The sequence below is a fragment of the Aplidium turbinatum genome, chromosome 4 (assembly GCF_918807975.1).
Source record: "Aplidium turbinatum chromosome 4, kaAplTurb1.1, whole genome shotgun sequence".
Classification (NCBI taxonomy): Eukaryota; Metazoa; Chordata; class Ascidiacea; order Aplousobranchia; family Polyclinidae; genus Aplidium; species Aplidium turbinatum.
In genome coordinates this window covers 39,010,483-39,082,571 of record NC_137475.1, presented here as the reverse complement: position 1 = coordinate 39,082,571, position 72,089 = coordinate 39,010,483, and the positions used below count along the sequence as shown (strand labels likewise).

Below are 72,089 nucleotides of genomic sequence, written 5' to 3'. Positions count from 1 at the left end.
ACCACAACTTTCCCAATGCTACAATGTCACATTTGTTGAACAACCTAATATTGATAATCTAGATGCTTGTGAAGATAAATGGATACATAGGATACATGCCAAAATAAATATCCAAAAATTAATTCTGCCACAAGTTTAACTTTTTGACGCTCCACTACTTTTTTGGTATTTTTTTTAATATTTTACTGCCTTATTATCTACTGCCTTCTTTGCCTACTCTTTTTTCCACAACGCTACATTTTGTGTTTTCCAAGACGCTCCATTTAATTATTTTCGCTGTACTTAGTTTGTTTATCACTGCCTTTGACTGCCGTGTTTCGCATATACTTTATTTATTTTCTTTGCCGTAATTTGTCACAACGCTACATTTGCAGGCTTTGCTCATCGCTCTTTCATCATTTCTAGTTTATAATTTATATTTGATACGTAATTTACTTTACTGCCGGCTTGGTTTAGTTTTCATTCAGCATTTTTTCAATATTTACGCTTATGCTTTTTCAATTTTTTACGCTCATGTTTTGGCATTATTGCGTCACTGTAATGTTGTTTAAAACATTACTTGTAGGTTTTAACTGCCCTTTATCAGAACTGACGATGCACTGAATAAGTGCGAAATATATTTTCTGTAACATCTACTGACAACTGATCCCTGTTACCTTAGCAATTGAGGTTTTAGCTTTATATCTAAACAATATTGTATCTACCCAAACTAAAAATATTTTTGAAAAAAAATGCGTTTTTGACCCCATTTTTCGATTTTTGGGCCCCATGAGGAGGCTGAGGACAATTTTTTACGAATCTCAAATTTTGTCATGAGCGTTTTCTCACTCATTGGCACCATTTCCCCACTACCCCGAAAGAATTTTAAAAAAAAGTTCAAAAACGAGCCACCCTAATGTGCATTGTGGCCATGCTTCAACTAAGCCACGAACTGAACGGTTGACTTTCAAATGCAGCTACACCTTTCTCATTAACGTTGAGAAAAGTAAATTATGTTCCCCATAATCTTTTGATTTATGCACAGTAGCCTAGCAAAGATGGAAAACAGAAAATAAACTTTGTTTATTTTGAAATCTAAAACATGTTAAATTTATGTAGTTTGACTTTAATTTATAACTTAAACGAGAAAAGGACGAGCACAAAGTTTTACAAGTGACGTCAACGGGGGCCCAGCCAAAAAATTAAGAAAATTTTATCTCTGAAATAGGCTATTAAGCCTATTGCAGCCTAGCCTATACAACCTATACCAGCAGAGTAAAAGAGGCTTTTAATGGAAGTAACTGAGAAACTTATTTTATGTCTAATAACTATAAGTTTAACACATAACAACAACTGCATTTTTACTTATTTTTTTATTTCATACATAATTTATTCACAGATTGAAAGGATAAACTGATGGATGCGATACGATATAGGCTATTCGCTCTGGTGGATAAATGCAAAAGCTATTATGTGACGAAACGGACACATTTTCTGGTGTTAATGGAGTGACATTCATTATTCATTGATATGTTCATTCTACCATTCTAACAGTCGATTTTTAATAAGTTTAATTCACGATTATCAGGAATGGTTTACAAGCAAAACCGTTGGTGTATTGTTTTCTTGTTAGAGTTTTAGAATTTAGATTAAGCTATGCTTTTAAAAGTTTATTATCAGAAAAGTCTTACGTATCTCTAAACACAATTATTACAAAGTCATGTCACTGTCAGCAAACAAATCAAGTAGGATTCTACAGATCTCATGACAGATTCTCGAAAGTATCATTCTTATACTTTTAATTGAAAACTTCCAAGCTGAAGAATCCATAAGCTTTGCAATTGTTGGTTTCAAATTCAAACCAGCTTCAAACCGTCGAAAGCCTATGTACAGCAGAAATCGCTTTTCAACTTTCAACCTCTTAAGTAGCCTACTAAAATAAACAATTCGTCTGGGAAAGACGCCAAAAACACACAATTTTGAAAAGTTGCTCGCTTATTCCTAGCTAGAAAATTTGGTCAGTTTTACAAAGGTTCAACGTTTTTAAATGTTAAACCAATGGAAAAAGCACCAGTTTTGATCGCTGGGCTTGTATTTAACAAATTTTGAAAAATATATTTTTAATCATTCTTAGATAGTGTACGTTTTTTTTTAAAACTGCAAGCTTTACTTGAAAAACATCAAGGTCTACTTACTTCACTACTTACTTGATGACTTTGTCGCAATGGTATTGTTTAGGTTGGTAATGTAAATTATTTTACTGAAGTACGAGAGGGATTAGGTTCGACATCTAGCCAGGGAAATATTTCGGCGTCATGGCTTGACAAGATATTTAAAAGGTGATAGATAGCTACATAAATATTTTATCTATTTTATAAACTTTTCAAAGATAAATTTCAGTGGTTGACGTGACTTCATGAATTTAGAAACTTGTTCGTTTTGCAACAGTGATAAAACCAAATATGGAAGTCAAATGTGCATCCGCTTTCGATGATCTCATCAAAATTTCATAGAATAGTGTGTAAGTTATTACGAAATTAACTTTCCAAGCAGATACTTTCTTTTACATTTGAATGCAGCACCCAAACTTGGTTTAACCTTTACGAGTCATCATTACTACTGTAATTGAACTTTTCTATAATAATTTACAGCATTTATGTTTCTTAGCTTGTCAAGCTTATCAAGCTGTGTTAAGCTTAGGCTTTTTTTAACCTTATGCAGACTACTTTTATCGGCCAAACGTTTTACACTATATCTTGCAAACGTTCTTATAAGAATTGTGGAGTAGGATTTCGGTACTGATGGTATGCTCTGATTTGCAGGCAACAAAAATCGCAACAGGTTTGATGTGGTTCTGATGTATTATTTTATCAACACTGTCAGCTTTCTTATAAATACAATTTTTAATCATAAAAAATGGTTTTGTGACAAGCCTACTGCCAAGCATGGACCTTTTCTTGTTTCCAATTGTCTTGAACCCGTTGAAGTGAAAAAGGTAAAGGTGGCACAGTTAGCCATTCTTTCATGTTGTTTTGAGTTGCCACTTAGACTTTTATCAATGCTTGGTGCTCTCTTTTGTCGTAGCAAATGGTTCGTCCTCCGTATGATATCCCTGGTGTCCAACTCCCATATGATCTTGTGGTATCGAATATTTATCCATATTGTTTCGCCACCTTAAAGGAATCAGAATGTAAAAATATTGTCAAGAATGCGCAAAGAGGAAATACCTCCGGCATTCAAGTTGGTAGGGCAATGGCCTGGCCAATGGCCATACAGGGACACCACACCGCAGCCGGTTAGGCTACAGAGATTTTGTTATGTTACTGCAAACTATTGGTAACAGATAACTGTATTTTTAAAAATCACAGTTTCTCATTTTTCATTACTTGGTCCTTGACGAGTGCCCGGTTGGTGCTGCGCTACTCAAGCGCCTGGCAGGCTCTAGCTGGGGGGCGAGGGCTGACACTTTGCGTATAGCCTTAGCCCTTGTATACTCTTCAGCAGAGTACTGTGCACATGTTTGGTGCCGCAGTGCTCACAGCCATAACATCGACACTGCCATAAACAGCGCCCTGCGCACAGTGACCGGATGCATGCGTCCCACACCATTGGACAATCTCCCCATTCTCGCTGGCATCCAACCCGCTGAGCTTCGTCGCGAAGAAGCCACTCTGTCCCTCGGTCGACGGGCACTGGAGCCTAACCACCTTCTCCACCACAAGATCTCTGCTCTCCCAAACGAGCACCGTCGTCGACTGAAATCAAGACACCCATTCGTGCCAGCCGCTCAACTTCTTATCAACGAAGCTGATGTACAAGACATCTCTGCGGCTGCTTGGGCGGACCATAAATGGAGTTCTGAATGAAATTCAACCGCCACCACACTCTATTCGTTCATCCCCGACGTCGACACACGCCCCATCGGTCTAACACTACCAAGACAGGCATGGGTGCGCCTCAACCGTATTCCTACGGGCGTCGGGATTTTCCGCTCAACCATGCACCAATGGGGAATGGCCTCTTCCTCCTCCTGTGAATGTGGTGCCGAGGAACAGACCGCAGACCACATCATCAATGACTGCTCCATCTTCAAGCCACCTAACGGAGTGGAAGGTCTGCGTGTCATGGATGATGAAACCAAAGACTGGCTGCTCTCTAGTAGCCTTCCACTGTAGTCCGGGAACATCGTGAATCTGGGGTGGTAAAAAGATAGACCCTCGGCCCCAGACGCTCACAGGACGACGACGACGAGTACTTGGTAATATTATAACATCCCATTCATCAGACACCGCACCGCACCCGGTTAGGCTACAGAGATTTTGTAATGTTACTGCAAACTATTGGTAACAAATAACTGTAATTTTTAAAATCACAGTTTCTCATTTTTCAGTACTTGGTAATATTATAACATCTCATTCATCAGACGAATAGCAACAGTCTGAAACAACGTAGCAAGTTCGGTATTTGGTCTAGGAGGTACAACAATTGATAGCATGATTACTTTATTATTTTATTATTATTATAATTAGCAACAAAGATTATATTTTTTACTACTAATATGATGTTTTTGTTGTCATTATTTTTGTTATTATATTAAAGTTGAAAGATAATAGCCTATAATTGCTTTTTATTAGAATAAAAGTTTACGCTGCACTGTAGTTGGCCGTAAAATTGTTTATTTGCAGAAGCAAGCGTTTTGTAATGCATTCTGGTAGATGTAAGTGTTATAAGATTTTTCAATTTCTAAGTAAAAAAAGACAATTGCATCTCCTTTACAATCATTTGCATAAAGCTTTTCAACTTCATAAAATTAATCAAAAATAAATATCCTTTTTGACTAGGCCACGGTTTATTGCAGTCAGAGATTAACTCTAAAAATTTTAAAACACTTGAACTAACTTACCTTACAGTGGTCTGCGAAGCTTCATTATCTCCCCGATTCCACATGAAGTTGAAATACACAATTATCTTTTTCCGGTTTAAATAAGCAACGGTGAGGCTGACAAAACTGAGCAATATTCCAAAAACAGTAATAAAGGTTATTTGTACTCCAGTCAGGCGAAAATTTTCCTCGCATATCTTTAACTGATTCGGAAATTTTTGCAGGCGATGCAATTTTAAACCTTGAAAAGCAGAAATTAATGAAAAGTAACTTAAACAAATGAACGAAACGTAAAAACGTAGAAACGTAGAAACGAAACGTAGAACAGTTAAAGAAAAACAAACTGTACGCTAGTGATTTTGAAAGAGTGTGTGGTAGAAGAAATTCAACTGTGATTGGGCTACATTGGATAACGAGCGGTAGGCTTATCTAAACATTGCACATCTAAATTTTATATCGTTAGAAAATCTACTAGTAACCTATGTGTAGAGGAAAGTAAGCTATATATTATATTTTAACTTATAGCACAATGATATTTATTATCAATAAGTAACTATGGTTACTTACATTCCTTTGTTCCCTTGAATATATTCCCTTGTTCATTTGTTACTCGCATGCCATACAAGATAAACGACGAAGATGCTACACCTGAAATTCTTTTCGGCAACTTGCAACTTAGCGACTTGTAATCGTCAATGACGTTGTTTTTTGAGCCATTGAATAGAAAGTCCATTAGTGGGAGCAGACTGCATGAACAGAGAAAAGGATTGTCCCGCAGAAACACTTTTAATCTTGTCAGCGGAACACGGCCTGGAATTTGCGACGTTGCAGTTGTTTTTTTGAAATAGTTTAATATTGTTTTGTTGATTACCGATATCAGATTGCCGGATACGTTAAGTTTGAACACTTTGTCATGTATTTTCACGTCCTTTTGTGTTTGAAGCAATGTTTCGTCTTGGTTGTCACCCGATTCGTACAAAACTTTTGGGTCAATTGGTGCAAAACTTGATGCATTTATTAATTTTAACAAGCACAATAGTTCGCTTTGTGTCAAAAAGTTTTTCGACAGCCCAAGAGTTTCCAACGAGTCCAGCATTCCTGTTTTCAGTATCACATTTTCGTCTATATAGTCTAAACGATTTTGGTCTAACTGAATAGCTTTTAAGTGATTAAAATTGGTGTAATTTTTTTGTCTATCCTCAATGGCTTTTATTCCACATGTTGTTGAATTCAATGCATCATTTGCTATAAAAGCCCATAAGAAGCATGGGGGGTTCTTTTCCGGCAATACATTTTTCAAGCTGAGTGTCTTTATATTTCTCAACATTTCCAAATTCCAAAATCCTTGATTTTCTTGCCTCACAATGAAATTGTTGTCAAGACACAAATGCTTCAAATGCTTTATAGAAATAAAAGAGTCTCTATGAATTAATTTAATCTCGTTTGTGCTAAGATTTAATGTTACCAAGTTGACAAATGACGTGAAACTTTCTCTTGTAAGGGTGTTGTTTGGAACAGTGTTGAAGATGTATACAAGTTTAGTGGTTGTGTTAGGAGAAAACTTAGGCAAGAAATGTCTTCCCCTTCGACAAGTCACGGCATATAGATTTGACGAATTGTTGGTCTTGCATGTGCATCGTATAGGGCAAGCAACAGGTATTTGTTTATGAGAAATGTTAAAAGAATTGGCAAAGGTTACATGCTTGAAATCCTTTGACAATTGTGAACTTCCATCTGAAACATAGCGCATAAGTTAACCATTGCTATTTCATGAAAAAGTCCATCATGTCGTATCCGGCTAATTTGTGGTGGAGAGAGAATTAAAGTAAACGGAAAGACAAAATGCCCATCTTCATCTTGCATAACATCAGTGGTGGGATTCGACCGGTTTACACCGGTTCGCACAAACAGCTTTCTAAAAAAAAGTTTTCAGAACCGGTTCCTGGCCGACTTCCTTGGGTGGACCTAATATAATCACCATACGCAGGGTTGGCAGATATAGTTAATATTAGCCAAAGGGTAAATAGGCGAAGCGGTTGCAAACTAAATTGAATCCCGCCACTGCAGATTCAATCCCATCAAGCAGGGGCTCTCATCACTCGGCTATGCAATCGACCAATATCAGAAGCTTTCAATTTTGTTTCAACAGTTAATTTTAAAATTGAAAGTTTCAAAATTGAAATGTGAAAATTTATACACTAAGACACGATGCAAGCATTTATTTTTGCAAACAGATATGTCAGTGAAAACATAATAATTTTCTCTGAATTAAAAAACTCTGTACGCACAGTAAATTGTAATAGTGTAGGCCTAGTAGCCAAAATATATGCTTAGATTTACTCAACATAAGTTAATTAGTTCATGTGAGATACTGTAATTTTAAAATACGGTACCACATTTGAATGCGGTGAAATAGCCTACTATGAAAACTGACAAGCTCAACATTTGTGTTTACAGAAAAAAAGCATAATTTTTGCGCTATAAAAACAATAAGCTATTAATAGTAGGAAAAAAATTTTCTTTTTTTCTCTGACCTATTGGCTTTGTTTTAGCATATTCGTCTTCTTGAGCCCAAACATTGGTTAAGACAACTGCAAGATGCAATACGATTCCATACCACTTGAACGCTATTTGAGAAACTACTTGAAAATTCAAGTGCCTTCGACTTTTTTGTTTCAAAGGATGCATTTCGTAGTCAATTTTTCTTCATAATCTTTCACTGCTTTCAATATATAGGCGTGTAATAGATTTATTTTTAGACTAATAAAATGTTTCAGTTTAATTCCATGAATGTTTTGACTCGTTAATAGGCTACAGTATATTTAAAAATAGCCTATAAGTAATGAACCCACTTTTAACATACAAAAGTTTCACTTAATAAAATCTGCACAAAATATAGGATTGAACCTTACCTGTGACAAGTCTAACAAAAGTATGCCAAAATAGGTAATATTGAGGCTATACATACATAGAAGTAAGTATTTTTTTTATTAAAAGTGCACGGAGAATCAGCAGAGCCCTATTTATTGCATATTATGCAATTCGCTCCACTACTGTAGAGCATCATTAGTGCCTAAAAAGCAAAAAATCATTCCCTAAAACTATTATTAAATAAATAAATTAACCTGCAGTAGCCTAACTAAGATACTGACCAAGACTATCTGGTACAATGCTGTGTAAAAAATTATAGGCTACGACAATCTCAAACTAAGCTACACAATCAGTCTCTGCTGATTCTTTCACTCTTTTAATAAAAAAAATACTGAATTGATACTTGATGGAGAATCGCCGGCTTGCTGCTTCTTAGTCAGGAGATCCCCTACCCTTAACGGATCTCAATAAATATAGCCTACAAAGAAATAATAACATTCAAAGCATATGTCACATGGCAATGCATGTCGGACTATAACTCGTTTTTGAGTTGTAAGATTCCTCTGCTGCTTTTCGTTTGTATATCAACAAAACAAAAAATTCAACGGAACGAAATACTGAAAAGGAAGTAAACCAAGACAAACATGTTTTTCATGGAAACGAAACTTTGCTTCGAATTATTTTGGTTTCTAACCGACTTGGTTATTGCTATGTACGGTATAGGCTACTGTAGGCCTATAATAACTTATGTGAGTAGGCAATCCACGTACTACACGCCCAGGTGCTTTTGTGCTGCTTTTTTAATATTTAGTTTCACCATTTTATAATCTCGCTAGGTCGTAAAAAAGCAAGAATGAACCAGAAACCATTAGCTTCATTGCACCGCACGCAACAAGATAGTCTACTCCACCGATATAATTAAGTAAATGTTATCAAATTCTTTGTTAGGATTTCTTTTTTTTAAATAACTTAAGATAAAATTTAAAAACTTTGCAAAAATGTGTTTTTCTAAATCTAATAATTATTTGACATTTTTCTGAAAGTACGGTACAAGATTTTGTTAAAAAAACCTTTACGAATTGTTATATCTTGTTGCAAATACAGAACTTTGTGCGTACATCAACTTAATATTCTAAAATTAACTAAACATGATCACACACTGTATGTAAAAAATACTTGTAAACTAGTTGCTCAACTAGTACTAGATTAACAACAGTCGATTAGAACATATAAGGTATCGCATAAAATACAAAATTTACTATTTTTGCGATATTTAGGCCATGCTACCATCAGAACATCTAAACATTTTTTTTAATAAGAATAATCATTACTGAGCTACACTGACTGTTCTTCGTTAATTTAGTAAGGCATAGGCATTTTTTTGAGATGATTCAATCGATCCTTGTAGCCTAACACCACAAGAAAAAGGGTCATTCATTAATTTACAATGTGGCGGTTCGCCAACAACGCATGCCCGTTAATCATCAGTGACTTCATACCCAACGCCGATCCCCGTCCACCAGGGATGTCCCTCGCAAGGCTTGCGTGGGTCAGGCTTAACCGCCTGCGAACTGGCGTCGGCCGCTTTCGTTCGGACATGCACAAATGGGGCCTGGCTCCTTCATCAGAATGCGAGTGTGGTGCCACGGAACAGACCGCAGACCATGTCATCCACCACTGCCTAACCCACCGGCCTCCACACGGTGCGCATGGTCTGAGAATCCTGGACGACGAGACTGCCGAGTGGCTGAAGATTTCCTGCCCTCCAATCTAGCCTGGAAAGATCGCTCATACGCCATCATCATCATCAACAGCTGAAACCTGGCTATGTCTTTCACACTACGATACACACAAAATAAAACAGGGTTCAGCTTGCAGATGGTTACTGAAACACGCAAACAACGTAACTTGAACATTTCAACACCCTACTTTCTGTGTGATAAAATCGATGTCGTACTTAGCACAGCTCGTACTATATTGATTAGAAAAGTAAATAATAGACACGCTGCCTTAACATTTTCTCCAACAGCCATTAATCTTTTACTTGCAGCTTATTTTCCGATTCTATTGATTTTTATTAAATACGATGAAGTTGTTTATGTCGTTTTTTTTTGTTTTTTTTTGTTCTAAGTTCCTGTAGGTCAAGTTGGTCGACTATAATCTTTTCCTTCAGGTTTTCAAATACTATTGTTATTGTGTTTTTTTTCAAGTAGGTAAGTCATAGGTTCAATGGGTAGGTTCTCGAAACCATTTTTTTACAAATTTGTTGGTCAACGATCGTTTGGTAGTTTGATGAACTTTTTTATTTAAAATTTCTCTGTGCCTGGTAGCATGGAAAACCTCTGTTTATATTTGATGCTTGGCAAAAGTTCATGACTATATTTAATTGAACACTGAAGGAAATAGTAGTATCAAGCTGTCAGCTACAAGCCTACAATTGCAGTGGACAAAAAATCTAGAATACAAAACTGTAAGCTATATGAACGCAATCAGCAGTGTACACATGACAATAGAAATAACGGCAGTCTACAAGACACAAATATATATTAAAGTTTAGATGTTGTTTTAAGAAAACTTCCAAAAAAATTGTATCCTCTAAATAAAAAGGACTTGATAAAGAAGAAATCCTATTTTTCCAAATAACCAAAACAAAAATAGAAGTTAGCTTAGGCTACTGTTGCTGTTTTCATAATTCATAACCTTGTATGAATTATGTATATCAGTGTACATAGACAGTTGTTTGGAAACGGTCAAGAAATGACAGATTAAAAGTTTATGAATTTGAGGCTTCTTTATTGCTATGCTTCGCAAGGCAACATTCGACAAGCAGTAAGGAACGGCTGTGACAGAGACATTAAGAACTTGGTATTGCTGCCTTATCTATGTTTGCGTTGTAGCCTAAGTCTATATTTCCTTTTTTCGTTTCAGTTTCCAACACAATAAATAGATTAAAACACGATTGAGCTTTTAATCAGTTTATTTTTAACATCTTGTTTCACATCGTAAGGTTCACGTTTTATCGCTTCTACCTTTTATCAACTTTTGCTGTGTTTGCGATATATTACCTTTGCAGTGACGATCAGAAGTGAAAACAAAATGAAATTGAGACTTAAACATGCGACTGTAAAGTTGAGCTAAGAAAACCACTCAATTTAATTATAGCATAACTACCAAGCGAATCAAAAAAAGCTTCACGCTTTTTTACGGAGGATCAAGCACGAGAAAATAGGCTCCTCAGTATAATCGGTCTACGGCGTTAATGGGAGAGAAGCGGCGAGTTTTTATGCTTCTCATTTTTTTCTTAGATCGACTACAATCATGTGCTCAATATATTACAACCTTAGTTAAGACCATCGTCCTCTTCAGCATTCACCTAAGCTGGGTGTCGAACCAGGATCGCATAGTTGAAAGCGAAGCTCCGTGTCCATTCAGTATTTTACTGCTTAAAATTAATGCTACCATAGCGATTGAGGAAAGGATAGATCAAAAATTAAATGTCAGGTCAACAAATGTGGCTGAAAACAACTGTTTCACAAACTCTTTAAATGTAAAACCTATTGAAAGCTGTTTCTTTTCTAACATTGAACTGGGTGATGATCCAAATTATAAGTTACTTGATACACAACAAGCGATCCATTCTCTACCTTTGCCTACATGAGTAGGCTATGTTGTTCAATAGATACTGCAGACTCATGTCGGCTCCCAGTTTAAGCTTAAAAAAGCATGAAAGTTCGCTGCATAGCTCACTGTGACAGCGGAGCGCTTCAAACAGTCGGGTTGTGTGATCTTGTGAAGATAATTTCTACCAACACTGACCATCGTCTGTGATATATTGGAATCTTAATTGTTAACGTGGAAACCCTGTTCTAAACGAGACATGCGCAGAACATCGAATCGGCATTATGTTGAGAGACTCGTGTTGTGAGGACGTATTGTAAACCTGTGTATCCGTCTTGATCAATATATTACATGGCGTCGCCGGCAAAGTGACTAATTGCAGTTTAAAAGTCGAAACGTTCCCCCAGCGGCAACTTTGTTCACCTATAGTAGGCTACGTCAGTTGATTAACTATGCCGACTAAACTTGATTGGTCCTTAAAGCAAGTTTTTGTGAAAGAAGAGTTAGAGCTGACAACACACACTGGAGACAAATTTATTAATTGGAAAAGGCAGTTCACAAATTTTATCAGAGAAGCAGGATTCTCGCAATCTGGCATTGCATGGGCTGCAAAGTGGGCTGCACTTGAAGCATGTGTCAGCACCAATTCTTTCCACAAAATTAATGCAATCAGACTCCAGCTACCTGTAGATAATAGAGAGGATTTGAATGCCCTTCTTGATGCTTTATCTGAAGTGACAGGAGCAACCGAAAATGTTTGGCTAAAGCGACATGCCTTTGAACAATACAAACAAAACCCTGGCCAACAGTTCAATGACTTTTATGCTGAATTAATAAATCTGGTCTCATCATGCAAATTTGACCACAATATCTGTGCTGAAGACAAGCAAAAAGTTGTAGATCAGATGCTATTGCACAAAATTGTATTTAATTGTGACCCTAAAGTGCAAACCAAACTTTTCGAAATAGCTGAACTAACATTGCCTATGGCTGTAAAAATAATCAATAATTTTGAGGTTATGCAAAAAACTCAAGCTACTTTCTCAGGCATGGACCTCAACTCTGTAAATGTAGTAAACAGGACCGATAAAGATCAATCCAAGTCAAAAGAATGTAGAAGATGTGGCTACTATCATGCATACCATGCCAAATGTCCAGCAGAAGGGAAAAAGTGCAATTTTTGTCAAGGAATGGGCCATTTCGAAAGGGCATGTTACAAAAAGAAAAATCAATTCAAATTTGAGATAAACAACAAATACAAAACTGGTGCAGTTGTATCTTATATTGGCACCAAAACAGAAAGTGTACAAGTAATAGTCACAACTGACCAAGGAGGCAGTCATCTTCAAGACTTCACTATTGATACTGGTTCTGATTGGACTGTAATAGGGCCAAAACATCTAACAAATTTTGGATTGACGCAAACAAACCTGTGTCAAGCCACTGATGAAATGAAACGCACTGTTACAGCAACAAGTGAAAAGATGCACCCGCAAGGATATGTAAAAGCTACATTTCAGTTTGGACCAAACATCACAGAAGCCAACATAGTTGTTTTTGAGGGTATATCAACACCATTGCTTTCCATTGATGTTTTAAAAGCATTGGGTATTGAAAAAATTGAAGTAACACCAACCAAACCACCAAGTCACCATGTGGCCCAACTCTCTACCACTTCAAATGTAGTCCTCCCATTTTCTGAAGGCAAGATATTTCTAGAACCGAAAGTACCCCAATGCACCAGCACTACTGTTGACAGTAAAATAAATAGCATGAAACAACAATTACTTGAAGAATTTCAAGACGTCTTTGAGAGCAGACCTCCAATGAAAGGCGAACAATTTAAGATCACCCTTGTTGATGAAGCAACTCCACTATGTGTCACAAAGGCAAGAAGAATTCCAGTAGCATATGAACAAGCACTCCGAGAAGAAATTGATGAACTGTTGACAGAAGGCATCATATCACCTGTGACAACCCCAACAGAGTGGGTGAATCCAATTGTGGTTGAACCTAAGAAAGACAGTAATGGCAATTTCAAAGGTAAAGTGCGTCTTTGTGTTGATTTTCGTCATTTGAATAAGTACTGTTTACGCGAGCATTATAGCTCACCTTGTGTTCTAGAGACTGTTCAGGCCATTAATGCCAATGATGCTAAATTATTCACTACTTTTGATGCATGGAAGGGTTATCACCAAATTGAACTGGCTGAAGAAAGTAAATCACTTACAACTTTTATTACACCATTTGGACGTTTTCGTTATGAAAGAGCTCCCTTTGGCATAAATTCCATCAGTGAGCATTATAATCGTAGAATGTCAGAAGCACTTGATGGGTTGTCTAATGTGAAAAAAGTTGTTGATGATGTTGTAATCTACTCGTCAAATGATATTGATCATCACTTGCAACTAGTAAAATCGTTCCTGCATAAGTGTAGGGAAAATGGCATTCGTCTACATCGCAATAAGTTTAATTTTTCGGAAAATCAACTTACATTTGCTGGGGTAGTGCTTAATCAACATGGGTATAAAATTCAAGATAAGATACTGAATGCCATCAAGGAGTTCAAACAGCCACAATGCCTGACTGATCTTCAGTCATTTCAAGGCATGGCAAATCAATTGGCACCATTTAATAAAGACTTGGCAAAAGCATTGCAACCTCTACGTCCTTTGCTCAAAAAGTCAAATGAACCATTCAGCATGGATGAGTTTCAGGTTCAAGCATTCCTAGATGCAAAAAATCTTCTAACAAGTGAAAATGTGTTGGCCTATTACCGTCCAGGTGCACCATTGCAACTCTTTACTGATGCAAGTTTAAAAAATGGTCTGGGATTTTTTTTAAAACAATTACAACCTGACAACACATGGAAAACAATTCAAACCGGCTCAAGGACCCTTCTAGATGCTGAAACTCGTTATGCACCTATTGAGATTGAATTACAAGCAATCGTGTATGCCACAAAAAAATGCAGAAATTTTCTTGCCGGTTGTAAATTCAAAGTTTTTACTGATCATCGCCCTCTTGTTACTATCTGTAACAAACGTAGACTTGATGAAGTGGACAACTCAAGAATTTTAAGATGTCTGATCAAATTAATGGACTATAACTTCATAGTAGAGTACATTCCAGGATCTCATAACAAAGCTGCTGATGCATTTTCTAGGCATCCTGTTGACCCACCCGATGAGAGCGACAAAGCCGACCAACAATTACAGCTCTTCAGTGTAAATATTCTTCGAACAGCTAAAGGTGAAGATGCCAATTGTTCTTTCAGACTGGAACAAATACGGTCAGAAGCAGAAAATGACATTGAGTACCAGTTATTAAAGAGCCAAGTCTTACAAGGTTTCCCACAGCATAAACACATGTTACATGAAATGCTGCATGCTTACTGGAATGTTCGTGATGACCTAACCATCAGTGATGATGATTTCATCTTGAAAGGTACAAGACTGCTCATTCCCAAAACTTTACGGAAAAATGTTTTGTGTGAACTTCACGCTGGCCACCGTGGCATCGAAGGTTCAAAAGCAAGAGCAAGACTAGTCGTGTATTGGCCTAACATTGATAATGACATAGAAAACTCTTGCAGAAGTTGCAAGAAGTGTGAAAATGACCGTCCGAGCCAAGCAAAAGAGCCGATCAAACATCTTCCAACTCCATGTCACCCATTCGAATTTATTTCAACAGACTGGTTTGACCTCAATGGGGACAAATTTTTAGTAATTGTTGATTGGTACTCAGGACATTTTGATGTCAAAGGGCCAGTGGCTCATCCTGATGCGCCTTCCTGTATTGGTTATCTAAGAGAGTGGTTCATCAATACATCAGTCTGTGATTACTTGTGGAGTGACGGTGGACCTCCATTTGGGTCAGCCGAAATGAAAGACTTTCTCTTACGATGGGGAGTAAAGTGGTCACCCTCATCACCTAGATACCCCCAAGGGAACTCAATAGCCGAATCCGCTGTAAAGTGGGCCAAAAGTTTACTCCGGAAATGTTGGAAAGGAAAAGGCCAACCCTTGAAAACAAATGAAGATTGGATCAAAGGCTTACTACAATGGAAGAACACTCCCCATAAATCTACTGGCTTATCACCAGCCATGATGCTGTACAACCACCCCATACAAGATCTTATCCCATGTCACAAAAGTGCCCTCAAACGCAGCTGGCATGATGAAAAACTAAGAGTAGATCGTGAAGCTGCACAGCGTAAAGAAAAACTGGAACATTATTACAATAAAAGTGTCAAGAGCTTGAAGCCTCTAAAGGTTGGGGATCCGGTGTGCATACAGAACAACATAACTAAAAGATGGGACAGGTATGGCATTGTCCTTGAATGTTATTACAGAGCACGGAGGTATTTGATTAAATTAGAATCGGGCATGATCATTCGTCGCAACAGAATTCATCTTAGGAAGCGATTCTTTTCAAAAGAATGCACTAATAATCATCACTACACACACACGCCTGTTGTTGACAATGAGAGCACGACCCGGCATTTGTCTTCTTTTGAAACTATTGATGCCCAACCGACACATATTCGGAGATCAACCAGGTTGTCGAGACCTCCAAGGAGACTTGCTGATTATATCATGACATAGTTATGCTTTAACATTAACTTTGTGTACAACCCTGTTGTATAGGCTTACAACTACTTGCAAGACAAACCGCATGTTAAATTTATTGTTTCATTCTTGTGTATTCATTCATTGAATTTCATTCTTGTTTTGTGTATGCTTCTGTGTATGCTTTTTTGTATGCTAAATCGGGGGATGTGATATATTGGAATCTTAATTGTTAACGTGGAAACCCTGTTCTAAACGAGACATGCGCAGAACATCGAATCGGCATTATGTTGAGAGACTCGTGTTGTGAGGACGTATTGTAAACCTGTGTATCCGTCTTGATCAATATATTACATCGTCAAGATCATAACTGACTGTGAAAACTATTCTTTTTCGGAAAATGCTTGTAACGGCTGGAGGCATTTCGCAAATAATTGAGACGAAAAAATTAGATTTGCATCAAAACTCTGACCAGCGTGTCTACTTCAGGGTTGCTTTACAAACTTGCCACAAACTTGAGGTAGGCTACGCAACTGACCATGCTCACTTCTGAGTCAATGATCATTCTTCGTATTCTTCTACTGCTGCGCACTTAGCTTAGCGTTGGGTGATTGCTACTGACGTAACTGAGTGATTGCTATCTTGCTTTAGTTGAGAGCACACTCTTTTACGTTCACGTTCTACCGTTTCTGCAACGCTACCACATTTTATTCAAGTGACCACGTTTTTATCCATTTTAACCTGCGATCATTACATCTTATCACATAATCATCACATCTTATCACATAATCATCACATCTTATCACATAATCATCACATCTTATCACATAATCATCACATCTTATCACATAATCATCACATCTTATCACATAATCATCACATCTTATCACATAATCATTACATCTTATCACATAATCATCACATCTTATCACATGATCAGAAACAAAATTAAACTAAATTGAGCTTTCGTCGATTGCAAAGTTGAGAAAAATAAACTGCAATTCTACCATTAATTTGGTGTTGCAATAAGTGCCTTTATTAGCTTTAGGTCTGAATCGTGGCCTGGGTCTGAATTTAAATATGAAAAGGACTCATTTCTTGACGTATTTTGCGCAGCTGAGTTTATGGATGACACAAATTAACTGGAAAATACACTTCAGATTCAAAATGGAGGTTCAAATTGGTAATCCGATTACTTGTTTGCGTTAGGTTTAAAAGCGTTCAAAAATGCGGAAAACAATCAGAACTCAGCTTTGTAGGGTGTTTCATGGGGGTTTTCTCACTGTTAAGGTGCGTCTACACGAGAAAGTGTTCTTGCTTAGAAATTCTTGCTTAAGCTAGTGATTAAGCTCGTTTCGTCTACACTGGCAACCTCGACGAAGATTTTGCTCGCTTGAATCGCGGTCACGTGAGTATCTAATCCCCAATGACGTCACGTTTTAAAAAGTTCGCGCCAAAGCATAGCAGTTCGCGCTAAAGTACAGCAGAGTAGACTAAGCAACTGACTGTTCTTTAACCATTTGAAGTTGTTGCAGTCTTTCAGTCATGGCTTCCCAGAAGTTGTGTAAAAAATGCTGCAAAAAGCGAAGGATGCAAACCCGCAATTTACTGCTTATTGAAGCATTCAGACACCTCAGTGAGATTGAAATGTTGGAAACAGAATTTCGTGTCAGCGTGGGTGACTGGTAATCATTCCTCCGCTATTTTTATTACCCAGTGTACAATGGCAATGGTTTTCTGCTGAGATCCTGTTTTGGATTTGAAATTGGAAAATATTGTGCTATCTATGGGCTATTTCGAGTACGGTCACCGCCAGTTCAGCCCGCAACATTAATAAGAACGGGTTGGGATCAAAACTTAACGAAATCCTTTAACGATACCGCCCTGCCCTGTCTGGATACTGAGCTGAGAGGAGACCTGAGATTTTGGCGGGAAAAAACATTTCTAAGCAAGAGAACTCACTTAAGCGCCCAGTTTTTCGCTCTGGAGCGTATTTTTTCTCGACGGCTCGCTTACTCGCCCATTTTCTTAAAAGTAAGCGGCACAAACTGCGATTAACTTAAAGAAACAAGAAGTTTGGCTAGCTTAAGCAAGAAAACAGTCGTCGTGTAGACGCACCTTTAGGGTAATTCTATTGATGGATTACCTCAATATATTATTTTACTGCTATAAATTTGATGCTACAACATTTTCAATTAATCAACGCTTTTTTACCGCAGAAAATCAGTGACACATCATATTTGCATGACACAACAATTTATTAACCAACTCACGTATGAGCTACCACACCTATAATATCCGAAATGAATACTGCGCTTAAATGTCTACGCATACGCAGGTGGATTTAGACTGTTTTAAAAGACGTTGTTGCTAAAGCCAAACCACCACATGACAAAGTGACATTCAAGTAAAGACTTATATGGAAATTGCCCCACGTTGAAGACTATCTGCAATAAAAATTATTATTATGTTTTATTTCATTTTTAAAAGTTTTGTAAAACACAGAAAGACATTTCGGATCTGCATTCCACACAGCAAATCAGTCTCTTCTCACATGTAATCTATGTCCACAGGCGTTGATGTACGCACGATTGTATGAAGTGTTTATTTAACAGTTCTCTTATAGTAAGTCACCCAACAGTTTGCCACTTCAAAATATTTTGCCCACCACCGTACATCTTAGGAAATTTACAATTTTCACAATTTGCAAGAAACTGACGTTGTAAAGAACATATCGACACCTGATAGAAGATTGGCAGTGCCAGTCAAATAAAAATAAAACGATAATATGTAAAAACAGCACATTCGCTTGAAGCAAAGCAGCAGATTAAATAATAATAATAAAAATTTGAAAACAAAATACAGCGTCTCTGTATTCAACAAAAGAAAGATTACCTTGCTGCCATAAATAAAAACCTCTATGCGCATGTCAATACTTTAGCCTGTTTCATTGATTAAACAAGACCCGTTGCAAAAATGGCAAGTTGGCAAAGATCTGGCCTCTAGAAACCGTCCACTCGATGAACAAGCTAGCAAGCAGCAAGTCTACTTGCATATGAGAAAGTATTGCAACTTCTCGGCAGGGATGGATCCAGCAAGTAGCCTTAGAGGGGGCGATTTCAAGAAAACACAATGATCTGTAGGTCTTCATTAACCCGATCTTGAAAATACACTAAGAATAAAGTTACTTTTCTGTATTATAGGGGTGGTGATCGCCCCCATTTGCCCTCCCCCTTCTTGGATCCACCACTGCTTCTCAGTTAAAAAAGTGCTTTGAAAACAATCTTTAAACTACGATTTCATTCAAGATAAATGCTTACTATGTGTTTTCAATTCATGTACTTTCATTTACATCATTAGAGTACTACAACAGCTGAAAATCAGCATTAAATTAAAAATTGAACAATGTTCTGTATACCATTGAATGAACCAGAATTTTTTGATGCAAATTATTTTACCTTTGCTTTTCATTCATTGCAAATGCAGTAGCACCTTATACAGCAATAATATCTATTGAAGCAGTTTCAACATTATGCACACGAATCACGACAACAAAAAGCATAAATAGAAGCGCCTGGCCAGTGGCCACACCCACGTACTTGAGCGCAAGCACGACGATAAACAAACCAAAAGAAAGTTTTCTAGTACGCTGTCGCTGTGAAACATTGTTTGCGACGTCAACTGGCGTGATTCGTGACGTAGACTGAACTCTTGAAAATTGCAAGGTCACAGCAAGAAAAGCTTCTAATTAAATAATTGTTTTGCAATGTTCACTTGTTGGGGTATCATCAGCGCCAGATTCAGAATTGAGATCTTTGCTAGGAACATGCTCAGTTTCAGATGGTTCGTTTTCAGTTTTATCACATAGTGTCGTGGCTGCAGTGGCTGCGGTAGTCTGTGTTTCAAAACTGTGTTGCGCGTAATCGGGCTGGAATCGCTGAGCAGTTGAACCGTTTTTTCGTTTGAAAACGGAAGCAACCAAACCCGTCAAAACAGTGACCCAAGGAAGTCGCTTTGCAAAACTCTTTTCGGAAACAGTCGGTGAGCTAGCAAAGACACTGCTATTGACACCTGTATGGAATTTATATCTTGAACTTTCCTGGCCGCTGTGGCTTCTTGATTTAGATGAACTTCTAGGTGTGGTGTCACCTTTTGAATTAGAGGCACAGGATCCCCTCTTTAACTTACCCAAAGTAAGTTTTTGGTTAGAAGAAGTGTTTTTCAATTCTACAAAAGGAAAACCGGAGTCTCCTTGTGGGCTTTCACCGTCACCATCAACGTAGAGCTGAATCGTCTTTCGTCGCTCTTCCTGTCTGCTTCCTGCATCTGAGCGTTTCTCAAACCGTTTGCTTGAAAACTTATGACGATCATCCCCAGTCCAACAGTAGCGTTTGCAGGATTTAACAAACGCTTCCACATCATTTCGAAAAGATCTGAAAAAAAATATTCACTGTATAGCCTATTTGGTAACAAGCAAGAAATTTCCCTTTGGTTACTTTTTTTTAAATGCTGTTGAAAGGTCAAAATTTGTGATTGGTTGTAAAAGCATTGGAAGAGCTATAAATTATGCAATTTTTTGCAAATTCTAGACTTGTTTTTCATAAATTTAACGGTTTAATTTTGTTTCAATTTGTTTTTATTTCTTACAACAAAATAACAGTATCTCTGGTTGTAGCGTTGTCTAATTATTTTTAAAAGTTGTGTCTTTTTGTCCAAAGGTTAATTAAAACTAAACTTAGTTTTTCAAAAAGTTTGTTTATTTCTGTTCATTTGTTTTGTAAAATACTATGATATAACCATAAGATATTAAACTGCAACTTACTGTGTCAAAAAAGCGTACAGAAAAGGATTGCAACACGCGTTGAAGGGGTAACAGAAGACCAACACAATTTTAGCAGTAGATATCGACACCAATGGAAGTCCAGCAAGAGCAAAAAGAGAGAAAAAGCATATTGGAAAAAAGCAGGCAAAGTCGGTGAAAACCAACACAGCCATTCTTTTGGCTACTCTTGCGTCTGCCGTCCGATTATCCAACACTCCAAAGCAACCATCCCTGCAAAAAAACAAAAAACATTCATATTCATAACAAAACATGTATAAAACAGAAAAATAATTAATGTGCGTACATTTGTATGGTTCCAAAATAACATCTTGGCTGACAAGATTCAAGTATGGCTGTTTGTAAAACCACCGATTTGAAATATTACATTAGCACTCAATTAACCTGGCAAACTTGCCAAAATTTTGAGAAAACTTTTATAGCAAATCACTTGGAAATCAAATTATTCAATCAATCGACGAAAAAAAATGCTTTCAGAGTCAAATCTAAAACTGATTCTGCCAGTTGTTCATACTCAGCATAAAAAATCCGAGTTGTTCAGCTATGTTTTTCTGTGGCACAATCATTTAGTTACGTGTTACTGGCATTGCCATGTCTTGATTGTATTTGGTTAGAAGTAAAAAAAATTAAAAATTTAAGTGGAAACAATTTTATTTTTGAAATAAAATGTAGATTTACCTTCGTTTGCGTTTCGGTTTGCTGGCTTCAACACTTGTCTTTTTTTGTTGTAATCGAAACATTTCCGGTATTTTCATATAACGGCCGTTTGCAGTTCGTACAATCATGTACATCCACAGGTAACTTCCAACAACTACAAGAAAAGCCACTATGTCCAATGATAGAAGAAGAGCCACGTAGGCTTTTCCTGCAAAATAGTTGAGTCATAAACAAAAATATCAGCCACAGTAGGCCTATACCACCAAATGTTTTGTTAAACATCCTTTGAAATTTAGCAATTTTTACCAACATTTATTGCTAAATTGCTTATTAGTGTAAACCAGTGGTTCCCAACCTTTTTTACACCGTGGCTCTCTTTGAAAATTTTGAAAAATCGATGGCCCCCCTATTTTTTCTTCAACCTTTTGAAAAAATTAAGAAACGTCATTTTAATTAAAAAATTTGTTTATACAGTAACGGGCAGGGGCGCCGGAAGCGGGGGGGCAGGGGGGGCGAATGCCCCCCCTGCCCTCAAATTTTCTGCAGATGGAGGGGCAGGGGGGGCAATGGTGCCCTTTTAAAGTCATGTAAGCTACTGCACATTTTGCAATATAACAATTTCTGCTATTCGCTTTTAGCCTAATTATAATCTTTCATTTTTGCCTCAAAATAATATTTACGGCACAAAATTTTGCAACACAGTAGGCTACAGGCCTTAAAACTCGTTTTTTTTCGACAGCCATCGTAGCCTAACGGGAGCTCCTTCTCGGCGGCCAAATCTGCGTGCTTGGAGGCCAAAATACAAAATAAAAATAACGATAGCACAAGTAAATAGAATTAAACTTGCAACAATAATAAATGATCACTTAGCGTTGTTGAAGTCTGGGCCTGGGCGACGTCCTACAATAGAATTGCTGCACCACGCAATAACTGCTTTATCGGGATTGTAATCCAGTAGGCTACTATTCAAACGACACTCGCACGAGTGTCTCCAATGTGGCTGATTTTATAAAAGTTCGCTACTCCCCTAGAATTCTTTTTAGCAACGAAAAACAACGTTCGACATGTGTTGACGATGACGGCAAGGTAATAACATAAGTATTTCAATGATTAAAACATTACTTGTAGGCTTTAACTGCCCTTTATCAGAACTGACGATGCACTAGCAAGTGCGAAATATTTTTTCTGTTACATCTACTGACATCTGATCCTGTTGCCTTAGCAATTGAGGTTTTAGCTATTTCAATGATGTACATTACTAAAAGACATTACTAAAAGAAGCATAATTTTTGCAAAATATGATCAAAAAATGTTTTCCCATTGATGTCAACTAACTTTGTTCTCCTTTTTAACAACGGCTCAATGTCCGACAACATCGAATCGGCATAAAAACGACAATATTGCCAGCCGATGTAAATTAGCAATTCGGATTAAGACTTTGTTAAAATAAACGTTGGGAATTACAAACAAGACTTACAGCGCTGGCGATCGCAGATGGATATTTCATCAATAACAAATATTCCCCACACAATGCAACAGTGGCGATTATGACGCGCTGATCTAACTTTGCGTCACTCTTTGATACTGCATGTTTTCGACAGTTAATCCACGATCATTGTATTGCGAAATTAAATAATTGGCTAGGAGAGACCGGCGGCCAAACTTGGCCGATTGAGGAGGTAGCACCGGCGGTTCATTCAAGCACTACTTAGCGGCCATGGCCGCAGGCTGCTTTAAGGCTTGACAGTAGGTTACATCATTATAAAATAGCATGATGCCCTTCTTTGTATACCGGACGCTTGTAGGCTATCATTACTCAATACATAGTGAGCTGATAGATTAGCATTATCGCTATGTCTTATCTTAAAACTTGAAAAAAAATTGGCCTTTTAGTAAACAAAAGTGCCCTTTTTTCGTAATCTTGCCCCCCCAGTCAAAAATCGTTCCGGCGCCCCTGGTAACGGGTAGTTGGAATGATCAAATGATATAAATACAACACAAAATAAACATGACAGTAGGCCTACATTAATTAGTTATTACATATGAAGTTAACGTGATGGTTGAGCTTGTTTTTGCAGTATGCTTATTAATATGCACTAGTATTATTATCAAATTTTAATTTATTTCTTTTTTTATATAGAGTTGGAGTGGACTTAGAGATGATAAATTAACAAATTACTATTTTTCAAATTTTTCCATGGCTCCATTGAAAAAGTCTCATGACCCACTAGGGGGCCATGGCAAGTTGGGAACCCCTGGTGTAAACAACACAACTTAAAAACAGCATAGGCTAAAGTTCTATGACATCATCAAAAATAAGAATAGCCCATGAGTCGGGGTGGACGCTTGGGTGGAAGCTAGTATCAGCAATAAGTTAGGAGACTGTGTAAAGTGTGTATGACAAACGTAAGCAGACAACTTTACAAGTTCAGAATTTTGTTCATTAGAGCCCACATCAGGCGTGATAGTTAAGACAACAATTGACAAAAAAAACTAGAAATCCAATCGCTGTAAAAAGCTGTATTTGCAGTAAAACTAAATTGTTGAAAGTGCTGAGAATTTTTTCGACCATTTGCTTTTGTAAGCAGTTGTAAAGAAAGTGTAGACTGTAGAACCTCTCACCGGAAACATTTTCGACGTCCATTGGAAGACAAATAGCTGTTTTCTGGTAGCTATTGATTCCAAATAGTGGAAGGGAAGCCAGGAAAATGCAAAAGCACCAACCAAATAACATTACAATGCGTCCTCCTTTCAAAGTGAGCCTCTTGTCGAGTTGGATAGCATAACGAATGGCATACCTGGAAAGGAATCTATTGTATAAGACATCAAATAAGCATTAAGCATCCCTCTTTTCGTCTAAGATCGAGCAGTAACTTATAAACTTCAGACATTTCAATACGTGATCGTTAATAATTACATTATGAGCTTGAAAGTAAACTGCGCATCAAAATCAATCCAATCAATAAAATGAAAATGAGTGAATGAATGAAGATGTTTGTGCTTGTGCAGTCTTCGGACTTTTAACAGTCAATTCTTAGTCAACTTTACAAAAGTGTTTAACTGCAGAAAAAATAGCTTATTTGTAGTGAATTAACAATTGTTTTATTTTAGGGCGATTGCTTCTGTCCAAAAATTGAGAACATTCATTGCAAACAAACAGTGTCTGCGCATTATGAAACACATCACTCACCAGCGCTCCAAAGAAATAACGCTCAAAGTGAAAACAGATAATTGAGAGGCAAAGATTGAAAGAAATCCAAAAAAGTTGCATCCTCCTCCAGTTTGCCATTCAACACCATACTTGTAATATTGACCACTGCTTTTAGAGTCCATTATGTCAAGTGCAAGGATATAAATTCCCATGCAAAAATCACCGATGGCCAGGTTGAGAATAAGAAATTTTGTAACCGACAGCTGGCGCTGTTGAGCTCGCGACCGGTCAAAGATGACAGCCAACAACATAAATACAACGAAGAAATTTCCAAGAACAGCAAGCCAAGCCACAATCCATGAAATTATTACTAAAATTGTGTTGCCCATTAAATTTTCACATGGACTGAATAGATCAGGTCCAGGATTACACTTTAATATGTCTTTATGGATCAGTTCTACCAAATTTCCGTTTTTGTCTTTGTAACATATAGGAGTCGATTTTTCTTCCTGTACCTCTTGTTGCCAATCGATAGCGTCATTTGATCCATCTTGATAAACAGCCCCAGATTCTTCACTGTAAAAAAACACGAAATGAGCATATAATTGCTTTCAGAAACCACACATTTACAGCACTAAACAAATAAATCCCTCAATGTACCAAATTGTGCTTACAGTCTAAGCTATGAATCGATAAAGCTAACACCAATTTTTTTCTCACAAAATGGCCTCGGCTAAACTAAAATTTACCTTTCATTTGGATTTGCATTGTCATTGGGATGAAAAACTTCATCGACAAAACCGTTATCGTGGTAAACTGGGAGATCATCGTAATAACTCTCATATTTTTCAAAAGGAAAGGTATCTGAGAAAAAGTACACTTTAAAATTTCCACAAACGAATGTAATAATTAAGACACTGTTGGTTATGTGTTGTCGTTTTGCAACATGCAGCCTATGTTGATTTTTGTTTCGGATGTTTTATTATGCCTCATATGTGTATTGAATATAAAATGTAATAATATCAAAAACAATAATGGTTTTATCCGACCGTGATGGGAGTCGTCTTTATCTCATTTTATTGTTGTACTCAAGTTGAAACAAGCAATGTACATAAGTTTTAAAGTCATTACTGTCCAAACCGACCTGGATACCGAACAGAATGACCAGAAAAAAATAAGGTGAGAATAAAGTCTTGCAAATATATTGATTGATTGATGAGGCTGGCTTAAGTTTGAGTTGTAAAGAGGAAAAAAAACGTAGCCTAACTACTCGATTTCTTTTACCAAGGCTATTGATTGTTGTACAGTATCTCCGAGTTGGTTCAGAGTTTTACTTAATTATGGAGACAGTGTTGTATAGATCTGTATCATGGCGACCAATGTAGACGCTAGACAGCTAATGTTCTATATTATAATAATGTTAGTTTTTATATAGCGCTGTATCCATCGCAGAATGCGTTGCTCCTCAGCGCTTTACAAAGCAGACAGTGTCAATGCAGCCGTATAGAGGCGCAACTGAGTACATTATTACCCGAATCCACTCCATTACTCAGTGCCAAGCAGAAATTAGATTCAGTACCATTTTTAAAAAGTCTTTGGTATGACCCGACAAGGTATCGAACCCATGCCTACCGATTCAGAGGCGGGCGCACTAAGCCACCGAGCCGGTTATGTTAGGATTGGGTCAGCCTAAAATGGAAACTTAATCTGAGGCCAAATATTGGGTAAAATTTGATATTTTTGAATGAAAATAACTGTCGATAAGATGACCTTGTAAAGATTAGCTCAATCTACATAATTCAGACCCTTATCTGACATGCACATTCCTTCAAACTTGAGTTTGAACCCAATCTAACCAAAAATGAAACAGCCCAACTTAAACTCATATTACCAAAAAGCGTTATGTCTGCTTACAGTTGGTGATGTCAATGATATCATCAGGAAGATTATCTTTGTCCGGAAAATCCATTAACGTTGATGTCTTTGGACTTTTTAGTGATTCTGTTGTCCATTCGTATTCTTCGGAAGGTATTTTCTTCCCAGTGTTACAGTCATACTCTTGTGGGGCTTTCTGAACGTCATTTTGAAATACCTGTCCAAAACCGTAACCCTTGTTCCGGTTGAGCGCGCAGCAGTGGTAGGGATAAGTCAATGACGCTTCTTGTAAACTTGGAAGCTGTGACGTAGAAGGGAAGCGGACCATGTTTGGCACATGTTGAGCTTTCAACTCTTTCAATTGATCAAGGCCATCCGTAGGCAGAGAATAAACAGGAGTGTTGTCGAAGGACCTTAATAAATTAATAGTTGGTTAGCTGTTTATGAAATTTGCATATCTGCAGCATGCCGCGAGAAAACATTACCTTTTTTTTAAAATATTGATGCGACAACGAGGTCTGTTAATGACAAAAGTCCGGTTCTATATAATATTAGTCTCTCCTTCTGTATGCTGTATAACACTATACCCTAAAAAGTGGTTCTGCTATTTTTTGTTGACAGGCTATTTGCCTTACTCAACGTTACCGTGATGAGTGCAAAGCAAGAAACGTTAGCAGTTGCTAGAAGCTGCCTTCTCGAAATCAAACAACCTTTACCTTTGCAACCGCTTTTGACCTTTTGGGGAGAGCAGTAAAGAAAGAAGTTTATTTAAAGCAAGGGACTTGACCAGTGTTGAGATGTTAGACATAGTTAACAACATTGTTACACATACATACCTTCAATATTTTCTCAAAGCAATTAGTAACCTACTTAAACTTATTATTATCAACTCAATATGCAAGAAATAGTCAACTCCAGCCATAAACTGTAGCCTAGGACCACATATATGTCAATCAAAAACATATTACTCACAAATTTTTCAAAGATTTGGTGCCAGAGAATGCGAAAGGAGACAAAGTGGTTAAAGCTGAGTTGTCGGCAAGAACTCTAAAAAAGTAATAACATACGGCCTGCTGAAAAAAGGTAAAACTGCAATGCAACCTTGTTTTTTTAGAAATCATTGTGATATTACATCAGTAAATCTCGATTTCAAAATGAACAAAATACTCACATAATGTCAACACTGCTCCCATTGAAAGCGTAATCCTCTACAACTGTAAGCATGGGATTCCAAGATATTTCGCTGAAAACAATTTAAAATGTATTTAAATGTTTTGCATTCACGTTCTTACATCGTTTAACGATTGTATGCATTGTACAAATCACTTTCAATTATCAAGCACGACAAGGACTATATCGGGAATGGAGACAATGCTTTTTAGTGCAAAGAAAACTTGCTAAAAATCAATGTTTCAAATGTTAACACGTAGAAATCAAAACTGCATGTATAATTTAACGACAATGCATTCGGTTACAGCCGCCAAACCGGCTTTTGCTAGTGCGGAAAAAGCAAGTATAAAACTACCCAGGTAATTGCAAACAACTCAAACTTGGCTTAAAAGCTCCTTCCTTCAACAGTAACTTGATCGATTACTCAAGATCCAAATTAGCCTGTGTGATCTCAAGCAAGTTTCTCGACTGTCTTGAGCAGAAGCGCATAGAGTAATAGTTGTTGACAACAAGGAAAAGACTGATTAGTTAATTAAAGGATCTTTCATGTCACTTGGTTGGATCAATGCCCCTTGGGGAACACCATGCAAATGCCAACGTTCAACACCCAACCATGCACAGTGCGTGAGCAGTCCAAGTTCTATTTTTAACGTGGTGAAAAGACAGATTGCATTATTTCCTTATATTGACTTGATGTTTAATAGATGAAAAAAAGTGTGGGTGTAATCTGTAAACATACTCACATAATCGTAACTCTCTTGCTGAGATTATGGAAAGCGTTTGGTTGGATTCGTTCAAGTTGCTGATTGTGTGAAAGGGTTCTGCAAAAAATATATTGCCGTATTGGTAAGATAAAAAATTTTCAAGATAGTTTACAAATACCTTTCTTCGTAATAGATATCTGCGGTGTAAAATGCAAAAGCTTGATTTAGATAGAACTGGGTTGCTGTCAATCTGATTAAAGTAAAAATGTCATAGATCTATATGAGTAGACTCCTAAAACTGTTAATCTCAAATCGGAACTTGTTTGTAGTTTACCGTATACTCAGTAACAAGCATAAAACGTAGTTTATCTTGAATAGGCGTCTTTTGTAATGTAAGCTACTGTTTTTATGGTAGTTTTGAAAAAATTATACAAGTTGCAGATATAATCAATAGAGATGACAGCACAAGGTAACCAATTTATGTTTTGCGTTTGTTAAAAGTCTAAGAAAAACAAAAATAAAATAAATGATCTTCTCAATCCCACACAGTCAGATATTTTCATAGCGACTTCTTCTGGTTGCAATATCTGTTGATTGCAATAAATGTTATAGGGCCTATATCAATATACGACATAGCCTATTTAAATTTTATACTGCAATTGTCGATAATGAAGCGGACGTGCTACCAGTTGATTAACACAGTGAGCGCCAGTTTTGAGCACTTTTTATTTAGAAAATACGCCATAAGTTGCAAAGTTCTTCTACTTACATAGTCAAGTAAACATTTGATGTGTCTTGTAAATTCCCAAATCCTTGAACATGTTTCAAACCCGTGCGCTTGATTATTCTAAAACAGCAATACACATGGCTACAGGGCTGTTAGGTAGACTATATTGGCTATAAATAGGCGGCAAGCAATTCATATTTATCAAATATCCACTTAACAAAGCTCTTTATCGCTTTAAACATACAAAGAAATGCAAAGTTACAAATTGTTATCAATGAATTGACGTCTGATGTGACACAAGATAAATGGATTTACTTTTATGTTTTTTTTTTATCATTGGATGCACACGATAGCTACCCTGGGTGTATCCCACCTACACCTCAATAAAATTAAAGAAAATAAAGATACGCCAAATAAAAACCAAATAGCTTTTTGGAATTATGCAGAGGTTGTTTTTTTTGCATTTTTTTTTTTATAATTTACCATTTTCGAGATGTAAAATTATCGTGACAAAACAGTCGAGTGAAGCTATAACATATTAAATTTTGGCTTTACATTACAACGCACTATAAGTAATCTATAGTGATAACTTGCCTTTAATAAGATGATTCATAAAAATATAAAAATATTAATAAAGTTTGCTTACAATCCTTTCAAGTGTGGTAATTTAGAAAATGCTGCTTCAGATATGGAATCCAAATTCTCAACCGAATCCATGTAACTAAAATAAGCAAACACAGTGTCATTTAATGCTTAGCTAGGTTAAGCCACCGCGTGTTTTAGCATAATTTTTTTTAGCAAATGCAAAATAGTTAGCAAAAACCGCCAACTGTAAGTAAATCGTCAATCTAATCAAAAAATAAAAATCCCAAAATGGATTACACGCACTGAACATAAAAATAGTTTTCAAAACGTTTGCTGAACATGAATTCAGTTTTGGGCTCTTTGGTTTTGATTACAATGAATTTTACATTTTACTTTTAAAAATGCCATTAATTAAAGATAATACCAACGAATTAATTTTCACACTAGTCGGTTGAATCATAAACAACTAAAAATCGATTTCGATATGCTCGTAGCTAGATCATCTTTGGTTAAGCTTCTTCAAACAGAATCAAGCATTGCTGTGAGTTTGACAAATGTAGGAAGATGTTTCAATTTCCTGATACATTAGTTAATGCTATTTCTTTAATTTCAGGCTTTTAAACAATCGACGGCATCTGAATCTCGGTTATTACAGCTCTAATTAAGGATTTAATCTACAACACGTGGTAGGCTACACATAATGTGGAAGACTGGGTTAAACACAGAAGACATTTTATCACCTGACGGTACATCAGTAACAATAAATCATCAGGTTGAAGTGCAATAGTTGAAATGAACAGCCAAACTGAAGCACTGATCAATGTTCAGTAGAACAAGAAAAGATGTTTTGACAATAGAAAGAATTATGTTTATTTTATAGGAGTTTAAAACATTTTTTTTCAGAATGTTAAATTTTTTGTATGATTTCTGTCATTTGAAAGGTAAAGGCTACTTCTGTGTCTTATGGTTTCACCTTTAGTTTTTCGTTGAACAAAACCTATTAAAAGGTTTCTGTTTTGTAAATATTTGTACTGATTGCCCGCACGTTCCCAAATTCGTTTTCTTTTAATTAAATTATTTTTTGCAAAAACTTCGAACTAAACAACTTAAATTCGATTAAGCCCCAGAATGCAATTAAAACTCTCTTTACTGGATTACAAAACAACTATACTAATTGTTGAGAATAAAACATCAACACAATTTATGATCGTTTTGACGTCATAAATCAAAATTTTCAACGTCACACAAAACAAGTGACGCAGGTTTGTTTTCTCTTAACATTTTAATTTGGCGTGCTTTTCAGAATATTCACAGTTTAGTCAACTTTGTATGTTGCTCCAATTAAATATATAACCATCGATACTTCAAAGCGTAAGCAATGTTTCAAAGTTTAACAAAGTAACATTTTGATTTGTTATAGATTGATTTCTTGCCATCTTCCTGTGACTACATTATCACAAGGTGTTGACACTACAGTCACAGGAAGAACACAAGAAATTAATCTAAAATTTATAATGCCTGGTGAACAGTCCCATTCTGCATCTTTGATTTGTTTGGTTTTCATGTTTTTTTGTATACTAGAGAGTGAAGCGTACTTAACCAACTATGCTTTGAGATGTGTATTACTGCTGCAGAAGCTGGCGTGTTTTACCAATAGTCTATTACTCTATTCCCTTGGTGGAAGTTGTATATACATTAATACGTTCAAGAAAACTTTTACTATATCGAATGGATTTGGACTTGTAGCAAATTAGCTGCTTCAACCTTCAAAGGTATAGATGCATAGCTTGCTGATTGATAAGTCGAAAGAGGACTCATGATAGGAATAAACATCATATATCAAATTGCTCAAATCGCGTTTTATCAAGTACACCCACTTTAAATTTTGATACGAGATTTTAATAAAAAGTCTCAAATGTAAATAGCTCGTGAAATGACGCCTTGTGACATTTGGTGGCGCTAACATCACATAACTCACCACAAAATAATACAGTGCTTGTGATCTATTTATATATTTTCATTGCTGAAATGAGTGTGGCTTTGGTTTCAATCGTTATTTAATTGTTGCCAAAAAACACCAAAATTTTACAACAACAAACAGATCAGGAAGGTCCATGTCACGCATTACTGTTAACTTGTTACCTATTTATTTATATACAAACAAATCTTGTAACAGATTAATAAGATTGTCAAACCATTAAAACTGCCATCTGTTGTTTTGGCATTACATTGTTTACTTTCAAAATATGGAGGAAAACGGTTACAACTATAGAAAAGTAGTGTTTATGCAACCCTTTCCCTTGCACTATTCTTTCTACTTTTCGGACTGCAAACGTTTTGTGTGTAAAGACAAAGATATCATAATAACAAAGATGAGTGTCAGGTGGTAATTAATCTAGTGATTTAAAAGTCCATCTGAATCTAAACATGTCTAACTCATATGAAGGCTTGTTGATGAACTTAGACACTGTTTGTTCAACTAAACAGTTTCGAGCCTTTTTCTTCTGCACCGTACATTTTTTCTTTTCAAAATTTTTTTGTTTTGTCATACTACATTTTTTTTGCATAACTTCCACAATGCCAACCAAAATAGGTAAACGATAACATGCAGTCAAACGGGGTTGATACGTTGCCAAATCACTTGTTTATCATTCTTAATTCCGTAAACACTATGTGCTGTGAAAAGAACCATGATCTCAACACATGATTTACGAGCATTTTGGTAGGAAACTTAACGTTGTATAAACGTTTAATAACGTTAAATCGATGAACAGAAATCAATGTGAGCGTAAGCAGCTCCTCGAAGTCATAGTTGTAGCCTGAACTAAAATGAAGAAACTACATTTCAAAATTCTTGTTTACCTTTAATTAAAACAAGTCATTCCAAATCGCAAGAGCAAGAATGGTGTGCAGAAAGACAATGGAATAATACTGAGCTTGTTTAAGCAACGTGCATGAAGTCATTTCAACTGGTGGTGGTTTTTAAATGTATGACAACTTACATATTACTTCATTAGCCAGAAAAAGGGAAGTAAGTTCGATTTAAGATCAAGTAGAATAGGTCTATTTTACATGAAGGTCTATTTTACATAGAATAGGCCTACTTAACATGGGTCTATTTGCATTCTGATTTGCAAATTTGTCACGTTTATTAATAACATATCGTGCAGTAGTTTTAAAATGTTATCACGCAAAATTTAATATTTGTTCATTTTTTTTTTTAAATACAGACTACATGCTCATATCAAAAACGCTATCGCAAAATTAAGAAAACTTTTACATTATTTAATAATCTTATCGATGTATACAGAGCAGAGTTTAGAAACCGCAATCACAGAAGTTTGTCAGATTTAAGGCGTTGTAAGAATTACAAGTATTATCTTGTTGACTGTACACAGAACTTCTGTCGTAACTTGCCGTTGTTACAGAGTGTACAGCTTTCGATACTCTATTTTTATGACGTATGCAATGGCTCTTGACGTTTCTCCTGGTTAGCACCACTTTCAAAGCAGCAATAATTTCTCCCCTCCCACCCCCCCTTTCAAAAATAGCTAAAAAAAATAATAACTTACAACCAGGAATATAGATTAAAAATCCTAGTAATCAAATCATAGTTTTTAAAGCCATATTATTATAAACAACCATGATGATTCAGCATCCACGCACCCCCCAGGAACATATGTCACACCCTTTAGTGATAAGAGCACCCCTGATTAAGACCCGCTGTTATAAAGCAAGCTTTGGATGTAAGTAAGATTGCTGTATTTTTAAAAATTTTATAAAAAAAAAAAGAAACGATAAATAACCAATAGAGAGTTTTTATGAATGTCAACAGAGCTTGTAATCATTTCACAGTTGTATAAACGAGAAAAAAAATCAAACAATTTTGTATTGTGTTTTTATGCGATACGTTCAGTGAATTTCTGCTTAGAATTTGCGCTTTGTTATGCTTCTAGTCTTTTTTTTCGAATTTTTACTAAGATCATGAAACTATTTTCAGCAGCATAGAAAACAGTATTATTTAAAAGATATATTTATGTGATATAAGATTTTGATACAAGTAACGCTAAAATTCGTTTCGTAAAACCGTTAAGCTATCGCGTACAAAAGAACGTATTGAAAACGTACATGTGACGAAGTTTGTGAAGTCCAGAAAAGGCGTTAGGTCCAATTCTCCTCAGACTCCGGTCATTGGTAAGTGAACTGTAAAAGAAATAATACTGATTTTGACAAAGGAAATCTTTTATTTGTAAGATGTAATTGTTATAGCTCTTTGAAGTAAGTTGGACTACAATATCGTTTTCACCAGTTTTCAATCATGGAAAATTTTGTTTATGCTGAGAGGTGAAATGATTTTGAGCACGTACGCTGATACTGGACACAATCGCTTCTCTTACGCTCAATTGCCAAAAAATTCAAAGTAAAATCTACTTTGTTTTAGTAACAGAACGCAAGTATGCCAATGAAACTTTGAAGGAACGTGGTATAGACTAATCAACTGACAAACAACAAAATAAATCAATATAAAAATAAATTGGAAACACGCCTTTTAGTGTAGGCTATCAACTGCATAATTTTACAAGAGAGTTCGTTCTAACTGGCTCTAAGCTAGCTGCAATCTGGCTACTGTACTAAAAAACTGAAAAGTTAATGGAAATGTTACTTTTCTTGTAAGTTAGATGGTCATCTTCCACATAATGATTTGGCGCCAGAAATCGAAACAAATAATAATCAAATTATGATATTTAAAAAACCTTAAACTACTTTAAACGCTTTCAATGCTTTGTCATACAATTAAGAATGAAATGCCATTCATTGTTTTGAGTATTTTCAAAGTGTAGTATTTCTAAAGCACATTGTCGCACTGAGATCACGACAGTTGATGAATTATGCATTTAAAACTATGAATGGTTAAAACAGTATAGACCAAAAGATGTAAACGATGGGAAAAGGTGAAAGCCTTTATATGGACCATACTATACACCTCGATTGAAATGATGGTACGGTATACATTGGTAACCGAATTTTATACTCGAACTTTAAGGGAATTGCAGTTACCTCAAATACGATATACTATCTTGATAGAAACCTTACGCTTTAGACATAATGGAAACTTCTTCTATAAAAAAAGCATGGTAACGCAATAAGTTAGTTTTTATAAGTGGGTCTCGGAAGTACGCGAGCTCAAGTAGAAATAATGGAGGACCTTAATTTAATCTCATGGTGCTTTATGTGGTAATTTTTATCTGTATGTTTATCTTGACTTTATTTTGACGGAAATATGAAATGAGCTTCTTTTGTGCCAACGTTAAGATAGCAGTAGCTTATAATTACTGAAAGTATTATGATTCAGGCACGTGTGCATAGATTGATAATTTCAGGTCATTAGTGGTTAAAATTTATGTCCTTATTGTTTTTTTGCGACAGTTTGCTGAAGACGGAAAATTTCTCTGTCTCACAAAAAAGTGAACTCAAACAAATGGAGGCATAAAAGCCATACTTAACAAAACGACATCAACTGTGTGGCTCGGAAATTTTCTTTTTCTAATTGTTTTTTTTAGTTGCAATGCATTTTTGATCAATAAGTTTCCATTTAATTACAGCCGAACTGCCTAATGCTGCGCATTGCATATCAAAAATAATATCTTCACTCTTGGAAAGAAAGAGCCAAGTCCTAAAAGAAGGAATTTAAAAAGGAGAAGTCCTCGAGAATAAATTGCAGTTTGTGCCGGCAAGAAGATGCTATTAATCACTAATTTTGACGTTATTACGTATCTTGTGTGATTAAATTAGCTTGGTGTTCTTATACAGCAATATTATTAACAAAAAATCTAATTGGACTAAAAGAAAAAGCTAAACCATCTTACATCCTGTAAATATTTTGGTAATACAATATGTCTCATTAGCTTAAGTTTTTATTGCATGTGTTATTATGGGGTAATGTCTCGGTGTACGGTCGTTTGGTCGACAGACATTTGGTCGACAGGACGTTTGGTCGACCAAACGTCCTGTCGACCAAATGACCGGGTACCAATGTCTCATGCTTCGAGCTTCTTTAAATTACAGATTTCAAAAATGAGCAGGTTTTTTTGTATTAAGTCTGAATAAAACCATTGCAACAAAACCTCTTAGCTTAAATGGTAGTAAAACGGCAAAAGAATTATCCTGCATTTTAGTGTTATTTTTTTGTAGATATTAAATAGAATAATTTCATTATCGATTACCCACCAAATTTTGAACGAATTCTTTGACGCCTCAATAGGAAGCTATTAATATTTAAGAGCACATTAAACACTTAAATTGCCTCTTTATTTCAAAATCACGTATTCAGCTCAGTATACTTAAACAAAAAACAATTATATTGCCAATCTAGGCCAAAAGCGGCGCTTTTAAGTTGTTTGTATCTTTTCATTGACTGATTGATAGAGCTTGAACAAAAACTGTTGCAAGATGTTTGGCTTTTCAAGTAATCACCGACTGGAACTTTTGAAAATGCACTTAAAAATAACGTGCAAAAGATTTAAAAAATGCATTATTAAAAACCTGATTTAATCTGCAATTAAAACCACAAGTTTTCTTTGATCCTTAGACTTAATCGATGTGAAGTAAACAAAATTCCAAGACCGACTAAGCCGCTCAGCAACATGCGTAAGCACGGCAGAGTGATTAAAGACAAAAAATAAATAGATAACTGACTGCACATGAAGATGAGCGAATTGGTGAAAAGACGCCATCTTATTCTCTTCACCAATCAAAATACTTCAGCTTAACATCTGGTAGTCAGCTTGTTAGCAGGGCCGTTGAGAGGATTATTTGGGCCCGGTATCAATGAGATTCTTGGACCATAATTCAATACTCTTCTAAGAAAAAAAACTCACTACAACTAAAGAGCACGCGGTGTTTTTTCATATTCCGGTCCCCTTGGAAAGGTTATACAAGCACCTAAAGTTATCCCGCACCGACTCTAAAAGTACCCCCTGAAAAGTACCCCCTGAACACCCTGTCAACGCTACTGTCAACACCCTGAACACCTGAAACACCCTGAACACCCGAACACCCTTTATTAATAACTTAGTAAGTTACCAACTTACATTTTCAAATCTTTTCAATTGCTTGTTTTTCTTATTTTAAATAGTATTGTGTCATGAAGATCTGCTTCTATGGCTTTTACGCTTTATTTTAATTACTATCAAATCGAAATAAGTAATCACGTGCAACTTCAAGCAGCCCTATAAAAGTAAAGTGAACCGTATAAAATACTCACAAAAGTGTTACTTTCGAAAGTTGAGTGCTGTTGAAGGAGGTTGTTTCCAACCGTGGAACTTTCGTTCCCCGCAAAATTCTGAAAGAAAAATAGTCTTTAGATAAACAAATCATTGACAGTTGTAACTTATTATAGTTTTGCTGTTGTCAACAATAACAGCCCTTTTTGCGCTATCGAGAGCTTTGTTATTGCTACTTAGCCTACAATCGCCAAAAAAAGTTTGGTTGACAAAACTCATTGTGAACATGAGAGCGTCTATAGGATGTTCAGTTCGGAAACACTGAGTTTGAATCTCTAAGAATCTCAAAATCGAAATATACCAACTGACTCCATGGATGGTAACAATATCATTTAGGCAGGGCCATTGCGAGGATAATTTGCCATTGCGAGGATAATTTGATTTAGGCAGGGCCGATACTAATGAGATCCTTAGACCCCAAATCAAGACATTTTTAAGGAAAATGCATTATATCCAAAGACGTGATAGTTTCTTCAATTTGCCTCTTTGAAAGGATACAGGCCTCTAAAATCATCTCGGGGCAGGGTCAAAAATTACCCTAGGACACCCCTGTCAACACTATTGTATTTAGGTGGTCACAGCGTTCCGCACATTTGATTATAATGAACTTCAATGATGTCGTTTCTGTTTCTTTTAATACGTTCTGAATTTGGATTAATCAAAAATGATCAAGTTGTTTTCAGATAAACTGCTGCTTGACAGTTTTTTTTTTTTGCTTTCTTAGTTCACAACCAAATACAATGCATCCGATCTAGTTGAGCTGTCTCAAATCATGTTCCTGGATTGAATACTGAAAAGTGTCGGTTTTCATTAGGTTTATCATCTTTTCTAAAGTGGTTGCAATATTCATTTGATAAATGAAAAATTAAAAGCAGAAACATATGAGTTGTTTCATTGCTTTGCTGGCAGGATTGATACAATCCTTTTTTTTTTACAAATTGAAGTACAAGTTAGTAATTACAAATTTATTAATAACTTTATAGTATCAACATTTTTAGTTGGTCGTTTTAAGTTGGACCTATGTTTCTCATACCTACAATTATCGCTTTAGCGTGCACGATCACATCAATTATTTTCGAAATCACGCGCCTTCCAGAGTGGATTTAAAAGAAAAATAAATTTGTTTTCAAATGAATTCCTTTTGATGACTGTGTTAGTTATTTTTGTACATTTTCCATGCATTTACGTTGACATCACTTAATCAGTGAAGTTACTGCTGAAATGACTTTTATCTAAAGTTTTAAATGAATTAAAGTCAGTTCATTACAACATGGAGCCGTAACCAGAAAGTCGTTGGTTCGAAACCCACTACGAGCGTATCTTAATTAATCAACGACCAACATGTTTTTAAGAGAAAAAAATGCAAAATCTTCTGTTTATTGGATCAAAAAACAATTGAGCATGATGCTTTTTATATAGGCTACATCTGGTTTAAAACAATACGAAAATGGAGTTTTTTTAATAATTTTTGTGTTGTCAACACCCATATAACGGAAACTTCGTTGTCCAATTGAGAAGTAATAGCTTGATTTCCATGAAAATACTTGGGTGCACTGCTATAAAATTTTGTATTTTACTCGAATCATGTAACTGCGAATATAATTTGCACCTGTGGAAGTGTAACATGGCGGATATTGTTGTAATCGTGATAATTGACTCGAAAAATTATAACCTGCCGATGGAAGGGTTAAAGTCCTGAACCGTTTAAAACTGCTACAACACAATAAGTTGTGATTGAAAAATTCTTAAAAATCCATTGTTTTATTTTATTTTAAAAATTTTAAAACAACCTGTTTGTTTTTAGAACTTGTGTTTGAAAAATTGTGAAACACTAGAATAAAAAAGATCTAAGCTAAACTTTAAACTTTGACTTAGCGTTTTTTAAAATACCATTTGTACAAAAGTTTGTCAAAACCAACAGATATAACGAAATGACAACTGAATTTCTACATCAGTAAAAACTAATAGATCGATATTTTCAGCAAGAATTTCTCATTTTAATTGAGCAAAGTAGATTGTGAGATTAAAATGTGAGACAGATGTGTCTCAAATGACAATTCGCCGTAACAATGTCTCTACCATCTTGTTTTCTGCTTAATATGCTCTTCTCATTTGTAAAGAGCTTGTTTCATCGTTCTCTGACGATCTCTGTGTGAGGCTTAGCCACAACTCTTCTATTTATCTTCCAAAAACCTCTATAAGGCAAAACTTTGAGCGATAAATATAATTCTTTTGCTTCTCGGAAAGAACGAAGCCAGTCTCGAAAACAACAGCATGTATTAATTTGAAAGTGTTTCTCTAGGATCATTATGGTAGGATTCAGCAGCTCAACGCCATTTTGCGAACCAGTTCTTATTTTGATGATGAATTATTTTTGTGGTGGATCACAATCTTAGCGCCATAGTGAAGTCCTGGTTGATGGTGAAGACTTAGATTAGGTGGACGAGAAGGCAAGGAAGTCAATCTTCGTGTTCACCTTTAAGCATGTGTTTAACTGTCCTACCAAAGTCACAGCCGCATGCTCCTGAGCGGTATCGAACCGGCGTCTCTTCGGGCGCTGTACCAGGGCAGTACTAACACCAACGCACATGTATCGTGGTCATATGTAAGAGCTGCCAATACATAATTATGACACTTCAAGTGCGCATACTGTTCGGCTGAGAGTTTTGTGATATTATTTGCTATAAATATGTTTGATAGGAAAGCAAGAGCTAACCATTGTCAAGAAATTAAAGTTAATACTATGCAAACAATTGTATATGACCCTGTGCGGAACCGTGCTTTACGCCAAGCCACATCCAAGATATTGTGTTACCCAGAGTACAGTACGCACTACACAGCGTATTATAACCTAAATCATTTCTTTAAATCTTTGTTTTTGTCAGAGAAAGTTATAATCTTTGCACTTTAAAACTAACTTGCACTTTTCAACGTAAAGCTTGGAATCTTTTCATCAATTTAACGTACTAGGATGTCCGGTTATCACAATCTTAACGCAAACTTGTTTGTTTATTGCGTGCAAACCACCATCGCAACGCTTTTCTTACATTTACAATTAAAGTTCTACATAAAGTAAATTAGTTGTCACCAGATATGGAATTAATGTCAAAACCTGAGTAATGTTGCGTATCAAATAGTATTTTCTTTTGTACTGTAAACATCATGTTTATGTTTGCGACTTGCACACGATTTTGAATTGAAATCTCACCGAACCAGTTGGCATATGATTTGACTAGAAGATGCTTCTGGCATTAGAAAATGAAAAACTCACGACTACGAAATAGCCATCCCTACAGTGTCAATTAATTTAAAAGACGAAACGTATCAGCCAACAGTTGTGTTTTTGTGTTTGAGTTATGACCAATAAGTCCTGATAAAGCTGAAAATTGAATGAGGCTGTTCACCAGGCATTAAATTAAATGATATGAGATGTTCTACTGGTGCAAATTGACACTGCAAATTTGCACCAGTAGAACATCTCATATCATTTAAGTCCTGATAAAGTTGTACAAGTAAATAATGTATGATGAGGTAAAAAACAACATTACTTTTGGTTGAAATGTGGGAAAAAGAATGAAGTGCCAGGCTCCAATGCTGAACCTGTGAAGTTTAGACAAACCAAGTGTGTCAACCTTCTCGGATCAAATTTCGGAAGGGACAAACCCCTTGAAGTATTGTCATCAACTCTTCATTCACAAAGAAAGATTTTCACAAGAATAATTACCTTACCATGAGAGGATGGGTATCAAATTAATTTGTCAAGTCGCTGAGGTAGCGCGAGAACAGTTGTGTATTTATGTTCAACTCAAAAAAGATTTTTCAGCCATTTATTACTTTTAACTTTGCCATTTTTTGCAGAGGTAAAGCAGAGTGTATTGGAGGAATAAAAGTAGATAAGAGGTCGACAGAGGCAGTCAACAAGTCGATCGCAATAGACGACTAACTGGCCACCATCCATGAATAGGTTATTACCCAGGCTAAAAGTGTAGGCTACACTTTTTTACCATATTAAATCAAAATGAAAAAGAGCACAAAGCTTCTTTTCAAGGGAAACTTGTTTTTTTCCATTGGCGTAATGCAACACGAGTCGAAGTTTAAACTTTAAACGATTAGCTGCAAAGTTTTGAGTGGTTCTGTATTTCTGAGAAAATAAGCTCAACGTGTTTCACTTTGCATTGTACACTACCGGGATGGGCCAAACAATTTTGCGATGATTCGATGTAGATAACATAAGTGTTGTCTCTGATAAACACACAATAGTACAACAGCTGAAACTTATCCAAACGAATATGTAGGCTAACCTTTGCGTAAAAAAACTTTCAGGTTTACAGCGGAAACCTAAAACGTGTGTTCTGATTGAAAGTGGCAGTCCGGGTTTCTCAAAGATTCTTTGCAAATGATCTCAGAAAATGTTTTACTACATTACACAATTTTTTTGCTTAAGGTTATCTGAAGTAAAAGTTTAAATTTTCTTGTTTAAACTTTCTTTTCCAAATTTAAATTTTCTAGCATTTAATTGCTTACAGTTCGCTTGGATTTGAAGAGATAAGTGGAATTTCGGAAATTTCTGTGCAAAATACCACGTATTCCGTTTGTGTCTCTGCCAATGAACCTGAAAAACACAGTACGGTATATTGAAAAAGATATAAGTTTAAAACTGCTTTGAAAGTAAAATGAACGACAAACAAAATAGGGGCAGACCACTAAGAATTTGGACTAATGATATTGAAGACTGGTCAGGACTTAACTACAAAACTGCAGTAGAAAAATCTTAACAGAGAAACTTGGCGTTTCATTGCCTCCAACCCTCGACGAGAGGAAGGAACTTAATGATGATGATGAAAGTAAGTTCACAACAGACAAGCCGACACATATACTATGAAAGTTGCAACTTTAAAGATCACCATAACAGTTAAGGTAAAAGGTGAGTCGCATACTTGATCCAAGCATCGGGGGATGAGAAGATAAGGTCCTCATTATACTTAGCATTCAACACCAACGAGAGTAGGGTTGCCAGTTCCTTTCTCTTGGCCGCTTTTACCTCAGTAACTACACCCACCCAATTTATTATACTCTGGGTAGAGTGTAACGGTGTTCATAACAACCAGCATAGCCGGGAGTCGAACAAGGATTGCATGATTGGAAAGAGAGCACCTCATCTGCTGCGTCATCCCACCGATAAGGACAATTATGTTAAATTTATAGGAAAGCATATCAAAGTTGAAAATATATCAATGCCTAACTATATTGAAAACCCCGAAAAATTCAAAATTTCAAACAGTTTTTATCATAAACCACTCCAGCATCTATGTGAAAGCAGAACACCTCTTTTTCTCAAAAAATTCGAACTGACAGTTTTGATTTGGTTAAGTCTAAATCGAAAGTTCACAATCAAATGCTTATCTCCTGAATTAAAAAATGTTTTGTAAAGATTTTTTAACTAAAGATGCAACGTCTATATATAAAAATATTTGTTAAATACCAATGCTTTGGTAATTCGGCTGCGTCATAGCCTTACTGGAAGACGGATTAATGTAGGCTACGAAAGGTCTTTTGCAATGTATTGCTATGCGGTATGAAATGAATTAACATGCTCAACTATGAATCATTTCGTTTTTATACTTGGTTGATTTAGTATGATTCAAAAATCAGGTTAAAAAATAAACACACTGCTTTCGTTAAAGAACGCAAAACTCATCAACAAAAATCGTACAAAAATTGATTTACCCAGGCTATTTTTAAACTTCTAAAAGAAACACAGCAAAGTCACGCCTGCTCTCACATAACTATTTTTGAGAAGAAAATGTACATGAATGAGGAACCGTTACACAAAAATATAGACACTTTTTACTTAGAGTTTGAGCGTTTAATTTTTTCAGTATCACTCACTTCAGTTGAGCCTACCTAGTTTGTTGTTTGTCGTGTTCTGTATGGGAGAAGCTACAGCTTGCGATTTTTATCATTTGCAATTTTCACCGATTGTCCTTTTCATAGCTGATTTGAAAAAACTTCACATTTTGCCAAATGCAAAGTGAAATTAAACGAATCGTGAATTGTGAATGAATTGAATGAATCGAAAGTCATCAAAACCGAACTGGAAAATACTTTCAAAAACTCGGAAATGGCCTAAAAAATGGTTATGTTCGAAACGATTGGGCGATCAAGGTTGTTAATTTGTTTGACGTGCATGACATTTTTCTTGAGGTCAACCAAGCCTCAATGTCACACGTTGTTACCTTATTTGTTTTTTGCCAGTCATGAATTTTTAGAATTAGGTCATCGCTTACTAATAGTCATGAGTTGATCAGCTTACCTTTCTTGTCTTGAGTTTCTAGGGTCAAGTTTAAAGGGTCGGATTTCCTTGTACAGCAGCATGTGAATGGAAGTTCAGGATAGAGAGTTTTGCTTTCGGTAAGATTGGCGCACTGTCGATAAAGTAAAGCAATGGTTGATTTTACATTTTAAAATCTGTTAATCCACAGCATGGTATAGAAGGGATTCGTTTTAGTGAGTTTGTGTGACGGACTGACGGTTAGCTTGTTATTTTAGGCTATGATGCTGTCTAAAAGTTGAAGTAGTTCTTTTATGTTGGTGGTAGTAGGCTAGTTGTTTTAACCTTTTTTTGTAAAAGTAACGCTGTGCTTGATCCAAGTCGATTGCCAATCGAGAAATTTTTGTCAAATTTTATCATCCGGAGTTAAGCGGTATCTACATTAAAGCGCAGGGCTACTCTGCATGAAATTAAGCTTTGGGATGACTCAACATGACATGGTTCCAAAAAAATATATTTAACATTTAATAAAATGCAGTCGAATGTCTCACAAACTTCAGAAAATTAGTTTGTGGCCTTTTTAAAAAATAGCAACCACAAAGCACTGTTAAAGACAAGCGTCGTTGTAAAAAATATGTTCAAGCCACTATTTTGAGATTCATGCTTTATTCTCAAATGTAACTAGATGAAAGTATTTTAGAAACTTAAAAAAACTGAATTTGCAACAGCAGACATGCTCAAAATCAACTGCGCTAACAGCAGTGTTATTGCAGGCACACTACACTGCAACTTTTTGAAAACAAGATACAATATCATAAAATAACAAAAAGTGAAATTTTTTGGTCATTTTTGAAAGAAGAAAGAAGAAAATTTGCCATTTTTATTGCGTATTCAAATGAACTCAACGCGAAATGTCACTTTTTACGACACAGTTTATTAAAACGTTTAGACTATATCATAAATTTTTATAACTTCAAAATTGACTATCCACTCACCATAGGAAACAGTCCTCGGATATCAATTGGTCGCCCTTCAGCTGTAAACACTATAACTAGCAAACAGATAAACGATGAAAGCGTACATAGCATCTTGAGGCTTGAAGTTCAACAAATTTTCTTTTCTTTTTCAGCAAGTAACAAATAGACTCTTAATTTTTTTCCTATCGAGCTGAACTACATTTAAAACTTATTATTACCAACAATGTTAGTCTAAAAATTTTGTTGACATAAATAAAGTTAAACCGCTTATCAGTACATTATCTTCATGTAAATGTGCTTGTTAAACACCAGAAAAAACTGGCTGCCTGCCTCTGGCTAGGTTTGGCTCGACTGAGCCACAGATACGAATGAGTATCAAATCAACTGGAACTGCAATTCATGAGCGGCATGTGGAATGAAAAAAAGGTAAAGTAACGACAGTTGAAAAGCCAAGTAAACACTTTTGTGCTGATTTTACGTGTATTTTGCATTGATTCGATTGCGCGTGTTAATTATTTTAGAAGTGCTGGTAACTTTTGAATGTTTACAAAATTCCGATACTTTTTCAGGCTAATCGTCTTTTTGTAGTAATGTAACTTATTTGGCTTTGAGTCAGAAGCAGTTTTACCATTTTTCTAGATTATGTACTTAACAGATTAAGCAAATACTTGATCTATCAGAAAATAACGCAGTGTTTTGCAATCTTAGCTTCTGAATAATTTAAGAAAGAAAATTCTTATAAGCGACAGATGCAAAATTAAATTTACCGTTAATACAAAAATTGTTTACAAATTTTTTTCAAATACTTTAATAGGTGACAGATAGATTTTGGGCTAGATAAGCTACATTAAAAAGGGTTAAAAAATACCACAATACCTTCACTACTCTATGACCAAAAAGATTGCCATACAGTATAGTTGCCTGCAAACTGCTAATGTTTGCACCTGTCACTACGTTTTTGGCGGACGGTTGACCAATGACCACCGGTGCCATGACTGCACTGACTGATTGTATATCAAGTTCTCTCTCCTTTATATAAAGAGTTGACTGCATCTTTTCCAAACCATTCTGAAGAAAAGCGAACCAACTCCCATGCCATGTCTCTTGTAATTAGGAGCCCTTATTTTTTTATTTTCTGTTGTTGATTTTACATTGTACAACGAAAACATCGTAACACATTGCTTATTCCTTAATGGTCATTAATCACTCGGATTAAGCTTGGCTTTATTTAACTTTCACCATCTACAGTTCATAAACAAAATTTAATAACAGCTCAAGGCTACAGCGAGGTAATTGTCTTTAAAATAAACGCGGTTACATATCCTCATTCAGTAAGCCTTTTTATTAGCAGTAGCAAGCATTTATTCACTCACGATTGATCGTGGACGTGTTTCTCCGATGTACTTGCGGTCGGCAACACTGTTGAGCTAATCGGGACTTATGTTGAGAGAGAAACCTGTGAGAGAATCCTGAGAAAAAGGGGGCACGTTTTTCCCTTTTAACGACCTCACAAACACTTTGTGACTTCAGTCTTCATCCACTGGAGACTGTTAAACTCGAACACCCACAAACCAAACGTTGTCAATTGGGGATTTTACTGTACATCTTGGAGATGCGAACTTGTATCCGCTTTGGCTTATCTGCCACACTGGAACTTAGAAGGGTTACGATTTTTTCTAATTTACAAAATGTTGTACTTTTTATGGGTTACATAAGATTGGTGAAGTTGGTTTTTAAGTAATTTAATTTGAGATGAGACCCAGAGACTGAAACAACGCTTTCGACTAACTTATATTTCTCACTCCATTAAACAAGGCTGTAAAAATTTCTAAAAATACCCGACTCCGACGTTGCCGCGTTTTAAAAGCCAATCCGGGCACACAATTTCTTTCCAGTTCGACGCCTGAGTTTCCTCTTAGATACGAATGTTGCAAGATAACATAGCATGCAAAATTAGTCACGTCAATCGTTTTACCACATTTTTTATGGACGGAAAATATATACATAGCTTACATGACATAAATAAATGACTAAAAATATTTCGAATATTTTCAACACATCTTTGCATCCTCATCAATAACAATTACCTACTGATGAGGACACAACCATGTGTTGAAAACGTTTCAAAAATTGACTCATTTACTCATGTTATCATGGACTTCTAAATAGTAGCATCTGGACTGGAAACTCAGTGAGCAACAGTAGGCCAAACAGTTGGTACAACAGTTGGCCAACGGTGGGCCAACAGGGTTAGTTACTTGGCTGTTGGCCAACTGTTGGCCAACTGTTGTACCAACTGTTTGGCCTACTGTTGCCCACTGAGTTTCCAGTCCAGATGCTACTATTTAGAAGTCCATGATACTATGTATGTATATTTTTGCGTGAATAAAAAATATGTTAAAACCGTCAACATTAGTAAGTTTTGCATGTTTGTGATACAAAAAAATGATCTTGCTGCTAAAGTTTTAAAACTGCTACTTCCATCACAAACAACCCAATTTTATACAATACCTGATGATTTTCATTATTCGATTTCTAAACCTCAAATTTACCACATTTTATTTTCCTCTTAAACCTTCCACTTTTTGCAGAAAAAAATATAAGAATGCGATGAAAACATGCTCAGCACTGTTTTTGTTATTTATTTGCATTCAACTAAATGCTTTTAGTATATAGATCAAAGTTAAAAATGATATTTTTTCACATCAGTTTTACGTTTTCCTTATTTAACCAAATAAACTCATTAAATTCTTGCCCTTTTGAAACGCTCTTAGATTTCGGCATTTATTGAAATACCTCTTCTTGGTTGTTATAGCAACCTGAGAGGTGTGGCACGTTCAAGATGATGCAAATGTGTTGCTACTTCAAACAATTTTCATAGAATTTTAAAAGCGATTTTTGAACCCTTTTTGTTATTAAGTCATTTATCGGGTCCATGTCGCTCTTTTGCCTACAAAAGAATCAATCAATTACGTAATTTATAGATTAACCAAAACATATACGAAAAACCAAAACAAAGTAGGGTGAAACAAGAGAAAATATTCAAGCTTTCACGTGGACTTTAGTTTTTTTAGTTGTTGATTCTCATGTTTTGGTTGTCTCAATGGCTCTTGGAGATTCTTAAGCGATTCATCTCAGACGCACTACACGTCAGTTTTCTCTCACTTTACAAAGTAGACTACATTATTTACAGGCAAATCTCTATCTTTTTAACAAGACAATCCTTTTTGTGCAAAAACCATGGTTGTTCTGGGCAACTTTTGCGTCATGAAAGGTATTTCAAAATATAATAAAGAAAACTAATTCGTCAATAAAAATTTCATTGCAAACGCAACAAAGATAACAAGTTTTGTCAAAACAAACAAAAATCCAAACATTATCTTCCCCACTTCAAGTGGGTCGCCTGTGCAGATTGCAGTCCTCCACATCACGCTGTCAACAGCATTTTCTTCCTTCACTCTCATCATTTTTATATCTTCTACCACACAGTCTCTTCATTTTTTTTTCGTTTACAATTATATCTGAAAAGAATTATATTCGGCTATCTCCAATTTGTTATAACATATCATGGTTTCTTTTTGTTCTCTTACTTAAATAGGAATTTTATTTCATTAGATTAAGTTTGCGCATGACGATTGCTCGTGTAAGAAAATCATGAAAGCGTTTAACTTCTTCAAGTCACTTTTACTGTTATTATCACCACATATATGTCTCCTGCATCAAAGGTGAGCTCTTACTCAATACTATCCAAATACTATATCCAGACGTGCAAAAGCGTATAAGTAACGAAATTGCGACAGACTTACATTTGTTCTAAATATCCCTAATGATATCATTTATGGGGAAAATACTTTCGCTCTGCCATCATTCGAATCGATGTTAATTACGTTGCGGTCCAAATCCATTATACTTCCGTCTTTGCGGGTCGGCTAAACTAATTACGCACTGGCAAGAAGCCATATTTTTTGGACCAACCCCAAACTTTCGTTAATTGTGCATGTTTTAACGTTGATTTTACGTAATGAAGATTATTTTCAATGCTCTTAAGCTTATAATGGTTGCTGCAGTCTCAAGAATGTTTGGATGATCTCATCCCTCTTGATACAATTCCTTCTTCTTTATTTCTATAAACGGTGATATAGAAATACCTTGAGCAATGTCGCTAATCCTGTGGTGTTGAGAATTTTTAGCAGAGGAGATTTGTAGTACACGTTTTTAATGTTCATGTTTCGTTGTGTGCTTGGCTTAGGCTGATCTTATTTTTTGCTGATGAAAAGCCAGCTTCGGCATTCGGAAAGTTGTTTGTTGATTTTCTAAAAGTCTAAAAGAGATTCTTCGAGTCACGATCTTACGAGATTCTGGGAAGAACGATAAACTTCTACTTGATAAATTAATAATTTAAAATCGTTAACAGTCTAACCATGAAGTGAAATCAAATGGCTACGTAATGTGAAGCAAACTGGATTAACTTCGGTTACAAAAACACCGCAGAATGACAAAAAAGTATTCATACGCTTTGTTTTTCAAACATGCTATGGGGTATATGTTGGCTAAGGTTGTCATACCTACAAGCATTCAAACGGGTTTTAGAGTGTTAGAACTTCAAGCCTTCAACTTAATTGGAGTGTTCACATCATGAAAAAGATTTCCAAAATCCTTTGTCATGTCTTCCATAGCTTTTTAAAACGCAACCTATTTGGTAATATTCAATTTTTTGCTTTCCCATGAGACTGCATGGAGTGACGTATAGTAGAAAGGATATGCGCGCAAGTGAAAGGCGTCTGCAATACGATGTACGGTTGTCATTTAACAGCACAGCCTTCAACTTCGGCGTTATTGTTTTTTGCTTATTGATTCTCATCATCAGTAGGCCATACGTCAGAAGTGCAGCTTAACGGCCATAATACGTTGATAAAACACAAAAATTTAGTTCAACACAGACGTAAATTGCTTAATAAATGCAAAATCTGCTTATTTACTTTTGGAAAGAGATTTTAAATGAAACGGATTTTCAACATTTTACAATTACCGTAAATTTATCAAGAAAATGAAATATTTTCTGACAGGTGTCAAACCCACAACAATGTTTGATGTGAACGATTCGGTTACATGTCTTGTAATGCAAAGAAATTTATTCTCATACGAGTCAGTTCAATCATAAATAGCTAAAAATCGATTTCGATCAGGTAGCAGCTACATCATCTTCAGTTAAGCTTATTCAAATAGAACTATTCAACTAGACTAAAATTATTCAACTAGAATTATACGGGGTCAAATAACCAATCAGTTGTTAAAAGTATGATGGAGGAAAAGAGATGTAGGAAAAGAAAAAAAAACTTGAGAAGATGGTGTACAACAATAGGCTGACTTGTGGAGTATCGGAGAAACGAAGGGAAGTGCAGACGGTTGGAAGTTGTGGAAACAGTTGACAATCAATTTTCGACACGGAGATGGAACATGATGAATGAATCATGGTTGAGGCAAACAAATTTGAAAGCTTTAAAAGCCTTCGTTTTCTCCCTTTTAGAGCACAATGAATAAACAAAACCATCCTTTCTCGATAGTTGAAATGTCCCGTAAAATAAACCAAAAATATATTGATTAAACTTGGATGGTTTTTAAAAAGCTTTTAAGACATCTTAATGCACAACATTGACCTTCAATTTCAGCTAAAAGATTGATAAATGTTTCAGAAATTTCAAAAACACTTTCAGATACAATTAAATCAAATTTTATCTAAGGCTACATCCTCAGATCAATACCATTTTTTGGCAGACCTGCCTTGATGAAGCGATGAGACTTCAAACCGAACAACCCAAACACGAAAATGTAAATCTTATAATTCAAGTTAAATTTTCTATTGAGGTTTGAATTAGCGCATAGTGGATCACATTACCAAGTTCAGTTGTAATGAGGTGTTGAGTACATTAAATGCCACGCCCTGAATGTGTGACAATGCTTAGGCAACTAATTTGCATTAAAGTCCATTGTCAGCACGTAGCGAGCGATCTTTAAGAATAAAAACTACATACATAGCAATAGGTTTTTCTGTCATGGCAAGCAATTATTTCAAGTGTCAACGAGTTGACTGAGTATTTACTTTATTACGTGGAAAGCAACTGCTTGAGCATATTAATGTGACGGACGAAATTGTGCTACATTTCCTAACTGATGTTTACAGTGAAATCGTGTAGCGTTGCATCTTCTCAAAAACTATTTAGGTGTGATCGAAAGCAAAGACTGTCACACACGGTGTCAAAAACGGGTAAAGGTTTTTATTCAAAGTTACCTTAGTCTTGTTAGGTAAAATATAGTCTGACTGATTTTCGCATCAGCGTCCAAGGGAAGCTATAGGAATCTTTTTGACCCTCCACTTCTTCGCTTTTGTTATGAATTCTACCCAAACATGTGCTTTGTGATAGGAATATAGTAACAGGTAATTGTCATATAGCTTAGACTATACTTGTCAGTTACTTGTTACTGCATTCACAGATGTGCCATATAGCCAGCACCGTTGACAAGGATACTTTTGAACCGGGACAGAGAATGAATTTAAGGACTCCTAACTTTTCCAAGAAGCCATTGCGTATTCTTTGCATATACAGTAAAGCGTTTTTATTCGAAATGTTTTGATTTGGGGCCCAAAAATCTCATTGGTACCGAGCTCATTGTTCTTTCAACGTCCCTGCATAGTGAATATAGCACTATGTAACTTGTGCAGTTCACTATCTAATTAAAAAGAGAACTTTTACTTGATACAATGGAATTATCTCCTCATCATCTCATCACCTCATGTTGCGCAATAATGTTGGGGTTAAACAATTAGGTATAAGAAAATTGCATTTTAGTTCTGACCAGCAAAACTGACGAGGTCCGTACAAGTCTTTGTATATATTACAACACGAGAATTTCACATCTCAATTTCCGTACCAACTCAAAACGTCGAGGGTGGAATCATAGCTTCTCAATTAATTCGCACAATCAATAAATACTGTAGAGAGAATGTAAAAGTTCTCGATGAAACCGGATTAAAACCGGTTTGTTTCTGTTTAAAACCATGTTTTTGTCAGCATCGCAAAGTTTAATTAATGGATTGACAAAAACGTGCAGGTTAATAATATTGAAATGCATTTACAATTCTAGCGCCACCTTTTCCTTTTGTTTTGTCATTTCAGGTTTATTTTGTATGTGTCAGTTTCACTTGGAATGTTTCACTTTCTAGATTATAAGCATAGACAAGATTTTTCGGAGTAGCCATATCCAAGTCACCATGACGCCAACGATGCATTAGAACATTCGCAAAAGACGAAAAAATCGATTGACGGAAAAAGTTTTAACTCAGGATTTACGAGTTTTGAAATGGGAAATTTCTCGAATATGTGTGTTTCATAAAAAAGTTCAAAGTTTCAATTTTTAAAATATTTAGACATGTTTTTAAGAATTATTTTCAAAAGGAGCTTCAATGTCACATAAAGAAAAAATAAAGTACGATGACACATTTGATTTGAAATAGGTAGATTTACAAATTCTACATACAAGCTTTGCAACACAAGGCTAAACGTATAGGCAACGTTTTTTCTAATACTAAAATATTTACTCAACTAGATAAAGTAAAAAAAGATAAAATACTAAAAACCCGAATGTAGCCCAGTATAAAAACAGTATCAACAAAGATTTAGTATAATAATTAATGAATTGGCTTATCCCAAGTAAACACTACATAGCACCCCAACAGAATTTTAAAAAATGTATATACAAAAAATGCTTAACAGGACACTGATAAAATGGAGATGTCAAAGCAGTGTAACAATGAACATCTTCCAGCCGTAAACTAAGCGACTTTCTTTTGCTGCCACGGGTTTCAAGTAGCCTACGACATTTAGCTTATAAATCTTTGTAGGGAGATTACTAAATTTCTGGTTAAAACAGTGAGATTTCACTGGAACATAACTTCAATGTGCCAAGCAATCGTACCATCTACGCCTTGTGTGGATTGATGTATCACAAACATACTTTACTGCCAATCACGTTTACCACAAGCAAATGGCACGGAGCGCTTAAGAATGCATTTCAAATATTCCAAAAATTTGATCGCTTTATTTTTACAATGAATTCCAAGAAAATGTAACATAAAAATGCTACATTTAATTGTTATTCTGATGCAACTTATTTAGATTTATTTGATTAAAACTGAGTGATTTGTAGCCTACACCGACTATAATTTTCAAAATGCATTTTCTGACACAACACAGTTTTTCAAGAAGTATTATGACCATTTTATGTTACGTCTATTCTTACAACATACAATGCATTGAGAGTTACAGATGCACTTATATTCAATCGATTCTCATTCAAGTCAAGGACTTTTTAAATTCCCACCATGGCACGTTAGTAGTTCGATTCCCGCTTGAGACACATGGATATGCACCACTGATGATCTTCAACAACGGTGAAACAGGAGTATGGCGTCTTCCATTTTCATTCGATGGAGGCCTTAATGACTTTACAAATCATCAAATCCCTTAAGTCTTCAATCGAGAATATGTTTTATCTAAACAGCTCGTGGAATTCTTGCAAACGTTTAAATTGCTTTCCATTATTCAACATTGATTTGCAAACAAAAAGATTTATGCAGTGATTTCTTGTTTTTCAACTGTATTACAGGGCCTATATGGCTTGGCTTACTTTGTTTGTAACCTCATATTGGCAGTCTAATCTGTTTGTAGAAATTATGAAATGACATAAAAGGAATAGTGTTGTCATAAATATAGCAATGAACAATTTTTTTCGACAGTCATTGCTGAAAATGAACATGTTGTTTCTACAAGATTTCAAAAAATATTGCTTTGCTCAACTCGCAAGAGCGGTCACCTGTCACTTTTACATCGTTTCAACGCTGTCAAATATTGAAACGATATAAAAATAACTGCATGTTAATCGTCACAATAACAGTTCAAATGTAAATTTTGCTTAACAAAATAAATTCACTTTTCTTGGCAGCGAATGTTTGATTTGTATCAAATACAGTGGTGCTGGTTTGCGATAATATGTTGATTGAAAATTTCATCAATTTGTGCAGGCTTGTAACGCTGTTGAGTGTTGAAAGTCCATAAATAATTCGTAGCCTACTTTGCGTTCTCAAGAATTGCTTTTGGTATCTCATCAATACGAAACACAATTTGGCCTCCGCTCCTACAAGGTCATCGCAGGCTGCTGATGTTTGCATACGCTTAGAATAGAAGCAAAACCAACAGAATTTCAAACCGACTTGGCTGAACTGAAACACTTCTTACAACTTTTTAAATCACAAATTGGAACGACAAATAAAGTTCTTGTTATTTGATGCAACTTTTGATACCATTCGTATTTTTATTCTTAAATGCATTTGATACGACAGGGTTTAACAATTGCTTTCAGAAACATGTTCTGAAGCATGCAAAACACCAGTGGCTGAGGCTTGTTATATTATGATTTGCCAATAAAACTACGGTGCCTTTTGCTTCCAAAATCACTTCAAACAGATAGATGGGACCTGTGCTGGTGGTTTTACGTTGTGTTGTGCGAATAAATCACTCTCGGCTATATTTAAAAATATGTTTTTTTTTTATTTGTTGAGTGCAAGCTAAGTAGGCTATCTTGCAGCAAACAAAAATATATATTATTTTTGTCAAAACTGTTTATAGTTTAATTAATTTGTGAAATCAAATCAATTATTATCTTATGTCTACAAGAAATATCTACAAATGCTTCTAATCATAGATTTTCAAGACAAGTATAACATTGCGCCATCTTGTGGTCGTAACTTACTTTTGGATTGTAGCTGATGTAGCCTAACCCTGCCTATCGGTCTGTCTATAAACAAAGGACATTAAAAATGCGCGATTAAGAATGATAAATGTAACTTACATGGATTCCGTGTAGTTTGAAACATGAACATATCGCCTTGTATAATGTAGCGAAATAAATGGACCACAGATTAAGTTTGGCACCACATGTGGAGGAGGGGATTTGCTCAGCACCGTCTGAAAAGCTCTTTTTGTCACACGTTAGTGGCTCACGAAAATTGCCGCCAGACACATTTATTTACGATTTCAGGTGTCAACGCGCCTTAAAATCGTGACTTTCATACTTTTGAAACTAAAATTGTTCAATAGATGAACTTAGACCTTCAACAATTCGAAGTGAAATCGGCTTACACAGTTGGAATGCATTTGTCGGTGTAAAATTCAAGCAACTGATTAAAATAGTAGTTTTGGTGGTGCAAGGATTATGTCATCTCATTTATTGATTTCAATTCTGAACATTGCTTGTCGAAACCTTACAGTACTTATTTAACTTATGTGTGATTAACTTACCCTACTCCTATCTATTGCTCCAACATGGACATTTTAAACACATTTTGAAACATTTTCCTCAGTTTGTTGATTCGTCAGTCCATTAGCCCACCTCATCTCGTTTGTAGTATCTGGTTATCAGCGGTAGATAAAAGTTGCTGATTTATTTCCCTACTAGATAAAAGTTGTAATTTGAAATGAATGTTTAGAACTACAGAGGTCAATAAAAGTTGTAAAATTACTTGACAGAAAATCTTTAAGACAAAATCTGATGCGACAGCTTATAGATGAACAACCGTGGTAGTGAAGTAATGCAATCGATGAACAATGTTTTGCCCTTTCAAATGTACAACTTTCTATTAAAGTAACTTCGATACCAGCATATAACTGAGAAATTAATCGATTTAAACAATCCTGAGAGCATTAAAAGGGCTCAACATTAATTTGGTTCTCTTGTAAAATTCCTATTATGTGAAAGGTCGGTTAAGTAAAAACTGTCACCATTTTGTTTTATTATTCCTGAAGCAGATGTTCTTTAAATAAAAACTGACTTAAATATTTCCACAGGCTTGTTTAAAAGTAAATTGGCCAGACTCAAAATAGCTCCAACGATTCTTACAAGTCTGGAACATTTCCGGCCATATCTATGCCATGGCCTCCAATTCCACATTCTTCTTTTTGCTTATGAGGTAGCAATTCAAGCGACATTTCTCAATTGCTGCAACCAGTGCAATATCTTCATATCAGGGTCTATGAGATTCACATGCTCTGCAGGTCGAAACACTGGACAATGATTTATGATGTGCTAAGATTTGTGATTTCAACATTAACAATTTATACACAAGAAACAATGCGACGAGTAATCAGTTTTGCGTTGAATTTTGTTTATCGGTTTACTTTTGGAAAGTGATGCTTGATTTGTTTATTAATCAATTTTCAACTAACTAAAAGATTAAATTACCTCCCGTCCATCTTAATTTGGTTTAATGTCTATTTTTAGTTGGACATCTAACTTAGGCCTACTAGTTTAAAAAATGTTAACAAGAAAGTTCTGACGAGATTGGTAGCCTATTAGATATTTTGCAGCGACAAATCGATTTCGCTCGATTCTAGGCCATGTGCTTGTTGCAAATGTCATTTTTTTTTACTTTCCTTGTGTATTTTTTAGGTAAGAAGTCGTAGGTTACGCACAAGAGCGGGCCAGCAGGTAGCTTTAGTGGTGGGGGACGGGTTTGATTTCAATAAAACACAATGATATATAGGTCTACATTAATGCGACTTTGTAAATACACCAAAAATGGTGGGGGGGACGATTCTCCCCTGAATCTGCCATAAATACACACTCACAATTTACTTTTTTTACTGTCTGTCACTTTTCATGCAAGAGTAGGAGCTCCCAATGTTAGGCTGACGTACCATGTGTTAAAAATTTATCAATGATCTCAAGTAGCCTATACGATATCGTGCTGCATGTAAAAGAAATTGCATTGTACAAAGGCTCGTGTATCTACTTTAAACATGGTAAAGTGATAAATAAAACTGAAGGCATTGCAGAAACAGGCATTGTCTTAGGATACATTTCTTGGATGTGCTTGGATGTCTTGAATTGCACCTGTTTTTATTTAAAGGTTTCAAATTTACATACACATTTTTTTAATTTGGAATTCAGTTAAAAATTCACAAATTTTACTTTACTTTTTACATGCATTTACGTTTTTATTGTAAAAATGAAACTTTGTAAAACATGAAATTACATTAAAACAACATGTAGATTGACGGTTTAAAGTAGTTGCTTCCCTTCTACGAACTTTAATACTTTGGTTTCCATATTAAAAAAATTTAGTCTTGGTCGGCCGCTATTCCAATTAGTCTCAGACGTGCTTGTGTCTTAATGCTAAACTCCTTTGGTTGGAGCCAGGAAAGCGAACATTTTAAAGATGTTTTGGACTTACAAACAGTGGAAACTCCCTTCTTAGTCGTTTTATTATTTTAATACGTTATGATTCACCGATTTGCTCTACTCGCTACTTTCTTTATATTTGCAATATAAAAACCTCAAGAATGAAGCAATGTGTGGTGAATTATGCATTATTCGTTTTGGCTATCAAAATGAGCATTGAATATTATTTCAAAGCTGGTTAAATCCATAGGTGAGATATTTTTCAAGAATAAGTTTTAAAGTGTGGACATTTTTCTGTGAAATATGATATGGCGGATTGAAAATATCCTGCTGCTCTGATAAGCCGCCCAAGTAAAGTTTTGTTACAATTTTTGATCATTCTGATGTTATCCCACGTGGAGATTTAGTTTGAACTTAAAATGTTAATCTTTACGTTCATTTGCAGAAGGATTATGATATTTACAGAAAGACCGAAAGAAATAGTCGCTAGGTAAGAACATCTTGTGAGTTGCCCATATGCAATAACTCACTTTCATTCAATTATAGTTTTAAAAAAAACTTAAAGCAAAAATATGTTTGATTAAGAGGTTTTATTAATCTCCATACACAAAATAGTAGCAAATCTGTTTATTTTGCAGATTAGAACGCAAAAGATTGTCACAAGATAATTGGTTATTCAACGTTGAACGATATGCTGAGAAAAGGCGCATTAGATTAGCACTCGAGTTTTGAGTTTGTAACATAGTCAGGAAATCTTTTAAAAATAGGTTATTTCCTTTTTCAGAAACCGCATTTTCCATGTTCATGATTGTAGTTAATATCATGGGAATTTAATGTTTTTATGTTTCTTAGCAAAACTGGCAGCTATGCTTATCGCTTTCACAATCCTTTGGCAGCCTTCTTTTCATTTGGGCAATGGCAGTTGCTCTTTGTGCTTGTAACAGCATGCTGACGCCATCAGACAAAAAAAATGATGGATTGCACTTGTTAAGTATTTTTCCAATGCTAGTAATCCAATAGTTAATAAAACAAACGAATACAATAGTTATAATTTATAAAAAAAAATCACATCAAATTAAGCGTGATGACTTTTAAATTGTTATTTGTTTTTTACTAAATATAAAAAGGTTATTTATTATTATCTATTATTCCATGGTAACTATTTTTGGCTCAGACATATAAAACTACCATACATTCTGTACAGCAGAGGTTCCCAACCTGGGGGCCATGCTCCCCCAGTGGGCCATGAGTCTTTTTCAAGGGGGCAATGGAAAATTATGAAAAATAATAATTTTTTTAATTTATCATTTCTAAGTCCACTCCAACACTATATAACAAACGATTTAAATTAAAATTTAATAAAAATACTAGTACCGGTTACTGTATAAACAAGTCTTTGAATTAAAATGACATTTCTTAATTTTTTCAAAAGGTTGAAAAAATAAGGGCTGGGGGGGCCATGGATTTTTCAAAATTTTCAAAGGGGGCTACGGTGTAAAAAAGGTTGGGAACCCCTGCTGCACAGGGACATTGAGAGGATAAAGGGGCCAGGTACCAATGAGATCCGCGGGCTCCAAATCAACCCACTTTTATGAAAAACGTACTACATCGAAACAATACTACGTGGTGTCTTCAAGTTTTTTAGCCTCTTGAAAAAAGGTTGCGGCTCCCTAAAATCATCCTGACCCCCGGTCCAAAGGTACCTTCTGGACCCCCTGTCAACATGCTTGTTACAACATGCTATTGCCATCACACCAAACGTTTAATTGATGTATTGTAGTTGTTAGATATTTTCCCAATGCTGGTAGTCCATATAATTAATAATGATAGTTATAAAAAAGTCACATCAAATTAAGCCTGATGTCTTTCAAAATTGTTACTTGTCTTTATAGAAAAAAATGTTTATTATCATCTAGCCTATAGTAAGTATTTTTGGAATAAGACGTATAAAATTGCAGTAGGCTATACCCTGTGATGTCTAAAATTTCAATGTGTTATAAAAGTACATCCCGATAAGCAAAGTTTTCGCATGCTGTTGCAATGGTTGTTCGCCCGATGGTCTATACCAGGGGTGGGGAACCTGCGGCCCGCGGGCCAAATGCGGCCCGCGTGACTGTTCCATGTGGCCCGCGTCAAATTTTTTTTAACCAAAATGCTGTGTAGATATAATGCGTTTTTCCTAGAGGTTTCTTGATTTGCGGGCCCAAGGATCTCATTGGTACCGGGTCTGAATTATACTCTCGATGACCCTGCTCATACAATGATATGATTTTTGGACATATGATTGATTGGATATAAAGATTTTTGGACATAAAAAGTAAAGAAATGGAGTTAGATATTTTTGCCTCTCCTTTCAATGTGGTTGCAACTGATGTCCCTAGTAACTTCCAACATGAAATAGAAGAGCTCCAGAGTGACAGTACGTTGAAAGGGATGTACCAAAACATTCCACTGCTCAACTTTTATCAACGCTACATAAATGCTGATGATTTTCCAGTCAGGCGGGAACATGCTTTGAAATATGTGTCTCTGTTTGGAAGCACCTACCGTTGCGAGCAGTTTTTTTACCAAATTGAATCTAACAAAAAGTCGGCTTCGCTCCATATTTCAGTACAGGTCAACCTCACCAGCCCCGGACTACCAGACTGACTGATAAAAACGTGGAGATTCAGTTAACAGTTGCAACATCTTCCGTGTCAGCAGACATCACACGACGCACCAAAAATAAAAACTTTCAGCCATTCCACTAGCTGTGAAAGTGAAATAAATCATTGTCTACTTCGCTGCATTTTTTATCTGTAAATAAAATTTCGAAATTTTTAGTGGCCCGCCTGTGTTATTTCTCATTTTATGTGGCCCGCAATACTAAAAAGGTTCCCCACCCCTGGTCTATACTCTAATGATTTGCAAAATTCAGAAAACAAGTATTGACAGCAAGGGTTTAAGGTTTATGTAAATGTTTAACTGAAACCTAATCTATCATAAAAGTAAAGTTGATTAAAGCTCTGCGGCTTGCTGAATCTGATTGCCACAATGGCAATGCCAAACATTGTGGTGAACTCAATCTTGTGGTACATCTACAACAGAATTGATATTCTGCAAAGTGATTTGATTGTCAAATTAGTCACTGATCATTATGAAGAATCTGCCATTGAAGCAGCAAAAGATGCTCTTTATGAACTCCCAGTTGAATTCGCTAATCACCGGTTGGTGAAAAGAAAAGGAGAGAGCAAATCTTCCAAAAACATAAAGGACATGTTAGAGATTTTCCATCAATATAATGAACAACTGAATGAACAACAAGTATCTTTTGTGACATCAAATTGTGATTTTCCATCACTAGATATAAAAAATGTTGATGTTGCTGAATGGCATGACAAAATGATATCCATGCATTCTGATATTCAACAGCTTAAGCAGGCCAACGCAATAACAACAAGCTTAAATGAACAAGTGAAAGAATTGCGCAGTATGTTATCAGAGACAAAAGCTTTGATAAAAAAGAACTCAAACTCTACCCTGCAAAGACAGCAAGTAAGTTCTGCTGATGTCACCAATCATGCACCATTAAGCTATGCCCAGAAAGTATCCTCTAATTTGAATCCTGCATCAGAGTCTGAGGCTGCTGTCTCTGTCAGTGCACCTCAGGAAAAAACTACTGGCTTGACATCTGGAGAAACTGCCATGATTGAATCTGGACCTTCTGCATCATGGAATCTAGTGAAGAAACGAAAACGACTCCCTCGAATTGGAAAGTTACTAGATGACGGTCTAAAGGCTGTTTCTACTAACTATAAAGCTGCAGAAGTATTCATATCCAGACTGGAACCGGATACAAGCACCGTGAGTGTTGAAGCATTTGTAAAACGTCAGTTTCCTGATGCTCTCAACATTAGCTGTTCAAAATTAAATACAAAACATGAGTCTTATTCCTCCTTCAAGGTGGTCCTTAAAGGAGTGTCGTTCAAAAACTCTGTCAACCCTAATTCCTGGCCAAGCGGCATACTGGTAAAAAGATTCTTCTCACCTCGGGTGCCTGTGTCGGAAGACACACATGTAAAATGAAACATCTTCATGGCTGCACATAATGTTCAGGTTGTGTCTTACAATTGCAGAGGCCTAGATAGCGCTGCAGATGAAATAAGACAATTCTGTGAAAAATATGATATTATTCTCTTGCAAGAAACTTGGCTATCATCACAACAACTTGATAGGCTGAGTAATCTTAGTAAAAGTCATCACTCGTGTGGATACTCTGCTATGAATGATGAGGATGGCTTCAGACTTGGAAGGCCATTTGGCGGCACGGCAATCTTATGGCATAAGAGTCTTAATGCTACCAAACTCCAAAGCCATGATGGAAGTATCATTGGTATTAAACTGAAGTTTGATAAATCGTCATTGATAATATTGAATGTGTATATGCCATACTGTTGTAATGAGAATCTGGATGATTACATTGACTATCTCAGCAAACTGGAAATTATGTGTGAAGACCTGGGTGACTGTGACCTACTAATAGTGGGTGACTTCAATGCCAGTGATAACAATGCATTTGGTCCACATCTTGATACCTTCTGTGAAGATCTGGATCTGATTATGTCTGACAGAATACGGTTGCCTGGTAATACATTTACCTATATTAGTGATGCTCATGGTACGACTAGCTGGCTGGATCACTGTCTATCCTCACTCACTGTCCATAAAGCAATTAACAAATTATCAGTCCTCCAAGACTCATTCACTTCAGATCATCTACCTCTTGTTATCAAGCTTTCTGAGGCTTCTCTCACTAAGCTGGACTTCAATGATACTTGTACTGATGATGTTTCATTACTGTGGAACAACACAACTGATGAAGACAGGTCTGTGTATTATGATGCCACATACCAATTGCTCGCTCAAATTCCTCTATCAGCTCACTCCATTTCTTGCAGAAACTCTCATTGTAGTGATCAGAATCACCTAGATGATATTGATTTGTTCTATAACAGTATTACATCTGCATTGCAAAGGGCATCTATGAATATACCTAAGAAAAAGAAAAGAGCCGACCTTCACACTGCTGGTTGGAACGACAATGTCAAGTCAGCTCATAAAAAGGCTCGCGAAGCATATCACTCCTGGCTGAATTGTGAGAAACCTAGAAGTGGAACAGTCTACTCACAAATGTGTACAACCCGTCGTGCTTTCAAGTATGCACTTCGCAGGTGCAAGAATAAAAAAGAACAACATCAAGCAGATGCCTTGGCAAAGGACTTTATTGCTGGCTGCCCATCTAATCAATTCTGGACACGCATTAGAAAACACAAAATTCACCCACCTCTTTCGTTAACAGTTGGTGGGGCAACAGGCAGTGCTGATATTGCCAGTATGTGGGGAAATCATTACAGCAAGCACCTCAACTCTGTGCAGCCTCAATACCATGCTAAAAATTTAGTTGAAAGTAACATAACAAATGCCTGTAAATATGTTGACTGTAATCAGTACTTGTGTAATGTGGATGTGGTTAAAATGCTGTGCAAGAAGCTATGTTTAAATAAATCTACTGGCCATGATAAGATTTCTGCTGAACATATTCTCTATTCTCATCCTGTAATTTTCCTGTATCTCAGTCTCTTCTTCAATATGTGTATTTTTCATGGATTTGTGCCTAACAATTTCATGTATACTGTGATTTTGCCTATGGTAAAAAGTAACAAAGGAGACATTACTAGCACTGCCAACTATAGACCAATTGCAATTGCTACAATCATATCAAAGATTTTTGAGTATTTTATTCTTCATTGTATCGAGCCACTGTTGAGTAGTTCTGACAACCAATTTGGTTTTAAGGCTAAGCATAGCACAGATATGTGTGTTTACCTGCTAAAGCAGACCATTTCTCAGTATGTTAAGCATGGAACCCCTGTGTATTCTGTATTTTTAGACTCGTCCAAAGCGTTTGACAGAGTGAATCACTCTTTGCTGTTTTCAAAGCTGATTGAACGGTCTGTTCCCATATTGTTTGTACGTCTATTGTTATTCTGGTACGCCAATCAATGTATGACAGTAAAGTGGGGAGGTCAATTCTCCCAGCCATTCCATGTGTCTAATGGGGTGAGACAGGGTGGTGTATTAAGTCCATATTTTTTTGCTTTGTACATGAATGATTTGTCGTGTGAGCTGAATAACCTTGCCGTAGGATGCTATGTTAGGAATTCCTGCCTTAATCACATTATTTATGCAGATGATGTATGTTGTTTTGCACCCAGTATTAAGGGCCTGCAAAGAATTATTGATGTGTGCCAGCAGTATGCTATGTTGCATGACATTATATTTAATTGTAATAAAACTGTTGGAGTTATGTTCAAAACTAAGTTCTTAAAACTTGATTTCCAACCGTTTGTTTATCTGGGTGATGAATGTATTCGTTTTGAAACGACAGTAAAGTACTTGGGCATTGTGATTAACAACATGCTGTCTGATGATGAAGACATGAAAAGACAGCTCCGGTCACTTTACTGCTCTGGCAATATGCTGAGAGCAAGATTCTCCAGGTGTTCTACCACTGTCAAAAACGTATTATTTCGATTCTACTGTATGCCAATGTATGGATCTCAGCTGTGGTGTAAATATTTTTCGTACAGTATCAATCGTCTACGTGTAGCGTATAATAACAGCTATAGAATTACATTTCATCTTCCGAGACGTATAAGTATAAGCTCTGTGATGGTAACTAACAAAATTACGACGTTTCATGCTCTCCTTCGTAAAAGTATATATAAATTTACTGATCGCTGCTTTAACACATCGAATACGTGGATTCAGCATTTGATGAATTCCGAGTGTTATCATCAATCTGCTTTCTTCCAGCATCGTGATCGTGCTCTCCAGCCTGAAACTTGTGCTTAATATTTGTGTAGTACCGATAGCTGCTAGGCCTACTCGATTTCTGTGTGGTGTTGTATTTCGTTTTCTTTGTATCCTATGGACCAATTCTACTTGTGTCTGAAACAAAATCCAAATAAATAAATAAATAAAAGTAGGCTAGGCTACTGGTGTATCTGATTTTTATAACAGGCTAACAGGCTTATATTCTGGGAGTTAGAACTATTCGAAGTAGGTTAACGAAGTTTCTAAATATTTAGTTTTGGCGCAAAATTCCTAATCAGTGATTTCACTTCACTTCGAAGTAATTTATTTTTTTGGAGAAAGGTTTGTTTAGGCAAAAAATTATTTCAAACAGCCCGACGGTTATCGAAATACAATACCGAATTTTCAACGCCACACACTCAGAACTGACAAGATTATCCATGTAAAGGTGTTGAACCTTGTTCACGTTTCAACAAGGTTTGTTTGCGGTTTATATGCTGAAGGTAGGGATTGTAGATCATAGGGATGCGAAACTTCATCCGCTTTTGGCTTATCCGCAACACTAGAAGGGTTACGTTTTTTTGTAATTAACAAAATATTTTACTTTTTATGGGTTATATAAGAAGAGTGAAGTTGTGTTTAAAGTAATTTAAGGTTTTTAGTTGAAAGCAAGCCAGCAGTAAAGCGTAAAAAAAGTGTCAAATTGGCAATTGACCCTTCTAATGTTGAAGGAACAACGGAGTTGCGCGTCCCGTAATGTACCGTCCCTACTGAAGGCCTCTCTCTGCTTCCTGCTTTCGTTAATACGAATACTTCTCCTAATTTTTTAAGACTCAGGCCAGCTTTAAAGAACAAGGATTTACTAACAATGATGTAAAGCACCATTATCAGCAGGATTCTTTGAAACTGTGATTTTTGTCATGTGTACTGCGTAGACTACGCCTATTCAGATTCTTTTGTAAAAAAAGGACAGTCAATTTTTCATAGACCTATGATGACTAAGCAAAGCATGGTTTAAGTTTGATGTCGTTTGTATAGCATAAACTTGAACTTTTTGAAAACGTAACGCATAGGTCGAAACTTAAAAACTTCTCAATTCAACAAATTCCATACCAAAAACAGAGAGAGACTGTTCACCAGGCATTTGATAATTAAAGTAACTTGCGTTCTTCTGGTGACTATTTACTAGGTTACCTCCTCCTGATGTTAAAGATGATAACTAGCTTTTTGTATTTCCGACGTTTCATCAGTCAGCACGACTGACTTTGTTAAGGTGGCTAAAACAAGTTAACACAACCTGTTCAGCAACGATGGCACAACACAAAAACATACTGATAAAATGAATAAAGTAAAGCAGCAAGAATCAGATTTAAAACACGCAACAAGATGACTGTAGGTTAAACTGAATACAGTGAATGAAATTCTATACCAAAAATTCTATACCTGCTACTTTTTTAAATTAACGTTACTCGGCTGTGCCTTGGAAAGAAGTAGAGTGTCGGCCTGACACGACACATAAAATGAAATGCTTGAACGTGGACAAGAAGAATGGGCTCCGTTTTTTCCTGCCACTCAGATTTAGATTGTCAATCGCGTGTCATAATTAAGCCCAGATTTCAATTCGAACCTGACAATTCAAAATTTTACACAATCGTTTACACTCATTAAATAATTAATCATTCAAGCTGTGGTGCTCATACTTTTTCTCGGAAGACCTAAGCTAATTTCTTAAAAGTATACGACAAAAACTTGGTCATACGACATGGTCGTAGATTTAACAAAAAAAAACATAAGCTATGGGGAAAAAAGGGGTGGTTTACTAAAACGAGAGAATAAATAGGAAGACTAACAATAACATTTAAGAAAGTGGTTCCTATTCTTTCATTTTCGTAAACCACGCTCGTTTTTTTGAAAAGTGTCTATTTATACAAATCTTAAATCGTCTAATAAAGCTTTTGTCTGAATATATGCTGCTGTTTTTGTTTGTATTTTTGTAAAAAAAAAAATTTCTTCTTCTATTTTAAATTTTTTTGAAGGGGTTGCGACCGTGCCAAATTTCTTTCAACTTAATAACTAATTTCAGTCACAAGCACGTTTTTAAGTTTGCGTTTTGTTGCTTCTACCTTTTTCGCGACCTTTGCTATGTTGACGTGTATTGCTTTTGCTGTGATGGTCAGAAATAAAATCAACTGAGTTGAACTGAACTTACAGTTTATGCTTTTGTTTGTTAAATCTTTTACCTTTTCATCAGCAGTAAACTAGTGTTGCCAAGTATTATTTCGATTTCCCCCAGAAAGATGGCTGCAGGGAGCTCTGCATGCTTCGGCAGCACTGCACCACTGCTTTTCGACCAGAGCTTGGGATAAGTTTAGGGTTAGAAACTTTTTTTAGAAAACACCCTATAGGCCTATTTATACAAATTTACTGTGTGTTTGTCCAATTCATTTTGTTTTATAAAGAATCCCCTTTTTTACTGAAAAGCTACTACATCTCTTTACTAGGCAAGTTAACTAGTTTAAAATTGAAGCTACTTTTATATGTTTTTTCTGTCACGACCAGAGAAAGAAAAATTTCAATCATTTACTTGTTCCAGGTTTATGAAGTGCTGTCTTGGCTTTCAAAAAAAATTCTAAAATATTTCTGAGATGTGGCACATTTCACTTTAAACTTTTTTACACCAAAGTAGTCCAATCCAATAAATTACTGCATTCCATTCCCAATGCTGCCTGCTGCAAAAAATAAAATCAGCGAAGCGGAACTTTTCATGGTTATCCTCAGTTGCATAGCAACTAGGTGTGGGTTTGGCGAGAGAAATTCCTGTGCACATTTTTGTTGAGAGGATTTTTCAGTTATTTTGTCAATTGGTTACTTAATTAAATAATCTTAATGGGAAATAAATACGACAATTTTTTTATAAGAATTTAGATTAGCTATTCATGAAAGATTATTTTTTATTAAATCTCATTTTTCCTATAAAAGCAGTCAACTGACATACCATATGGTACTAGTTAAAGCGCCACAGCTTAACTAATGGCCTAGTCAAGTCAATTTATTTGTTTCAACAGCGCCATATATCAACAAACAAGCAGAGTAAATGTAATTGTCAATTAAAACAATGCATTGTACAATTGCTGGTTAGATTATGGCGCAATCAGGATGGTAGCGAAAGACCATAAGCCAGTGCCGGATTAAGGGGGGGGAGCACTGGGCTGAAGCCCAGGGCCCCCACTTTTGGGGGCCCCCACCTCAAAGAAAAAAATCTACTAATTTTTTTAGTTGCACAGCTGGAGATTACTACTTTAATTCGTATCTCAAACAAGCAAGGGTGGCTTACCCAAATGTGCTGCGGTGCTGCAGCACCCCTGTTCAACCCCAGTTATTCAATTTTTCTTCTTTTTTTTTAACAAAAAACATATTTATTTGATACTTTCATATCCGAAAATGGTACGGATTATGGGTCAAAGTTATGATAATGCTGCCAATATGAGTGGCAAGTATAACGGTCTTCAAGCTCTTCTGCGCGAGAAATGTAGTGTAGCTCATTATGTCCCTTGCACAGCACATTCACTTAATTTAATCGCCAGCCTAAATGTCCTGTAGAAACATGCCGTTCTGCCGCTGAGCTTTTTGAATTGTTGCAAAGCCTTTATTCATGGCTCGTCTCGTCTACTCATCGTTGGCAAGTCCATCAAAAATTCCTAGATGGTTTGCCTGTTTTGAAGACATTATCTGATACAAGATGGTCAGTTAGATATGATGCAGTTCTTCTTCTATCGAGTCTTCTAAAGTTCGTTGATACACCACAGATTGACACATTCTTCCGCAACGGAGTTATACACTGACAGGTCCCACCTACTGCACCGTGTTGCAAGCCGAGGGCAAACAAGAAGGTGATCCGCTGCATAGGCGTAGCCAGGGAGGGCGAAAGGGGCCATGCCCCCCCCCAAATTTTCCAAGTTTGGATTTCAAAGTTGAGCCTTTTGTTGAAAATATAATAAAGTTTGTAGACATTTATATCGTTTTCCAAGACATCTGGCTATTAACACCCCCAAGGACTTGTTTTAGACACACAGAAAGACATCAATAAATTTTGCAAATCGTAAATCGCACAAAATTTACGCGATTTACGTTTCTTTGAACTAATTTATGGAAGCAATTTCAGAATGGCTTACTCTGTTGGGTTTTTGTGTAGCTGAGTTTTTAGTGTTCTCTAATTTTAGTCGCAGTTTTTGCCCGTTCGTGTGTAAGAGTTATCTTTAATAAGTTAATAGCTGTTTATCTGCTAACAAATTTCATACAAATATTGCTCTAAAAGTGTTTTCAGAAAGCGCTATAATCCATTATTTGAGTGTAATTTTTCAAAAATTTTCCGGGGGTGCATGCCCCCGGACCCCCCTAGAATACGCGTGCCTTCGGCACGCTCTAACCCCCCTACCACTTTTATTGCTTCAACCCACCAGGATACGCCACTGCACATCAAGTGGCGATGGCTTTAAATCAAACACTTTGTTGTTCTCTTCAATTCATCAAATATTTGGCTCCCCCCAAAATTTTTTCTGGCTACGCCACTGGTCCGCTGTTTGGGGCTCGGTACCACAAATACATGCAACTGGGCCCGTGTCATAGCCCCACTCCACCATTCATTTTTAGCGAAAAATGTCACTTGATAAGGGCCCCCACTTTCACCTCAGCCCAGGGCCCCATACACCCTTAATCCGGCCCTGCCATAAGCAGTCATCTAGTCAGCCACCACACATCACAGTAAATCTAACTACACATTCATACACACTAGTGTGCAGAGGCAGGCACACTACTTCAATGAATAAAAAGGGTTCGCCACTGAGATTGAGAAACAACTGCTGTTGGTTTGAATCTCCATTCTCAGACTGAGTAAGCCGAGGATGAAGATTTAAACCAACAACCAAGACTTAACCAACGACCAATATGTGATTGTGTGCTAGAATAGGCTACAGCACTTGCGAAAGTTTTCTTGAAATAACAGGGAGTAACGTGAATACCACCACCGAATTGCAACAATTATTATGTAAAACATACAATTATTGTTAGTAGGGTAATGCCAGAGGTGAGCATCCGCTGCTTTAAAAGTAGCACTCTACTTGTAACGTCAAAATGACTTGAATACAAATAATAATACGATTCGTTTACACTGCCATTTCAATGTTGTTATTGAAAATACATTCTAGATGAAGTTAATTGTTTTGCATCTTTCAAAAACACTAGAAGCTCTGAATGCAAGTCCCTTAGTTTTAGCTTTAGGTTCAGCATGTGTTTTCCTACAGAGCAATATCTCTATTACAGCACTGGAAGGAATGAGGTGTATTTAATGAAGAGACATTATAAATCGACACTAGGAAAGCTCAAGGCCTTGCTTCTGTCTGAAAATTTTTTTCCACGATTGACTTTTCTTTCCGTACCAACGTTTCATGCAGCAGCACCAACACACCAAAAAATTTATCCTCAAAGTTGTGACTGATGTTGGTGTCACTCTTGTTGGTATCACACTATCAACGTGGCTTGATGTTTCCTGCAATAGTCAAATGATTGAACTGCTTTGATTTTTTCCCACATTGTTTCTATAAAAAATCTTCAAAAACGAGTCATTTTTTTACTTCAAATTGGAAAGTAGCGGAGTGCAACTGAAAAAAATGTATTGCCTCTCCGCTACCGCTACATTAAAAAAAGTAATGCCACTATTACCCACCTCTGGCTGATGCTCAATAATTATAGCTGCCTTATGGCATGTTTGTCAGTTTTACTAAATGGCAAATTATGTTTTAATTTTTTTAACTTAACTGACAGGTGACTTGCGACAATCTAACCAAACATCTTTTGGGCAAAATAACCTCAACAACTTTTTATGTTGATATTGCATTTTATCTTGAACTTTAGGGCAAAAAATCTGTTTGATGCTATTTTGAAATACATTTGCAACTTTTACACAACCTTAAAGTTGTTTAATTATTTTTCCTAAGGGTGCTGAAAATAGTTTTGGAGATATTGTGTCACTTTGGCGTACTTCTTTTTGAATTGGAAATGGTTCGGAATCTTCATACAATCTTACACTTAGTTCAGATGGCTTAAAACAAGTTTTTATATACCGTACAGTATAACATAATTTTCTGAATTACCAAAACTTGCAAACACACCCAGACACTTTGGTTTGAAATGTGTACCTCAGCATAAACATTTTAAAGTTGTCATAATTATCTGTATGACAGCACACAAGCACAATAAAAGTGGTGTAAATATAGCCACTTTCTTTGGAATAATCATGTATTCCTAACTTTATAGCTGCAAAGAAATGTATCTGAATGAAGTGGTGAATGTGTAGCTCCTGTAGATTTTTTGTAGGTCATTTTTGCATTTCCTTATGTCGTTTTGTATGTTTACCATGCTTGGGATGTCGCTGTTACATTAACGAGCCAACCCCCAACACTCTGTGTTCGCTACACAAGTAATATTGGAATTGGGTGTTCAAATATTGTATCATATTGAACCAGTAACTTTACCACTTGACCAGGGTACTCCTCTACCAATCTTCACAGCCAATGCCATGTTTCTACATTCACCCCTGCTTCATCAGAACCAAACCAGATTGACTCATTTAAATGTAGGCCTAATCAACTAATATATATTGATTAGATAAGTCACCATGGCTTGGCTTGTTAGCTTCTAGTAACTGTGCGTTAACATATTTAACCTTGACCAATTTTATGAACGATATTCTTTAGATCACTATTTAGCGGTTGAATTATCAGAAAAAGTAGTAGGCCTAGTAGGAGATGGGAAAGATCACCAGTTTTGGTGATCTTGAAGATCAAGATCGTGATCTTGAAAAACAAGATCACTTTTTCTAACCTTGAAAGAATGAAGTTTTTTATCAATGGCGCAAAAGAAACGATTTTTACCATAAGCAACCTGGTTAAAGGTAGTGGGTAGTAAGGTAGTAGTAATTGCTAACTGTTGCTTTTATCTACTCATCATTGACCTAAGAATTGTATTAAGTCAATGACTGTTGCTAATTAGGCCTATCAATCGCTGTTGTAGTTTGCTTAGAATTGCAACATCACACCCAAGGTCGAGATTAATTAGTAATTACAGTACTGAAAAAGTTACAAATTTTGTTAGTTTTATGCTTTGTTTTTTTTTTAAAACACTTGAACTGCATCATTTTTCACCAAGTTTTTGTCTGGTTCATTTGGGAAGCTTTTATTGATGTTACTAAGTATTTTTAACTTTCATTGGATTATGTCAATGTTTCTTGCACCAATTACCCATCTGACAAACTTGATACTGTTGTCTGCGTGCAATTTGCACTATCAAAAACATTCAGAAGTCTGAAGTCAGATTAATCGCTCCAAAAAAATGCAGAAGCTATACAAAAACGAGGCAGCACATGTTTTCACATGTAATACATTTGTTTATTCTCAGACCCTAAACAATTATTAGTCTGGTTAATTTGCTGCAATAAATCACTTTACATGACCTAAGTCGACTATACTGTGGAGTGCAGCTTTATCATATAGCACCGCCATTCTTAACTTTTGAATACATCTAAAATTCACAAAACAGAATTGTGAACACAGTTGAATTATTTTTTATCATACGTCAACAGAAAGTATACACGGAAGTTGGCTTATTTATTATGACCAACTCAGAAAACGTTTTAACTTTTGAAATGGCAATACTGATCAAAGTATTAAAACTTCAAATCGACTTTTCTTGGATACATTTGATATTTACAGTGACTTAATGTTAGTAATTGCCGCTAATTACCTTGTACAGTATGAGTTATAAAAAAATGTCTGTATGTTGTATGTAAACTTTAATTTTAAATTGATCTTGATTTTATTTTTCTTCAAGATTGAGATCACACAAAAAGGTGATTTTAGATCGAGATCACCAAAATAAAAGTGATCTTCAAGATCATACCCATCTCTGGTAGTAATTGATCATTATAACAATTTTGTGGAAACACACTATGTATAATCTCATTGTTACTTTGTATTTTGTAAATAGGTTTTAATTTTATAGTTGCAGTTGTCTGCATGATGTAGGCCTAGAGTTGTGATGTGGAACACTGAGAATGATGATTGTGTCTGAATTTTTTTTCTTCTAAAAATGGCAGCTTGACATCGTTCTATTAATCATGCTGAAACAGATACTGGAAAAGTCTCAGTTTTTGTGTTTTTCTCGTAAAAGTACGTTACGGTACCAGAACTCTCTTTGCGGCAGCTTTTAAAAGAAATTTTGTTTCTCTCCTTTGATTTTGAAAGTCTTTGTGTTTACTTTATTGCTTAAGAGATAACATCAAATGTTATGTTTATTAAAAGTGTTTTGAAACTTAGCATTAAGCAATACAGTTTCAAAATTATGTTGTAACAAACCCATTCCTTCTGTTTTGCTTCTAGAAATGCCATAAAAATTGGCTGTGTCTCTTTATCTTTAGACATAAAAGTTAGGTCTTCCAAAAATGTCTGCTGCTACTTGTCAAACACCCAGCCTACAGGCCAAAGGATTCACTTTAAAAGCGTATATGAAAAATACAAAAGTAAGCTTTTCTTATTTGTTATCATGCATCTAAGTTTTTTGTTTATTTCGACTTCACTCCAACAAGTTGCAATGGAACTATGAAAATTTACCTTATTGATTGCTCCTGTATAGAATTTAAAGTTTTTGCTTTGCTATTGTGTGAACAGAGAAATAAAAAAAAAAAATTGTACGCCGCTATTCAATGCAACCTATTTGACTTGTGTGTGAGCTTTCATTGAAGAGAACTTGAGATTGTGTTTTAATCCGAGAAACTTGTATAACAGGT

General features: G+C 35.9%; 2 protein-coding genes across 2 annotated transcripts in view; one reads left to right on the top strand and one right to left on the bottom strand.

The window, feature by feature from the left end:
• Nucleotides 1-18,214: 18,214 nt before the first annotated feature.
• Nucleotides 18,215-45,214, bottom strand: LOC145769149 (thyrotropin receptor-like). The gene is made up of 17 exons (XM_082580740.1): nt 45,106-45,214; nt 44,180-44,235; nt 43,227-43,338; nt 41,438-41,525; nt 36,895-36,972; nt 33,759-33,833; nt 29,692-29,766; nt 29,088-29,165; nt 28,358-28,435; nt 27,616-27,687; nt 26,484-26,857; nt 25,319-25,433; nt 24,609-25,145; nt 24,041-24,216; nt 21,440-21,626; nt 20,744-20,974; nt 18,215-20,354 (listed from the first exon to the last, which is right to left on the bottom strand). The coding sequence occupies exons 1-17, from the start codon at nt 45,212-45,214 to the stop codon at nt 19,670-19,672; spliced, it is 3,126 nt and encodes a 1,041-aa protein (XP_082436866.1). The 3' UTR covers nt 18,215-19,669.
• Nucleotides 45,215-71,686: 26,472 nt separating this feature from the next.
• The window catches only part of LOC145768485 (parkin coregulated gene protein), an 11,801-nt gene continuing 11,398 nt past the window's right edge, over nt 71,687-72,089 (top strand). The window contains exons 1-2 of the mRNA XM_082579988.1: nt 71,687-71,822; nt 72,088-72,089. The exon at nt 72,088-72,089 is cut by the window's right edge and continues 133 nt beyond it. Of these exons, the coding sequence (XP_082436114.1) occupies nt 71,745-71,822; nt 72,088-72,089 (80 nt within the window). The 5' untranslated portion in view covers nt 71,687-71,744. The remainder of the gene's footprint in view (nt 71,823-72,087) is intronic.

Bases quoted from the DNA above. Each gene is read 5' to 3' on its own strand.
- LOC145769149 (XM_082580740.1), bottom strand. From the start codon at position 45,214: ATGCAGTCAACTCTTTATATAAAGGAGAGAGAACTTGATATACAATCA. The intron at 44,236-45,105 runs GTGCAAACATTA...TCTGTTTGCTAG, and splicing joins CGCCAAAAACGTAGTGACAG to TTATAGTGTTTACAGCTGAA. The intron at 36,973-41,437 runs GTAAGCAATTAA...TTTTTCTTTCAG, and splicing joins TCTTCAAATCCAAGCGAACT to AATTTTGCGGGGAACGAAAG.